Source organism: Trachypithecus francoisi, unplaced genomic scaffold (assembly GCF_009764315.1).
Source record: "Trachypithecus francoisi isolate TF-2019V2 unplaced genomic scaffold, Tfra_2.0 Lachesis_group5, whole genome shotgun sequence".
Lineage (NCBI taxonomy): Eukaryota > Metazoa > Chordata > Mammalia > Primates > Cercopithecidae > Trachypithecus > Trachypithecus francoisi.
Genome location: NW_022681470.1, coordinates 135574278 through 135645542, shown reverse-complemented (window position 1 = coordinate 135645542; position 71265 = coordinate 135574278). Strand labels below are relative to the sequence as shown.

Below are 71265 nucleotides of genomic sequence, written 5' to 3'. Positions count from 1 at the left end.
CAGTTAATTATATACCGTGGACACCTTCCCCAAATTAGCATATCCAGAGCTGCCCCATTCTGCTTAATGACTGCAGAGTATTGGAAGATGTGCTGTAAGAGAGAGGGAGAGAGAAAATAAAAAATGATACGTTTGGAATGTTCCACCTGGTAGCCCCAGATCTGGGTTAATGGAATGGGAGATCCCACTCCAGTTCCTCCCCATCTCTTCTGGCTTGTTTTTGTTTGTTTGTTGTTGTTGTTGTTGTTTGAGATGGAGTTTAGCTCTTGTCGCCCAGGCTGGAGTGCAGTGGTGCAATCATTGGCTCACTGCAACCTCTGCTTCCTGGATTCAAGCGATTCTGCTGCCTCAGCCTCTCGAGTTGCTGGGACTACAGGGGCGTCACCACACCCAGCTAATTTTTGTATTTTCAGTAGAGATGGGGTTTCACCACATTGGCCAGGTTGATCTCGAACTCCTGACCTTAGGTAATCTGCCTCCTCGGCCTCCCAAAGTGCTGACAGGCGTGAGCCACTGTTCCCGTCCTCTTCTGGCTTTTCTATGTCTTGGGAACCAACACGGTTGGAGTCTCTGGCCAGCTCGATTTGAGTGGGACAGACAGGCTTGTGTCTGGGTCAGGGTGGAGGTGCCAAACTCCTGTTCCAGCCATCAGCAGTCCATGGAGGAAAAAAAAAAAAAGCCAAACCAAACCCCAGAGTCAAGTGCATTTCTTGGGACATAGTTTATTGGGACTGGGACCTGCTGTGAGGCTGTGCAGACCTCATTGCCGAGGACAGCTGCCCTGAGAGAACGGGCTAGGAAGATGCAGCAGGACAAATCTATTTCCATCCTGAGTGGTCACGTGCTTCAGAGGGTCAGCCCTGATTGATCCAAATCCATCTAATGTTCCATTTCCTCCCTCGTAATTGACTTAAGGATGGCCCACCACCTGTTTTTGTAAATAAAGTTTTACTGGCACACAACTGTGCTCATCTGTTTGCATGTCATTTGGGGCAGCTTTCACTCAAGGACAGAACGAAATACAGATGGTCCCAGCTTAAAGATGGTTTAACTTACAATGTTTCAACTTTACAATGGTGTGAAAGTGATACACATTTGGTAGAAACCCTACTTCGAGGACCCATGCGTTGTGTTTTTCACGTTCAGTATAGTATTCAAAGAATTATGTGAGATATTCAACACTTTATTTTAAAACAGGCTTTGTGTTTGATGATTTTGCCCAACTGCAGGCTAATGTTAAGTGTTCTGAGCATGTTTAAGGTAAATTAGGCTGGCTGGGCGTGGTGGCTCAAGCCTGTAATCCCAGCACTTTGGGAGGCCGAGACGGGCGGATCACAAGGTCAGGAGATCGATATCATCCTGGCTAACACGGTGAAACCCCGTCTCTACTAAAAATACAAAAAAAATTAGCCGGGCGCGTTGGCGGGCGCCTCTAGTCCCTGCTACTCGGGAGGCTGAGGCAGGAGAATGGCGTGAACCCGGGAGGCGGAGCTTGCAGTGAGCCAAGATCGCACCACTGCACTCCAGCCTGGGCGACAAAGCGAGACTCTGTCTAAAAAAAAAACAAAACGGGCCGGGCGCGGTGGCTCAAGCCTGTAATCCCAGCACTTTGGGAGGCCGAGACGGGTGGATCACGAGGTCAGAGATCGAGACCATCCTGGCTAACACGGTGAAACCCCGTCTCTATTAAAAATACAAAAACTAGCCGGGCGAGGTGGCGGGCGCCTGTAGTCCCAGCTACTCAGGAGGCTGAGCAGGAGAATGGCGTAAACCGGGAGGCGGAGCTTGCAGTGAGCTGAGATCTGGCCACTGCACTCCAGTCCGGGCGACAGAGCGAGACTCCGCCTCAAAAAAAAAAACAAAAAAACAAAAAAAAAACAAAACGGTAAGTTAGGCTAAGCTGTGATGCTCACTAGGTTAGGTGTATTCCATGTATTTTCAACTTGTGACTCTTTCCTTTCTCCTTTTTGCTTTCCTTTGCCTTTTCCCTTCCCTCCCCTCCCCTCCCTTCCCCTCTCCTCCTCTCCCCTTCTCTTTTCTTCCTTTTGAAACAGAATTTTGCTCTGTCACCCAAAGCTGGAGTGCAGTAGTTCCATCACAGCTCACTGCAGCCTTGAACCTCCAGCTAAAGCGATCCTTGTACCTCAGCCTCCCAAGTAGCCGGGACTACAGGTGTGTGTCACCATACCTGGCTATTTTTAAAATTTTTTTGGTAGAAATGGGGTCTCACTATGTTGCCCAGGCTGATAAACTCCTGGGCACAAGTGACCCTCCCACTTCAGTGATGTTTTCAGTTTACAGTGGGTTTATTGGAACATAGTTCCGTTGTAAGTCAACGAAAATTGGTAGTTGCAGCAGAGAATGTCTGGCCTGCAAAGCTGAAAATACTTACTATCTGGTCCTTTACAGAAAGAGGTTGCTGAGCCCCGGGCTAGTGTATACTAACAGCATGTGCTACCTACACCTCTCTGCCTGGGGGCTTTCTCCTGGCCCATACGTGGGACAGGTCAGAAGTGCCCCAGGCGCAGCCCTCAGTGTAGGACGGATGGTAACTCTCAAATACCTCAGCTTCCACCGGCTGCGGTGGCTCATGCCTGTAAACTCCCAACTTTGGGAGGCTGAGGTGGGTGGATTACTTGAGGTCAGGAGTTCAAGACCAGCCTGGCCAACATGGTGAAACCCTGTCTCTACTAAAAATACAAAAATTAGCAGGACACGGTGGTAGCCACCTGTAATCCCAGCTACTCAAGAGGCTGAGGCAAGAGAATGGCTTGAGCCCAGGAGGCAGGTTGCAGTGAGCTGAGATCACGCCACTGCACTCCAGCCTGAATAACAGAGTGAGACTCTGTTTCAAACTAAACAAACAAAACAAAACAAACCTCAGCTCCCTCTCCACTTGGGTGGGATGTCTCCAAGAGGCATGTGTCACACAGTCTTCACAGCAAGCCCCAGTGGGATCAGGACCCAGCGGCTCTCAGGAGTAACTACTTATTTATACCTTGCATGGGCTGTTTTCATGTTCCTGTCTCATTTTTTCTTCTCCCCTATCAGTGATTCCTGGAATCACTCAGTCTTGGTCTGCTAGGGCTAACAAAATATCACAAAACACACTAATTTTCACGCAGTTCTGGAGGCTGGAAGTCCAAGATCAAGGTGTCAGTCAATTCAGTTCTTGGTGAGGGCTCACTTCCTTGCTTGTGTACGGCTGCCTTCTCAATGCATCCTCATGTGGCCTTTCCTCAGAGTGCACACAGGGAAAGAGAGTGTGCTCTGTGTTGTTTCTTCTTCTAAGGACACCAATCCTATTGAACAAGGGCCCCACCCTTATGATCTCGATTAACCTTAATTACCTCCATCTAATTACCTAAAGTTTCCATCTCTAAATACAGCCACACTAGGGGTTAGGACTTTAACATGTGAATTTGGAGGGGCATGCACAGTTCCATCCCAGATAAACTGCTTGCACTCAAATTCTTACTCCCGGATCGACTTCTGGGAGGCCCCACATCAAGACACCACACGACAGATGTCAGATTAGGGAGAACTGAAGGCAAGTACGAGGAAGGTCTTCCTTCCTTCCAGAAGGCTTCTTCTTCTTCTAGAATCTGCTATTTCTGCAAGTGATGGCTGGAGTCTTGGAAGCTGTCTTGGGACCATGAAGAAGGAATACCCTTAGGACAAAGCTGAGACGCTGGGGAAGGTAGACTGGACAGACAGAAAGAACCTGGCTGATGGTATCATGAGGCCCTGAATTAACCAGCTCTAGAGCTGCCCTAACCCTGAATTTATTGTTGTGTGAAATGGTGACTATTATTATGTTTATGTTAGCTTGTGTAGAGATTTTCTTCTCCCTTTCTGATAGACGGTGAGGCCTGAAGTGGGAGGGTGGATGATTAATCCAATGGCGTAAAGACAGACACTTCTTTTTTTTTTTTAAAGAAAAGAGATTCACTCATACAACTGAAAAATGTACACCTTTCTGGTTGGGGGAGATTAGAGCTGGGGTTACAGCAGACAGAACATTTCTGTTGTTGTTAGCACATAAAAGAACCTTTACTTGCCACAACTAATTAAGAAGAGAAGAGGCTGGGCATAGTGGCTCATTCCTGTAATCCCAGCACTTTGGAAGGCCAAAGCAGGAGGATCACTGGAGCCCAGAAGTTCGAGACTAGCCTGAGCAATATAGCGAGATTCTGTTTCTATCAAAAGATCTTTTTTTAATTAGCTGATCAATGTGGTGAGCAACTGTAGTCTCAGATACTTAGGAGGGCTGGGACCAGAGGATCCCTTGAACTCAAAAGTTTGAGGCTACAGTGAGCTATGACTCATGTCACTGCACTCCAGCCTGGGCAACAGAGCAAGACCCTATCTCTGAGATTTGTTTTTTTGAGACGGAGTGTCGGCTCACTGCAAACTCTGCCTCCTAGGTTCAAGCGATTCTCAGCCTCCCAAGTAGCTGAGATTATAGGTGTGTGTCACCACACCTGGCGAATTTTTGTATTTTTAGTCGAGACAGAGTTTCACCGGGTTGCCCAGACTGGTCTCAAACTATTGGCCTGAAGTGATCCACTTGCTTCAGCTTCCCAAAGTGCTGGGACTACAGGTGTGAGCCACCACACCCAGCCTGAAAAAAGAAAGAATTTTTTTTTTTTAAGAGAAGAGATTTGCTCACACAACTGAAAAATGTAAAGCAGCAGTATATCTTCAGGTGTGGCTGGATCCAGGTGCTGAGATGATGTCACCAGGAGTCTGTTTTTGTCCATTTCTGTCATAGATTTGTTTAATCTAGTTGCTGCTTCAGCAGTCATTTTTAGGCCCAACCTAAGTTGTTTGAAGCCCAGTTGTATCCCATCACCTTTGGCCTAGTTAAAACTTCCCCTTCCTGGTCGGGTATGGTGGCTTATGCTTGAACCCAGGAGATGGAAGTTGCAGTGAGCTGAGATGGCACCACTGCACTCCAGCCTGGGTTACAGCACGAGATTCTGTCTCAAAAAACAAACACAAACACAAAAACAAACACAAACAAACAAAACAAAACAACCAAACGACAACAACAAAAACTTCCCCTTCTTGGCCAGGTGCGGTGGCTCATGCCTGGAATCCCAGCACTTTGGGAGGCCGAGGCAGGCGGATCACCTGAGGTCAGGAGTTCGAGACAAGCCTGGTCAACACTACTAAAAAATACAAAAAAAATTAACCAGGTGTGGTGGCGGGTGCCTGTAATCCCAGCTGCTCGGGAGGAACCCAGCTGAACTCAGGAGGTGTAAGTTGCAGAGAGCTGAGATGGTGCCATTGCACTCCAGCCTGGACAACAAGAACGAAACTCCATCTCAAAAAAAAAAAAAAAAAACCCACCAACTTTCCCTTTCTGTGCGGTTGTTTGTGATGTCATTCACTTGTTCCTCATCTTACTAACCCAAAACATAACACATCCCACAACTGCTAACCACAGTGAAACCTAATGGCCAACACTAGAGCTATATAAATAAGTTCCCTTTTCTTTAAACTAGTTTTATTTAAACTAGCCCATCTGCAACCCCCATGGGAAAATATGTTGCCCAGGCTTGTCTCACGATTCTCCCACCTCAGTCTCCCAAAGTGTTGGAATTACAGGCATGAGCCACAGTGCCAGGCCGCTGTTTGTATTCATTACGTTTTTTTATTTTCTGAATTTTATGATGCTTTGACATTTGGAGGCTTACTGATCCTGGAGAGACTGTCCCTCCCAGGGCTAGCTAATTCCTAGAGATAGCAAACAACACAGCTGCGAACATACGTTGAATATACAAACCGAGCAATCCAGAGACCAACCCCCAACTATCTCCTTTATCAAACTCTCACACACCGAGACAATATTCCTCCTGCCCTAAATCACCCCAGGGTCAGGTATGGACAACTAGGGGTCACCCCTATAACTCAGAGACTGCCAAAATTATTTGAACCATCAAATCTTCTTTTTTTTCTTTTTTTTTTGAGACGGAGTTTCGCTCTTGTTGCCCAGGCTGGAGTGCAATGGTGTGATCTCGGCTCACCGCAACCTCCAAGCGATTCTCCTGCCTCAGCCTCCCAAGTAGCTGGGATTACAGGTGCCTGACACCATGCCCGGCTAATTTTTTTGTATTTTTAGTAGAGATAGGGTTTCATCATATTGGCTAGGCTGGTCTGGAACTCCTGACCTCAGGTGATCCACCTGCCTTGGCCTCCCAAAGTGCTGGGATTACAGGCGTGAGCCACCACGCCCGGCCAAATCTTCATTTTTATATATAATTTTTTGAGACAGAGTCTTGTTCTGTTGCTCAGGCTGGAGTACAGTGGCGTGATCTCAAGTCACTTCAACTCCACCTCCTGGGTTCAAGTGGTTCTCCTGCCTGAGCCTCCCAAGTAATTGGGATTACAGGCACACACCACTACGCCTGGCTAATTTTTGTATTTTTAGTAGAGACGAGGTTTCACCATGTCGGTCAGGCTGGTCTCGAACTCTTGACCTCAAGTGATCCATCCGGTTCGGCCTCCTAAAGTGCTGGGATTACAGGTGTGAGCCACCGCATCCAGCCTCAAACCATCAAATCTTAAGCTTACTCAGTGTACCTACCCTGCCTTGCCTGTTCCTTCCCATAAAAACCCCCAATAAAGGTTCTAGACCATGCCCTTCCCTCTCCCCTTGTGTCTCCTGACCAACCCTAGGGCTTGCGCACATGGCCCCACGTGGTGTGCTGTACCTCCTGTTTCTAGGGATCTGTGACTTTTACCTTCCTCCTTCATGACACTCATTTCCATGTCTGCATGTCTTACCACGCCTGATTAAACGCATCCTACGTACGCTTCAGAACAATGCTCCCCAGGCTGGGCATGGTGGCTCACTCCTGTAATCCCAGCACTTTGGGAGGCTGAGGAGGGCGAATCACTTGAGGTCAGGAGTTCGAGACCAGCCTGGCCAACATAGTGAAACCCCATCTCCACTAAAAACACAAAAATTAGCCGAGCATGGTGGTGGTCGTCCATAATCCCAGCTACTCGGGAGGCTGAGACAGGAGAATTGCTTGAACCCGGGAGGCAGAGGTTGCAGTGAGCTGAGATTGTGCCATGCACTCCAGCCTGGGCAACAAGAGTGAAACTCCAGTTCAAGAAATAAAAAATAAAAGGAGCCACAAGGAGCCACAAAGGCTTTGATCTGATGGTTTGCACTTTAAGAAAGCAGCTCTACCCTCAGAATCCCGCACACGGGCAGTGGAAAGGTGAATGATAAAAACCACTTTGGAAAATGATGTCATACCATTTCCTAAAGCTGAATACTCATCTCCTCCATGACGCAGTAGCTCCACTCTTGGGAAAATAACTCCAAACAAGAAACTCCCCAAAATGCCCATAAGAATAGAATGTTTCCAAGAGGGATAGATTTTTTTTTTTTAAGTTTTTGGCTGGGCACAGTGGCTTATGCCTATAATCCCAGCAATTTGGGAGGCCGAGGTGGGGGAATCACTTACTGAAGCCCAAGAGTTTGAGACCAGCCTGGGCAACACAGTGAGGCCCCATCTCTACAAAAAAGTTTTTAAAATTAGCCGAGCATGGGACGGGCGCGGTGGCTCAAGCCTGTAATCCCAGCACTTTGGGAGGCCGAGACGGGCGGATCACGAGGTCAGGAGATCGAGACCATCCTGGCTAACCCGGTGAAATCTCGTCTCTACTAAAAAATACAAAAAACTAGCCGGGTGAGGTGGCGGGCATCTGTAGTCCCAGCTACTTGGGAGGCTGAGGCAGGAGAATGGCATAAACCCAGGAGGCGGAGTTTACAGTGAGCCGAGATCCGGCCACTGCACTCCACCTGGGCGACAGAGCGAGACTCCCTCTCAAAAAAAAAAAAAAAAAAAAGACATGGAAAGATACATCTGACTCTGCTAATTATGGTTTTCTGTCTGCAAAGTGGGCCAGCTGATGTCATTTTGAGGAGGGAGACCTTTCAAAGAATTCTTCTTTGTGTATTTATTTATTTATTTATTTTTTGAGATGGAGTCTTGCTCTGTTGCCCAGGCTGGAGTGCAATGGCGTGATCTCAGCTCACTGCAACCTCCGCCTCCCAGGTTCAAATGATTCTCCTGCCTCAACCTCCTGAGTAGGTGGGATTACAGGCACCTGCCAACAGGCCCAGCTCATTTTTGTATTTTTAGTAGGGACGGGGTTTCACCATGTTGACCAGGCTGGTCTTGAACTCCCAAACTCAGGTGATCTGCCCGCCTTGGCCTCCCAAAGTGCTGGGATTATAGGCATGAGCCACCGCACCCAGCCATATTTAAATTATTTTTGAGGCTGGGTGTGGTGGCTCACACCTGTAATCCTAGCACTTTTGGAAGCTGAAGGAGGAGGATCCCTTGAGCCCAGGAGTTTGAGACCAGCCTGGGCAACATAGCAAGATCCCATTTCTACAAAAAATGAAAATAATTAACCGGGTGTGGTGTGTGGTGGCACGTACCTGTGATCCCAGCTATTCAGGAGACTGAGGCAGGAGGATCACTTGAGTCCAGGAGGTCGAGGCTACAGTGAGCTATGATCTCACCACTGCACTCCAGCTATGATTGCCTTACTGCACTCCAGCCTGGGTGACAGAACAAGACTCTGTCTCTAAAATTAAAAAAAAAAAAAAAAATTAATAAAGTTAATAGGATCATCTTGGCTGTAGAGGGCAGGAGAGAATTTAGAGAGGCTGGAGCGGGGGACAGGAGTATGATGTGATTAGAAATAGGAGTTGGAATTATGGGGATATAGGGAGGTCACCATAGGGGTGGGGAGTCTGTATTTAGGACTGTGTGCAAGCTGGTGTGTGAATCACTGGCCTTGTATACTATGAAGGTGACCCTCTGAAGCTGGGTTCCTTACTCTTTTGTAAACTCTTGGGTCTTCAGGTCTCTCCTTGGAGCGTGGCTGTAAACTCCAGCCCTGCCCTGACAGAGTTCCAGTAGATTAGGTTGTGGATACTGACAGCACCCTTTCATGGAATATTTCCTTTTTTTTTTTTTTTTTGAGACAGAGTCTTGCTCTGTCACCCAGGCTAGAGTGCAGTGGCTGGAACTCGGCTTACTGCAAGCTCCGCTTCCTGGGTTTACGCCATTCTCCTGCCTCAGCCTCCCGAGTAGCTGGGACTACAGGCGCCCGCCACCTCGCCCGGCTAGTTTTTTTGTATTTTTTTTAGTAGAGACGGGGTTTCACTGTGTTAGCCAGGATGGTCTCGATCTCCTGACCTTGTGATCCGCCCGTCTCGGCCTCCCAAAGTGCTTGGATTACAGGCTTGAGCCACTGCGCCTGGCCAGAATATTTCCTTTTTTTAAAAAAAAAGATCTTTACATTTTTAGAGACAGGATCTCACTCTGTCACCCAGGCTGATCATAGCTCACTGCAGTCTTGAACCTCCTGGGCTCAGGTGATCCTCCTGCCTCAGCCTCCCAAGTAGCTGGGAATACAGGTGTGTGCCACCAGGCCTGGCTAATTTTGTTTTTTTTTTTTTTTTTTTTTGGCGAGATGGGGTTTCTCCATGTTGCCTAGGCTGGTCTCGAACTCCTGGCCTCAAGCGATCCTCCTGCTTTGGCCTCCCAAAGTGTTGGGTCCAGGCATGAGCCACCGCACCCGGCCATCTTATCTTTACTTAGCAAACATTTGTCTATATCACCTTCCGGGTGCCAAGCTTTATCCTATGAGCTCTGCACACATTGACATCTTCACAACAACATAGAAAACAGACCAGTTTCTACCACCACTCTGGATTCCAGTCTCCAAAAGCCTCCCACTCACTGCCTGGGGCCGACCAACTCCCCTTACACCCTCCATCCCTGCAGGCCACCCCTATCCATCTTGGGTCCAGTGCCCCCAGCTGTTGCCGCCTCTACCCAGCAAATCCTCCATCCCCCTCTTAATTGATTCTTAGTCTGCAGCCTTGGGCAGCGCTGCTGAGAAGGTAGGTGGAAATGATTTCCTCCAGGGCATGGGGCATCTAGGGGAACCCCCCATTCCCATTTTTCATAGTCCTGGTTCTGCGGCTCCCCTGCAGAGCCCAGTGTCACTTCTCCACTGTTCCCCCCATGGACCCTCCTCACCCCAGGGAGTTTGGGGGAAAATGTGGCAAAAGGAATGTCTCCCCAGGCCGGGTGCGGTGGCTCATGCCTGTAATCCCAGCACTTTGGGAGGCTGAGGCAGGCAGATCACGAAGTCAGGAGTTTGAGACCAGCCTGGCCAATATGGTGAAACCCCGTCTCTCCTAAAAATACAAAAACTAGCCAGGCGTGGTCGTGGGCGCCTGTAGTCCCAGCTACACGGGAGGCTGAGGCAGGAGAATCACTTGAACCTGGGAGACGGAGGTTGCAGTGAGCCAAGACTGCGCCACTGCACTCCAGCCTGAGTGACAGAGCGAGACTCTGTTTCAACAACAACAACAACAAAAGAATGTCTCCCCAAGGAGCCTGGTGTTGTGGTGGTGTGCTCCTATAATCCCAGCTATTTGGGAAGATCTCTTGAGCCCAGGAGTTCGAGACTAGCCTGGGCAACACAGCAAGACCCCAACTGAAAAAAAGAAAGCTAGTCCCCCAGAGACCAGAGCTTCCTGGGGATGTGGGAGGCAGTGTAATGGGCTGTATTATGGGGTCCATTGGTGGCTCACTTCTCCGTCTAGCGCGGGGTGATTCTGTCTCCCACGGGAACTGTTTAGAGACGTACTTGGTGGTCACAACGGGAGGCGGGGGTTGTTACTGGCATCTGGAGGTGGAGGCCAGGAATCCTAGGAGGGCCCCCAGAACAGAGAGTGAATGGTCTGGCTCCAAATTTCGCTAGTGCCTAGGCTCTGCCTTGGACAGGAGGTGCAGCTGGGGTGGGGGTGGGGGTGCCAGGACATCAGAAACATTTTATTTATTTTATTTTATTTTTACTTTTTTTTTTTTTTTTCTTTTTTGAGACGGAGTCTCGTTCTGTCGCCCAGGCTGGAGTGCAGAGGCGCATCTTGGCTCACTGCAAGCTCCACCTCCCAGGTTCACGCCATTCTCCTGCCTCAGCCTCCCAAGTAGCTGGGACTACAGGTGCCCGCCACCACCCCTGGCTAATTTTTTATACTTTTAGTAGAGATGGGGTTTCACCATGTTAGCCAGGATGGTCTCGATCTCCTGACCTCGTGATCCACCTGCCTTGGCCTCCCAAAGTGCTGGGATTACAGGCATAAGCCACCGTGCCTGGCCTTTGTACTTATTTTTTTGAGACGGAGTCTCGCTCTGTCACCTAAGCTGGAGTGCAGTGGCACGATCTCAGCTCACTGCAACCTCCTCCTCCCGGTTCAAGCTATTCTGCTTCCTCAGCCTCCTGAGTAGCTGGAATTACAGGCGCCCACCACCATGCCTGGCTAATTTTTGTATTTTTAGTAGAGACGGGATTTCAGCATGTTGTCCAGGCTGTCTCGAACTCCCAACCTCAGGTGAGCTGCCCACCTCGGCCTCCCAAAGTGCTGGGATTACAGGCATGAGCCACTGCACCCTGTCAGAAACATTTTAAAGCTCCCCAAGGTGACTCTCAGGTGCAGCCAGGCTTGGGAACCGCCAGTGCAGAAGGTTAGAGGGTTCTCCCGTCCAGTCCCTGGCTGCACCACCCAGAACCTCTCTCCCTCTACTGGATGTCTGTGGATAGAGGAGCGGGGAGGATCTGCTGGTGGGAACAGCCTCAGCCTCTGAGCCCCCAGCCCTGGGCCCAAGTTCTCCTGCGGATCCTTGACCCGGTGGCCTGGCTTGCGCGAGGGGATCTCAGTGACCTCCTTCGGGCGCACAGAGGTGTCCCGAGGCTGCTCAGGACTTCCTCTCCCTCAGCCTCCTGGCCCTGGCTAGGGAGAGAGACAGGAATGGAGCCAACAAAGGGAATAAGAGTTCAGGAGGGGGCTGGGCATGGTGACTTACACCTGTAATCCCAGCACTTGGGGAGGCCAAGGTGGGAGGATCACCTGAGGTCAGGAGGTCAAGACCAGCCTGGCCAACATGATGAAACCCCGTCTCTACTAAAAATACAAAATTTAGCCACGCATGGTGGCGGGCACCTATAATCCCAGCTGCTCAGGAGGCTGAGGCAAGAGAATTGCTTGAACCCAAGAGGTGGAGGTTGCAGTGAGCCGAGATGGTGCTGCTGCCTGGGCGACAGAGCAAGACTCTGTCTCAAAAAAAAAAAAAAAAAAAGTGCGGAAGGGAGAGAAGTAACTCTGGTGTGAAGTGTGAAAGGAGAGAACTTAGGGCAGGAGTGGCGGAATGGAAGAGAACAGCAGCCAGGCCTGGAGCACGCATGCATTCTCAGCAAACTGGGGGCTCTGTCCCCAGGACATCCACTCACATTCAACACTCACACTCATGCTCTGTCACACACAGTCACAGGCATGCTCATACATGGTCTCACACACTCACACATTTTCACATTCACACCCCATACGCTCACACCCATCCTCACACACAGCCCCACAGCCTCGCACACTCCCACCCACCCTCGCACACAGCCCCACAGCCTCACATCCATCCATCCTCACAGTCTCATACCCTCCACATCACACACATTGTTGCAAAAATGCAGACTCACACATTCACATAGGAACACACAACCACATGCTCACACCTATAGGCACTCACTCACATACAGTCTCACAATCTCACACACATGTGTACATACACACATTCTGCAAACACCCGCGGCCTCCTCTGCCTTCGTACCTCCCAAAGCTGCCCCGAAGACTCTGTAAATGTCACCTACTGCTGCTGCTGCAGCCTGAGCAGGAGGGGAGCGCAGAAGAGGAGGCCAGGTGGGAGGGGAGCAGGGGCCTGAAGATGCCTGGAATCCTTCTGCTTCATGACTAGTCCCATTTAGAGAGAGGATCGCCTTTTGAAAACCAGAACCCCTCAATGCCAGCACCTCCTGGGTCTCTGGGGTGAGAAGAAGCAGGAAAACCCTCCCGGGCAAAGGAATGGCTCCAGGCCTGGAGTGATGAGGGTGCCTGAGATTCTTTGCTTTTTGTTCATTCATTGATTCATCTTGCATGTTGTTATTATTATTATTATTATTATTTTGAGACAGAGTCTCATTCTGTCACCCAGGCTGCAATGCAGTGACACCACCTTGGCTCACTGCAACCTCTGCCTCCTGGGTTCAAGCAATTCTCCTGCCTCAGCCTCCCCGGTAGCTGGGACCACAGGCATGAGCCACCACACCCAACTAATTTTTGTATTTTTAGTAGAAATGGGGTTATGCCATATTGGTCAGGCTGGTCTCCAACTCCTGACCTCAGGTAATCTGCCTGACTCAGCATTCCAAAGTGCTGGGATTACACACATGAGCCACCGTGCCAGGCCTAATTTTTTTTTTTTTTTTAAGATGGAGTCTCACTCTGTTGCCAGGCTGGAGTGCAGTGGCGCGATCTCAGCTCAATGCAACCTCCGCCTCCCAGGTTCAAGCGATTCTCCTGCCTCAGCCTCCCAAGTAGCTAGGATTACAGGCACATGCTGCCATGCCAAGTTAATTTTTGTATTTTTAGTAGAGGTGGGGTTTCACCATGTTGGCCAGGATGGTCTCGATCTCCTGACCTCAGGATCTGCCTGACTCAGCTTCCCAAAGTGCTGGATTACAGGTGTGAGCCACTGTAATTTTTTTTTTTTTTTTTTTTTTGAGACGGAGTCTCGCTCTGCCACCCAGGCTGGAGTGCAGTGGCCGGGTCTCAGCTCACTGCAAGCTCCGCCTCCCGGGTTTATGCCATTCTCCTGCCTCAGCCTCTGGAGTAGCTGGGACTACAGGCGCCCGCCACGTCACCCGGCTAGTTTTTTGTATTTTTTAGTAGAGACGGGGTTTCACCATATTAGCCAGGATGGTCTCGATCTCCTGACCTCGTGATCCGCCCGTCTCGGCCTCCCAAAGTGCTGGGATTACAGGCTTGAGCCACCGCGCCCGGCCACAATTTTTATATTTTTAGTGGAGACGGGGTTTCGCCATGATGGCCAGGCTGGTCTTGAACTCCTGACCTCAAGTGATCCACCCACCTCGGCCTCCTAAAGTGCTGGGATTACAGGTGTGAACCACCACAACCAACTCATCTTGCATATTAGATCCAGTAGTTTCTGTGTGTCCCACTCTACCCACGCTATTGGGGGCACCACAGCACCCAAGATAGAAATCCCCACCTACATGGTGCTGATGTCCAGTGGAGCGTCAGACATAAACAAAAGTATGTGTGTGTTGGCCAGGTGCGGTGGCTCACGCCTGTAATCCCATCACTTTAGGAGGCCGAGGTGGGTGGATCACGAGGTCAGGAGATTGAGACCATCTTGGCTAACACAGTGAAACCCCATCTGTACTAAAAATACAAAAAATTAGCCAGTCATGGTTGCAGGTGCCTGTAATCCCAGCTACTCTGGAGGCTGAGGCAGGAGAATGGCGTGAACTCGGGAGGCAGAGCTTGCAGTGAGCTGAGATTGCACCACTGCACTCCAGCCTGGGTGACAGAGTGAGACTCTGTCTCAAGAAAGAAAGAAAGAGAAAGAAGAAGAAAGAAAGAAAGAAGGAAGGAAGGAAGGAAGGAAGGAAGGAAGGAAGGAAGGAAGGAAGGAAGGAAGGAAGGAAGGAAGAAAATAAAAGTATGTATGTGCATGGGTGTGCATGCGTGAGAGAGAGAAGCCCCAGTAAGGGATATATAGGGGGAAGAAAGAGCTGAGCCCAGTGGCTCATGACTGCAACCTCAACGCTTTGGGAAGCTGAGGCAGGAGCATTTGCTGGAGCCCGGGAGTTCAAGACAAGTCTGGGCAACATAGCAAGACCCCATCTCTACACAAAATTTAAAAAATTAAATTGGGCCGAGCGCAGTGACTCACACCTGTAATCCCAACACTTTGGTAGGCTGAGGTGGGCGGATCATTTGGGGTCAGGAGTTGGAGACCAGCCTGGCCAACATGGTAAAACCCTGTCTTTACTAAAAATACAAAAATTAGCTGGGCGTGGTGGTGCATACCTGTAATCCCAGTTACTCAGGAGGCTGAGGCAGGAGAATTGTTTGAACCTGACCGGGAATAATGGCTCACACCTGTAATCCCAGCACTTCAGGAGAGACCGAGGTGGGCAGATTACTTGAGGTCAGGAGTTCGAGAACAGCCTGACCAACATGGTGAAACCCCGTCTCTACCAAAAATACAAAATTAGTTGGGCATGGAGGCGCATGCCTGTAATCCCAGCTACTTGGGAGGCTGAGGCAGGAGAACTGCTTGAACCTGGGAGGCTGAGGTTGCAGTGAGCTGAGATCGCACCATTGCACTCCAGCCTGGGCAACATGAGGGAAACTCTGTCTCAAAAAAAAAAAAGAATTGCTTGAACCCAGGAGATAGAGATTGCAGTGAGCCAAGATTGCACCACTGCACTCCAACTGGGGGACAGAGTGAGACTCCATCTCTAAAAACAAAATAAAAATAACAATAAAAAAGAAAACCAGCTGGGCATGGTGGCATAACTGTAGTCCCACCTACTTGGGAGGCTGAAGCGGGAGGATTGTTTAAACTCAGGAATTGCAGCCTACAATGAGCTAAGATCGAGCCACTGCACTCCAGCTTGGGTGACAGAGTAAGACTCTGTCCCAAAATAAATTAAATTAAAATTGCCAGGTGCAGTGGCTCATGCCTGTAATCCCAGCGCTTTGGGACGCCGAGGCCAGTGGATCGCCTGAGGTCAGGTGTTCGAGACCAGCCTGGCCAACATGGCAAAAACCTGTCTCTACTAAAAGTACAAAAATTAGCCAGGCATGGTGGTGTGTGTGGTGGCGGGTGCCTGTAATCCCAGCTACTCCGGAGGCTGAGGCAGGAGAATTGCTTGAACCTGGGAGGCGGAGGTTGCAGTGAGCTGAGACTGAGCCCCTGCACTCTAGCCTGGATGACAAGAGCAAGACTCCGTCTCAAAAAAAAAAAAAATAAAAATAAAAATAAAAATAAAAATAAAAATAAATAAATAAATAAATAGGCCCAGCGCGGTGGCTCAAGCCTGTAATCCCAGCACTTTGGGAGGCCAAGACGGGCGGATCACGAGGTCAGGAGATCGAGACCATCCTGGCTAACCCAGTGAAACCCCGTCTCTACTAAAAAATACAAAAAAAACTAGCCGGGTGAGGTGGCGGGCGCCTGTAGTCCCAGCTACTCGGGAGGCTGAGGCAGGAGAATGGCGTAAACCCGGGAGGCGGAGCTTACAGTGAGCTGAGATCGGGCAACTGCACTCCAGCCTGGGTGACCGAGCAAGACTCCATCTCAAAATAAAATAAAATAAAATAAAAAATAAAAATAAATAAATAAATAAAAAAAATTAAAAACCAAAAACAGTGGAGTCTGGGCCTCTCGGGCTGGTTGCACCCCAGGGGACTTCCTCTTTGATATTCTTCTTGTCCTTTGCACCTAACTTGGCCTCTACACCTGGGACCCCTGTTCCCCGAGGTTCCACCCATAACCACATCCACATCTGGTGGGATCCAGCACCTAAGTTCTGCTCTAGCGGACGGCACTCCATCCCTGAGTTCCCACTGGCGAGGACCGTGGGCAATTCAATCCCATTCTCCACCCAGAGACTTTGCTGGAAAAGAGCTAATTATGTCTCTGCCCCAGAGCCCGTCTGGTGGGGTCTGGGTGGTGACGGGTGAGCGTGTTCCGCGTCCACGGCCGGCGGCACGCGCGCAAACACAGCTTCCTATATATTTTTAATTCCACAACCATACTTTGATTAGAGAGCCGATGTGTTGTGTACGACCTCAGGGACCTCATTATTTTTCTAACTCAAATAAATACGGCGTTCAGAACGCGGGAAGGGTTGGAGGTGGGGTGGAGTAAAAGACGCAGAAAACTCCATCTATAAAAAGAATTCAGGCCTTAATGAGCTTTTAAAACTTGCCAACCTCTCCCCCACCCCCTGACACCAATCTATAAACAGGAGCCATGCCTGCTGGTTTTGACGGTGGGAGTCTAGGTGGGTGAGGATTGGCTGGGGTGGGTGTTGGGGGGGGCAAAGTCACAGCAGGGGAGGGGGCCCCCCTGCAAAGGTAGCTGGGTGTCTGTAAGATTTGGGGAAGGTGGGTGGCAGGCACAGTGGCTCATACCTATAATCCCAGCACTTTGGGTGGCTGAGGTGGGAGGGTCGCTTGAGGCCAGAAGTTGGCGATCAGCCTGGGAAAGATAGCAAGACCCTATCTCTACAAAAAAAATTTAAAAATTAGCCTGGCGTGGTAGCGTGTGCCTGTAGTCCCAGCTACTCTGGAGGCTGAGGGAGGAGGATGGCTCGAACCCAGGAGTTTGAGGCTGTAGTGAGCTATGACTGTGCCTCTGCACTCCAGCCTGGGTGACAGAGCAAGACCCTGTCTCTGGGGAAAAAAATATATATGTATGTATATATTTGGGCGAGTGGGTTCCCAGTCACTGGGAGAATGGAAGTGGGCTCTATCCCAGCTCAGCAGAAATCGTCAATGTTCATGGGCCCAGGTTGACTGGGGTGTTGATCTGAGAAAGATCTAGAATTTCCTGGTCTCCATACCCATTTGGTATGAGGAGGAGTCCTGCCTGGTTTTTTTTTTTTTTTTTTGAGACAGAGTCTTGCTGTGTCGTCCAGGCTGGAGTGCACTGGCGCAATCTCCACTCACTGCAACCTCCGCCTCCAGGTTCAAGCGATTCTCCTGCCTCAGCCTCCCAAGTAGCTGGGATTACAGGCACGCACCACCACACCCGGGTAATTTTTGTATTTTTAGTGAAATCAGGGTTTCACTATGTTGGCCAGGCTGGTCCTGAACTCCTGACCACAGGTGATCTGCCTGCCTCGGCCTCCCAAAGCACTGGGATTACAGGTGTGAGCCACTGCGCCCGGCCTCTGCCTCATTCTTGTATGTTTGGAAATTCTTCCCCAGGGGCTCCCCTGGGAGATGCTGGGATGAGCAGATGGGGAAACTGAGGCAGAGCAATGCAGGCTGGACCACAGGATATGTATTGGGTGCCCTCCCCACCCATTTGGATTCAGCTAGAGCCCACCTTCCTTCAGGGTGGATAAGCCCTGGTTGGGGTTGGGGGTGCCCCGCTGAGCAGGCAGCAGCCTAAGGAGGCCCCTCAGTGGCCGTGGTGTTGCGGTGGGGTGGATGGAGAGCAGGCAGTGACCACGGGGCTCCCGAAAGGACAGGGTGACCTTCAAGTCACTACCCATGTGCATCGTTCCGACAGCAGCATAGATGCTCCCGGAGCAGGCAGCAAAGCCAATTTCAGGTGAAAGATGAGTTAAGTGGGCAGAAATGAGCTCCGGGCTGAGAAATTTCTGCATGACAAAAATTCCAGGGAGCAGGACAGGCCCGGGAGCAACTAAGCAAGAGCTTCTGGAAGGACTCAGGGGGACAGGAGGGGAGGGAAGGGATGAAAAACAAGATTGGGACATGCAATAATGTAGTGAATGGGGGCAGGAAGGGGGCAGGATGGGGGCAGGAGGATACTGGGGTCTGCACAATGGGCGGAGAGGGGTTTTCCCTGCCCCTCAATCTGAAATGGCAGCCCCTGTCTCTTGCTTTTCCCCCTACCCTCTCCCTGCTGTTGTTTTCTTTCATTTTATTTATTATTTATTTATTTATTTTTGAGATGGAGTTTCACTCTTGCTCCCCAGGCTGAAGTGCAATGGCACAATCTTGGCTCACCTCAACCTTTGCCTCCCAGGTTCAAGTGATTCTCCTGCCTCAGCCTCCTGAGTAGCTGGGATTACAGGTGCACGCCACCACACCCAGCTAATTTTGTATTTTTAGTAGAGTTGGGGTTTCTCCATGTTGGTCAGGCTGGTCTTGAACTCCCAATCTCAGGTGATCCACCGGCCTCGGCCTCCCAAAGTGCTGGGATTATAGGTGTGAGCCACCGTGCCTGGCTGTTTTCTTTATTTCTTTGATTTTAGAGACAGGATCTCACTCTGCTGCCTAGGCTGGAGTGCAGTGGTGCAATCGTAGCTCACTGCAGCCTCCAACTCCTGGTCTCAATCCATCCTCCTGCCTCAGCCTCCCCAGTAGCTGGGACTACAAGCGTGCACCACCACACCCAGCTAATCTTCTATTTTTTTTTTTTTTTTTTTGAGATGAAGTCTCGCTCTGTCACCCAGGCTGGAGTGCAGTGGCTGGATCTCAGCTCACTGCAAGCTCTGCCTCCTGGGTTTACGCCATTCTCCTACCTCGGCCTCCCGAGTAGTTGGGACTACAGGTGCCCGCCACCACGCCCAGCTAGTTTTTTTTTTGTATTTTTTAGTAGAGGTGGGGTTTCACCGTGTTAGCCAGGATGATCTCGATCTCCTGACCTCGTGATCCACCCGTCTCAGCCTCCCAAAGTGCTAGGATTACAGGCTTGAGCCACCGCGCCTGGCCATCTTTTAATTTTTGTAGAGATGGGGTCTCCCTATGTTGCCCAGGTTGGTCTCAAACTCCTGGGCTCAAGTGATCCTCCTGCCTCGGCCTCCCAAAGTGCTGGGATTACAGGTGTCAGCCACTGTGCCCAGCTTCTGCTATAGTTTTCTGTGTGAGATTTCCTCATCACCCTCTGTCATGATGTTTGTTATCCACCTCTCCCATCAGACTATCCACCTGCTTTACCCCACCTGAAGGCAGAGAGTTTAGTCTGTCTTCCTGAAAGGTGGGCAGGAAGATGTCAGCTGGGAGGGGCCTTCCAGACGGCTGTAAACAGTGGTGTGCTTGTGAACCCGTTGTGGGGAGGGAAGAGGGTTTGTAGTGTTTGCCAATTCCAGCAGTGTAAATTCTGCCACCTTGGCTGACTTCAACCTGTGAATGTGAGATCTCCTTGAGAGGGTGAGGGAAGTTTGAGGGGGCAAGGGGATTGTGAGGTGGTGTCCAGATGGGTGTAATCAATGATGTGCTGGTAAGCCAGCTGCAGGGAGGGGACCCAAATTGTAGTGTTTGCCAATTTCCGTGGTGTAAATTCTTCTCCCTTGGCTGAATTCAAGCTATGAGTGTGATGTCACTGAATCCCAACTTAGGAAGAGATTGCATAATGAAATGACGCTTGTGAGCCACTTTGACCCAGCTCCAGTATACCACGGGGTGGAATCTCCTGGCCTGGAGTTGACCCTTTCTCCAGTTTGGGATCAGGAGGAAGGGAAGAGAAGTAGGAGGGTGAAGCCAGTCTCCCTGTCTTCCTTCCTGGGGCCGTTCTACTCCCTGGGACCTTTGCTGGGGATGATCTTCCATCAGATACTGATAACTGAGCTGTCCTCACCCGTTCTGAGTAGACCCCATCCAGTGTCCCTCCTGGGAAACCAAGAGTTTGTCCAAGTGGCTACATGGGGACCCCTACCTGCTGCTATCTTTGCTGCCTTTTTTTTTTTTTTTTTTTTTTGGAGACAGTTTTGCTCTTGTTGCCCAGGTTGCAGTGCAGTGGCGCCATCTCGGCTCACTGCAATCTCCACCTCCTAGGTTCAAGCGATTCTCCTGCCTCAGCCTCCCAAGTAGCTGGGATTACAGGCACCCACCACCACGCCTGGCTAATTTTTGCATTTTTAGTACAGATGGGGTTTCACCATGTTGGCCAGGCTGGTCTCGAACTCCTGACCTCAGGTGATCCGCCTGTCTCAGCCTCCCAAAGTGCTGGGATTACAGGCGTGAGCGACCGTACCCAGCTGCTTTTTTTTTTCTTTTTTTCTTTTCAGAGACGGGGTCTTGCTCTGTCACCTAGGCTGGAGTACAGTAGTGTGATCATAGCACACTCCAACCTTACACTCCTGGACTCAGGCTGGTCTCAACCTCCTGGGCACAAACAATCCTCCCACCTCAGCCTCTTGAGTAGCTGAGACTACAGGCATACACTACCACATCCGGCTTTTTTTTTTGAGACAGAGTCTCACTCTGTCACCCTGGCTGGAGTGCAGTGGTGCAATCTCCACTCACTGCAAGCTCCGCCGCCTCCCAGGTTAACGCCATTCTCCTGCCTCAGTCTCCCTAGAAGCTGGGACTACAGGCGCCCGCCACCACACCCGGCTAATTTTTTTGTATTTTCAGTAGAGACAGGGTTTCACCATGTTCACCAGGATGGTCTCAATCTCCTTGACCTCATGATCCGCCTGCCTCGGCCTCCCAAAGTGCTGGGATTACAGGTGTGAGCCACCGCACCCGGCTGCTTTTAGGGATTTTTAAAACTGATTCATAATAGAGGTATATATTTTCAGGGTACATGTGATATTTTGGTACATTCATATCATGTGTAGAGATCAAATCAGGGTAATTGCAGTATCCATCATCTTAGAGGTTTATCTTTTCTTTATGCTAGAACTATTCAAAATAGATTTCCTAGCTTTTTTTTTTTTTTTTTTTTTTTTGAGACAATTTTGCTCTTGCTGCCCAGGCTGGAGTGCAATGGCACGATCTCAGCTCACTGCAACCTCCACCTCCCGGGTTCAAGCCATTCTCTTGCATCAGCCTCCATAGTAGATGGGATTACAGGCGAGCACCACCACACCCAGTTAATTTATGTATTTTTAGTAGAGACAGGGTTTCACCATGTTGGTCAGGCTGGTCTTGAACTGCTGACCTCAGGTGATCCGCCCGCCTTGGCCTCCCAAAGTGCTGGGATTATAGGCGTGAGCCACCACATCCGGTCTCTCCTAGCTATTTTGAAATGTATAATGGACTACTGTTTACTGTAGTCACCCTACTGATCTATCAAACACTAAGTCTTGTGTGCTCAAGAGCAATATGAGCACCCAGCTCGGTTGTCTGAGCTTGGCCCTGTCACTTTCCCTCCTGGAGCCTCAGTTTTCCCTTCTGTGAATTGGGTATGTATTAGCGCCTGCCTCTAATACAGTGTTGAGAGGCTTCAGGGAGGGAGTATTTGGTTCCTGTACCTCTAGAGCAGGGACTTCTTTCCTCTCTTCCTTTCTCTCTTTCTCTCTCTTTTTTTCAAAGAGACTCACTCCATCACACAAGCTGAAATGTAGTGGAATGATCTCAGCTCACTGCAACCTCTGCCTCCCGGGTTCAAGTGATTCTTCTGCCTTAGCCTCCCGTGTAACTGGGATTACAGGCGTGTACTACTACACCTGGTTAATTTTTGTATTTTTAGCAGAGACGGGGTTTCACCATGTTAGCCAGGCTGATCTTGAACTCCTGACCTCAGGCAATCCACTTGTCTTGGCGTCCCAGAGGGCTGGGATTACAGTTGTGAGCCACCAAACCTGACCATTCCTCTCTCCTTCCTTCGCCCCTTCCCTCCTCTCCTTCTCTCTCTCTCTCTCTTTCTTTGTCTTGCTCTATCACCCAGGCTGGAGTGCAATTGTGCAATCACAGCTCACTGCAGCCCCAAACTCCTGGGCTCATGCCATCTTCCCACTTCAGCCTCTGGAGTAGCTAGGACTGCAGGTGCACGCCACCGTGCCTGGCTAAGTTTTTTTTTTTTTTTTAATCATTTTTTGTAGAGACAGGGTCTTGCTATGTTGCCCAGGCTGGAGTTTCTTGACCTGAGCACTACTGACGTTTTGGGCTAGGCCATTCTTTGTTGGGGGATCCTGTCCTGCGCATCGGTGGATGTTTAGCAGGATCCCAAGTTGCAACAACCACAAATGTCTCCAGACTGCAGAGACGCAGGCAACCACACAGGGAGGGGAGACGCAGGCAACCACACAGGGAGGGACGGGGAGAGTCAATGGCCACCACCTCTCTCTTCTGCCTTCTAAGCTTCTTCTGGGGCTTTCTATTGGCTGAACCTAACTGAAGCCAGAGGACAGGGAGCTATTAATGCTTTTTTTTTTTTTTTTTTTTTTTTTTAGACAGGGTCTCACTCTGTCACCCGGCTGGAGTGCAATGGTGCGATCTCAGCTCACTGCAACCTCCACCTCCTGGGTTCAGGTGATTCTTCTGCTTCAGCCTCCTGAGTAGCTGGGATTATAGGCATGGGCCACCACGCCCGGCTAATTTTCGGGTTTTTGTGTTGTTGTTGTTTGTTTGTTTGAGACAGAGTTTTAGTCTGTCACCTAGGTTGGAGTGAAGTGGTGTGATCTCAGCTCACTGCAACCGCTGCCCCCGGGGTTCAAGCGATTCTCCTGCCTCAGCTTCCCGAATAACCGGGATTACAAGGCGCCCGCCACCACGTCCGGCTAATTTTGTTTGTTTGTTTTTGCTCTTTTGAGACGGAGTCTCGCTCTGTCGCCCAGGCTGGAGTGCAGTGGCACGATCTCGGCTCACTGCAAGCTCCGCCTCCTGGGTTCACGCCATTCTCCTGCCCTGAGAAGCTGAGACTACAGGCGCTCGCCACCATGTCTGGCTAATTTTTTGTATATTTAGTAGACACGGGGTTTCAGCATGTTAGCCAGGATGGTCTCGATTTCCTGACTTTGTGATCCACCTGTCTCAGCCTCCCAAAGTGCTGGGATTACAGGTGACAGCCACCGCACCCAGCACCTAATTTGTGTGTGTGTGTGTGTGTGTGTTTTTGAGACAGAGTCTCGCTCTGTCACCCAGGCTGGGTGCAGTAGCACTATCTTGGCTCACTGCAAGCTCCGCCTCCCGGGTTCACACCATTCTCCTGCCTCAGCCTCCCAAGTAGCTGGGACTACAGGTGCCCACCACCACGCCTGGCTAATTTTTTTTTTTTTTTGTATTTTTAGTAGAGATGGGGTTTCACTGTGTTAGCCAGGATGATCTCAATCTCCTGACCTCGTGATCTGCCCGCCTGAGACTCCCAAAGTGCTGGGATTACAGGTGTGAGCCACTGCGCCCAGCCTAATTTTTGTATTTTTAGTAGAGCTGGGGTTTCTCCATGTCGGCCAGGCTGGTCTCGAACTCCTGACCTCAGTTGATCCACCTGCCTTAGCCTCTCAAAGTGTTGGGATTACAGGTGTGAGGCACCACGCCTAGCAATGGGTTCTTACATATCAGCCTCCTAGGCATGGAACAGGGTGGAGGAAGATGAAGGGTGGCCCGTATCCAAAGATACACCACTCAGTTCTCCTTCTTCCCCCTCTACCTGCAAACAGTTTAGACTTCCATCACTGTCTGAGGCTCTCCCCATCAGCTCCTGTCCCACTGTCCCTCTGTCACTCACAGGTGTCTCCCCCCATGAATCTCTTGTACTTTCAACTCCATCTCAGCATCAGCTTCTCAGAGGACCTGAACTGATGCACGGGGCACGTCTTCGTCAGCTTGGACTGTGTATTAGTCAAGGCTCACCAGAGAAACAGAACCAATAGGATATATATAGACACAGAGAAGGAGATCTATTATGAGAGATTGACTCATGTAATTATGGAGGCTGAGAAGTCCCACAATCTGCCATCTGCAAGCTGGAGACCCAAGAAAGCTGGTGGTGTGATTCCAGTCCAAACTCAAAGGCCTGCATACCAGGAGAGCAGATGGGGTAAGTCCCGGGTCTGAGACCAAAGGCCTGAGAACCAGAATCGCCAGTGTCTGAGGACAGGAGAAAAGGGATGTCCCAGCTGGAGCAGAGAGAATGAATTTAACCTTCCTCTGCCTTTCGGTTCTAGCCATGTCCTCAATGGATAGGATGATGCCCACCTACATTAGGGAGGGTGGATCTTCTCTCCTCAGTCTACTAAAACAAACACAAATTTCTTCCAGAAACAGCCTCACAGACACATGCAGAAATCATGTTTCACCAGGTCTCTGGGTATCCCTTAGTTAAGTTGATAACACAGAATAAACATCACAGGCTGCCATAAGAAAATACCATAAATGGGCCGGGCGCAGTAGCTCACACCTGTAATCCCAACACTTTGGGAGGCCGAGGCAGGTGGATCACTTGAGGTCAGGAGTTTGAGACCAGCCTGGCCAACATGGTGAAACCCTGTCTCTGCAAAAAATACAAAAATTAGCCAGGTATGGTGGTGGGCACCTGTAATCCCAGCTACTTGGGAGGCTGAGGCAGGAGAATTGCTTGAACCCATGAGGTGGAGGTTGTAGTGAGCCAAGATCATGTCACTGCACTCCAGTCTGGGCAACAGAGCAAGACTTTGTCTCAAAAATGACAACAACAAAGAAAATACCATAGACTGAGTGGCTTAAACAACAGAAATTTCCTTCTCACATTATAGAGGCTGGAAGTCCAACAGCAAGGTGTCGGCAGAGTTGGTTCCTGGTGAGGACTCTCTTCTTGGCTTGCAGACGGCCGCCTTCTTGCTGTGTCCTCACATGGCCTTTCCTCTGTGTGCTTGAAGCGAGAGATCTCTGGCATCTCTTCCTTTTCTTATAAGGACACCAGTTTTATTGGATTAAGGCCTCACCCTGATGACCCCACATAACTTTCATTACCTGTTTAAAGGCCCTATGTCCAAATACAGGCACATTGGGGGTTAGGACTTCAACATTTTAATTTGGAGGGGCACAATTCAGTCCATAATGGGACAAATGAAAAACATTCAGCACACAGCCAGCCTGCAAGCCCCCCAGGTACATATAGACTCACAGATCTTTCGTGAATAGGGACTGGATCTCCTCATTAGCTTGTTGATCAAGGACAGGAGGGCTGGAATGGGGGTCTGCTGGGCTGCACGCAGTGTCTAGTACATGTATGGATAGGGTGTTTGGGAAGAGCTGTCAGAAGTCCCCCAAAGGTGTAATTAATGCAGGACAGTGTTCCAGAGCTGAAGATCATCCCCCACCCCCATGACATGGGTTTCCAAGCCCCCACCCATCAAGGTTGTCCAGAGGCAGCTGCATAAGGAACAAGAAAGCCCCAGTGGGTGGTGCACCAGCCCAGTTTTCCACCTCTAAGTCCAGGCTGAGCAGACATGGGTGACTGCTTTCTGGTTCTATATTTGGTCAGGAGGAGGATTTCCTGTCCTTGAAAAAATTCCTGAGATCCTGGGAAGATGTGAAAGCACAGCAATTTGAGGGGGGCAGGGAGGGGAAGGAATCGTATGCAGACAGTTCAACTCAAATGAGAGGAGGACAACTAGGACCCCAAGTTGTAAAGTCTGGCTGCAAAACCAGAAGCTTGTGATGGAACCCCACATCCCAGGGAGACAGGAGAGCATGGTAGGTGTATATTTAAATTAAATCCAGCAGTCCAGGCACAGTGACTCATACCTATAATCCTGGCACTTTGGGAGGCAAGGCGGGCAGATCGCTTGAGGTCAGGAGTTCAAGACCAGCCTGGCCAACATGATGAAATCCCGTCTCTAATAAAAATAGGAAAATCAGCCGGATGTAATCCCAGCTACTTGGGAGGCTGAGGCAGCACAATCGTGTAAACCTGGGAGTCAGAGGTTGTACTGAACCGAGATCACCACTACTGCACTCCAGCCTGGGTGACAGAGAGAGACGCCTATAATCCCAGCACTTTGGGAGGCCAAAGCGGGTAGATCACGAGGTCAAAAGATTGAGACCATCCTGGCCAAGATGGTGAAACCCCGTCTCTACTAAAAATACAAAAAATTAGCCGGGTGTGGTGGCACGTGTCTGTAATCCCAACTACTCAGGAGACCGAGGCAGGAGAATCACTTGTTCATCTGCTGCTGGTTTGCGTGTGAAATGGCACAACCACTTTGGAAAACAGTTTTTATTTTTATTTATTTATTTATTTTTGAGACAGAGCCTTGTTGTGTCACCACACTGGAGTGCAGTGGCACGATCTCCGCTCACTGCAAGCTCACTAAATGCCTCCCGGGTTCATGCCATTCTCCTGCCACAGCCTTCTGAGAAGCTGGGACTACAGGCGTGAGCCACCCAAAGTGCTGGGATTACAGGCGTGAGCCCCCGCGCCTAGCCGGAAAACAGTTTTTAAAATAAAGTTACTTTGGGAGGCTGAGGCGGGCAGATTGCCTGAGGTCAGGTGTTTGAGACCAGTCTGGCCAATATGGTGAAACCTCGTCTCTACTAAAAATACAAAAAAATTAGCCGGGTGTGGTGGCGTGCGCCTGTAATCCCAGCTACTCATGAGGCTGAGGTAGGGGAATCGCTTGAACCAGGGAGATGGGGGTTGCAGTGAGCCAAGATCACGCCACTGCACTCCAGCCTGGTTGACAGAGTGAGACTCCATCTCAAAAAATAGACAAAATAATTAATTTTAAAAAATAAAGTTAGACTTACCATTCATCCCAGCAATTTCATTGCTATATATTTACCCAAGAGAAATGAAAAAATACATCCATATAAAGACTTGTTGGCAAATGTTCAGAGCAGATTTGTTCAATTATTGGTGAAAAACTGGAAACAATAAAAATATCTCCAGACAGGAGAATACAAATTAAGGCCCATCCATAGGATGGAGTAATTCTTTAACTCTGTTTTGTTTTGTTTTTTTTCTTCTTGAGACGGAGTCTCGCTCTGTCGCCCAGGTTTGAGTGCAGTGGCACGATCTCAGCTCACTACAAGCTCCGCCTCCCAGGTTCACGACAGTCTCCTACCTCAGCCTCCCGAGTAGCTGGGACTACAGGCGCCCGCCACCACGCCCGGCTAATTTTTTGTATTTTTAGTAGAGACGGGGTTTCACCGTGTTAGCCAGGATGTTCTTGATCTCCTGACCTCGTGATCCACCCACCTCGGCCTCCCAAAGTGCTGGGATTACAGGCTTGAGCCACCGCGCCTGGCTAGGATGGAGTAATTCTTAGCAACAAAAAGGAACAAACTACTGATTCACACAATGTTGATAAATCTCAGAATGCACGATGCTGAGTGGAAGAGAGACCACACTGTGTGATTTTATTTATCTGAAAGTTTGCAAAAGGCTCAACTAATCTAGGGTGATAGAAATCAGAATAGTAGCCAGGTGCAGTGACTCACGCCTATAATCCCAGCACTTTGGGAGGCCGCGGTGGGCAGATCACTTGAGGCCAGGACTTCAAGACCAGCCTGGCCAACATGTTAAAACCCCATTTCTACAAAAAAATACAAAAATTAGCCGGGTGTGGTGGCGTGTGCCTGTAATTTCAGCTACTTGGGAGGCTGAGACATGAGAATCGCTTGACCCTGGGAGGTGGAGGGTGCAGTGAGCTGAGATCGTGCCACTGCACTCCAGCCTGGGTAACAGAGTGAAACTCTGTCACACACACAAAAAGAATTCAGGATAGTGGGCCTGACCCATGGCTCACACCTGTAATCTCAGCACTTTGGGAGGCTGAGACAGGAGGATCGCTTGAGGCCAGGAATTCAACACCAGCCTAGGTAACAGCAAGACCCTGTTTGTCTTTACAAAAAGTACAAAAAGTAGCTGGGCTCGGTGGTGAGGGCCTGTAGTTCCAGCTACTTGGAGGCTGAGACAGGAGAATCGCTTGAGCCTAGGAGGTAGAGGCTATGGTGAGCTATGGTTGCACCACTGCACTCCATCCTGGGCAACAGAGCAAGACCCTGTCTCTAAAAAGAAAACAAAAGAGGCTGGGTGCGGTGGCTCACTCCTGTAATCCCAGCACTTTGGGAGGCTGAGATGGGCAGATCACAAGGTCAGGAGACTGAGACCATCCTGGCTAACAAGGTGAAACCCCGTCTCTACTAAATAACACACACACACACAAAATTAGCCGGGCATGGTGGCGGGCGCCTGTAGTCCCAGCTACTCGGGAGGCTGAGGCAGGAGAATGGCGTGAACCCGGGAGGTGGAGCTTACAGTGAGCCGAGATCGTACCACTGCACTCCAGCCTGAGTGACAGAGCGAGACTCCATCTGAAAAAAAAAAAAAAAAAAGAAAAGAAAAGAAAAGAAAGAAAGAAAAAGAAATCAGTGGAGTGGTTGTGGGTGGGGAATGGATGAAGGGAGATTGATTTCTGGGCCGTCTGAATGGAAATGTTCCTTACTTTGATGGGGTGGGGGCACGGGGTCGTGTATGCAAATAATACGTGCAGGCATGGGACTTCACCGCATGTAAATTAACCCTCAATAAAGTTCCAGGAAAAGTAGTTCCAATTCCAGCGACCGGATTTTGGGCTCAGTTCGGAGGCTAGCCTGTAAGCCTTGCTGGTGGGTGGTATGTGGGGGTGACAGGAAACCCCCGGGCCTCCCCTCTTTAGGGGAGTGGGAGCCTCGCCCTTGCCCCCCTCCGGGACGAGTGGGCAGATCTAAAAGCTTCCCTACCGCGGACCAGGCGGTCGATAGCAGACTCCCAGGCTCCATTTCTGCCTGCCCGGCAGCCCGGGCCCTTCCCGCCAGCCCAGCCCCCGGGAGGGGACTCGAGTTGGGCGGAGCCTCCTCCCCTGCCACACGCCGGGCTCTGCTCTCCCTCCTCAGATGCCCCTCCTTCTCCATCCCCAGAAGTCTCAGCCACTGAGATTCCCCTTGTCCCGGAGGCTGGAGGGTAAGACCCAGGCGGCTGCGCTTTGGAGGCTGGACCATCGTGGAGCCTGTCTGTGCCCACTTTTACCCCATTCAAGAGTTACCAGGGCCAGGCGCAGTGGCTCAGGCCTGCAATCCCAGCACTTTGGGAGGGAAAGACAGGAGGATCGCTTGAGCCCAGGAGCTTGAGAACAGCCTGGGCAACATGGTAAGACCCCATCATTATATTAAAAAAAAAAAAAAAAAAAAAAGAGGCTGGGCGCGGTGGCTCACGCCTGTAATCCCAGCACGTTGGGAGGCCAAAGCGGGCAGATCACGAGGTCAAGAATTCGTGACCAGCCCGGCCAACATGGTGAAACCCCGTCTCTACTAAACGCACACACACATTACCTGGGCGGTGGTGGGCGCCTGTAATCCCAGCTACTCGGGAGGCTGAGGCAGGAGAATTGCTTGAACCTGGGAGGTGGAGGTTGCAATGAGCTTAGATCACGCCACTGCACTCCAGCCTGGGCGACAGAGCAAGACTCCGTCTTGGAAAAAAAAAAAAAAAAGAATTTTCTCATCATCCATCCCCTCACCCTTCTGAGTCTCTATTGTCCATCTTTTCATTCTCCATGTCCATGTGTGCTTAGATTTCAGCACCCACTTAGGAGTGATAACATTCAGTGTTTGACTTTCTGTGTCTGGTTAGTTTCACTTAAGATAATGGCCTTCAGCTCTATCCATGTTGCTGCAAAAGAAACATTCAATTTTTTTTTTTTTTTTTTTTTTTTGAGAAAGGGTCTCCCTCTGTCACCAGGCTGGAGTGCAGCGGCACAATCTGGGCTCACTGCAACCTCTGCCTCCTGGGTTCAAGCGATTCTCATGCCTCAGCCTCCCTAGTAGCTGAAATTACAGGCGCATGCCACCACGTCTGTCTAATTTTTGTATTTTTAGTAGAGACAAGGTTTTACTACATTGGCCAGCCTGGTCTTAAACTCCTGATCTCAGGTGACCCATCCGCCTCAGTCCCCCAAAGAGCTAGGATTACAGGCGTGAACCACTGCACCCAGGCTTAACTTGAAAAATTATATTGCATTAAAATATTTATCTCAATGACTAAGTTTTTTGATACCCTCTTAAATTATGCACCCAAGGCCCGAGCATGGTGGCTCACACCTGTCATCCCAGCACTTCAGGAGGCTGAGGTGGGAGGATTGCTTGAAGCAAGGAGTTCGAGACCAGCCTAGGTGGCAAAGTGAGACCCTGTCTCTACGCATACAAAAAAGTTATATACCGAAAGCCAGCCTGAAGCAGATCCCTCATGGGTCTGAGCCTGGCCATACACACAATATGCAAAGACACACAAAGACACACACACTGGCTGGGCGCGGTGGCTCACGCCTGTAATCCCAACACGTTAGGAGGCGGAGGCTGGTGGATCACCTGAGGTCAGAGTTCAAGACCACCCTGGCCAACATGGCGAAACACCGCCTCTACTTAAAAAAAAAAAAAAAAAAAAGGCCGGGTGCGGTGGCTCACTCCTGTAATCCCAGCACTTTGGGAGACCGAGACGGGCAGATCACGAGGTCAGGAGATCAAGACCATCCTGGCTAACACGGTGAAACCCCGTCTCTACTAAAAATACAAAAAATTAGCTGGGCGTGGTGGTGGGCGCCTGTAGTCCCAGCTACTCGGGAGGCTGAAGCAGGAGAATGGTGTGAACCTGGAGGGGTGGAGCTTGCAGTGAGCTGAGATCTGGCCACTGCACTCCAGCCCAGGCGACAGAGCGAGACTCCGTCTCAAAAAAAAAAAAAAAAAGCCGGGCTTGGTGGTGCGCCTATGGTCAGGAGGCTGAGGAAGGAGAATTGCTGGAACCTGGGAGGCAAAGGTTGCAGTAACCAAGATCTCACCACTGCACTCCAGCCTGAGCAACAGAGCAAGACTCCGTCTTGAAAACACACACATACACATGAGTTCATACATATACACTTTTTTTTTTTTTTTTGAGACAGGGTCTCTCTTTGTTGCCCAGGCTGGAGTGCAGTGGCACTTGATCATGGTTCACTGCAGCCTCAACCTTCTGGGGTCAAGTGATCCTCCCACCTCAGCCTCCCCCAGTGGCTGGGACTACAGATGCATGCCACCACACCTGGCTAATTTTTGTATTTTTTGTAGAGATGAGGTTTCGCCATGTTGCCCAGGCTGGTCTCAAATTCCTGGGCTTATGCAATCTGCCTGCCTTGGCCTCCCAAAGTGCTGGGATGACAGATGCACACATATACACTACAACCTCTAATGGAAACAAAATCAAGCTAGAGGGCCGGGTCTGGTGGCTCACACCTGTAATCCCAGCACTTTGGAAGGCTGAGGCTGGTGAATCACCTGAGGTCAGGAGTTCAAGACCAGACTGACTGACATGGTGAAATCCGGTCTCTACTAAAAATAGAAAAAAATTAGCCAGGCGTGGTGGCGCATGCCTGTAATCCCAGCTACTTGGGAGGCTGAGGCAGGAGAATCGCTTGAACCCGGGAGGCAGAGCTTGCAGCAAACCAAGATCGTGCCATTGCACTCCAGCCTAGGATACAAGAGCAAAATTCTGTTTAAAAAAAAAAAAAATCAAGCCTAGTGGATTGGAAATATCACTTTCCCTGTCTTCCTTCATCCTTTCCTTAGTCACTATTTGGACATCCTTGTTACTGGGAGTCTGGGTTACATTAACCAGAACCTTAAAGAGAAAAATACTGTAATTGCGAAAATGACCAGCCTTTTAAAATGAAACAAAAGAGACTAGAAAATATCAGAACCCACTGCACAGTAGACGTATGACTATGACTTCCTGAAACTTTTGTTTTGGTTCCAAACCTGGGTAGAAGACCTACATTGCAATGTAAACAATTAATTCTTTGATTCACGATCAAAGTGCTTGAAAGATGTGGTTATGATGTTTGAAATTGGTTTTCTTTTTTTTTCAATTAATATATCACAGAGGTCATGCTGTGTCAATGAATATAAGTTTTAGCACTTGAATTTTCTTTTCTTTTTTTTTTTTTTGAGACTGAGCCACCTTATCACTCAGACTGGAGTGCAGTGGCGAGATCTCAGCTCATTCCAACTTTCACCTCCTGGGTTCAAGCGAGTCTCCTGCCTCAGCCTCCCAAGTAGCTGGGATTATAGGCATCCACCAACACACCCAGCTAATTTTTGTATTTTTACTAGAGACAGGGTTTCACCATGTTAGCCAGGCTGGTCTGGAACTCGTGACCTCAAGTGATCTGCCCGCCTCAGCCTCCCAAAGTGCTGAGATTACAGGTGTGAGCCATCGTGCCCAGCTTTTAATTTTCTTTTCTTTGTTGAGACAGGGTCTCATTCTGTCACCCAGGTTGGAGTGCAGTGGTGCAATACGCAGCTCACTGCAGCCTCCACTTCCTTGGGCTCAAGCAGTCCTCCCCTCTCAGCCTCCCAAGTAGCTGGGAGTACTGACATGTGCTACCATGCCTGGCTAATTTTTTAGTTTTTGTAGAGTTGAGATCTGGCTACGTTGCCCAGGCTGGTCTTGAACTCCTGGACTCAGGCAATCCTCCACCTGGGCCTCCCAAAGTGCTGGGATTACAGGCATGAGCCACCATGCCCAGCCCACTTTCATTTTCTACTATGCATGTAGCCAATAAACCCCATCTCTACAAAAAATCCCCAGAGCCCAGGTACCTCCATTGTTTCCAGCGTTTTTTTTTTTTTTTTTGAGGCGGAGTCTCACTCTGTCGCCCAGGTTGGAGTGCAGTGGCGCGATCTCGGCTCACTGCAAGCTCCGCCTCCCAGGTTCCCACCATTCTCCCGCCTCAGCCTCCTGAGTCCCTGGGACTACAGGCGTCCACCACCATGCCCAGCTAATTTTTTGTATTTTTAGTAGAGACGGGGTTTCACTGTGTTAGCCAGGATGGTCTCGATTTCCTGACCTTGTGATCCGCCTGCCTCAGCCTCCAAAGTGCTGGGATTACACGTGTGAGCCACCGCGCCTGGCCTCCAGCCTCTTTTAATACTTTTTCTTCATGATGATAACAGCAAGCACCCTCTATGTGCCTAGCAGAAGGCTAAGCATTTCACACACTTTGCCTCATGGAGTCCTCATGAGAGGCCCATTTTACCGATGAGAAAATCTGGGGATCGGGCCGGGCACGGTGGCTCAAGCCTGTAATCCCAGCACTTTGGGAGGCCGAGACGGGCGGATCACGAGGTCAGAAGATCGAGACCATCCTGGCTAACACGGTGAAACCCCGTCTCTACTAAAAATACAAAAAACTAGCCGAGCGAGGTGGCGGGCGCCTGCAGTCCCTGCTACTCTGGAGGCTGAGGCAGGAGAATGGCCTAAACCCGGGAGGCGGAGCTTGCAGTGAGCTGAGATCCGGCCACTGCACTCCAGCCCAGGCGACAGAGCAAGACTCCGTCTCAAAAAAAAAAAAAAAAAAAAAAAGAAGAAGAAAATCTGGGGATCTTAACAATAAACCATTGACCAATATGACTCAGGTCACACAGCTTGAAGGTGGTGAAGCCAGAATTCGAACCCTGGCTGATTCCAGAGCTCTTAACCACCCTGTGTTAGTTATTGTTTTCTTTTCTTTTCTTTTTTGAGACGAAGTCTCGCTCTTGTCCCCCAGGCTGGAGTGCAATGGTGCAATCTCGGCTCATGCAACCTCCGCCTCCCAGGTACAAGCAATTCTCCTGCCTCAGCCTCCCGAATAGCTGGGATTACAGGCGCCCGCCACCATGCCCAGCTAATTTTTGTATTTTTAGTAGAGATGGGGTTTCACCATGTTGACCAAGCTGGTCTCGAACTCCTGACCTCAGGTGATCCGCCTGCCTCTGCCTCCCAAAGTGCTGGGATTACAGGCGTGAGCCACCGCTCCCGGCCAATTCTTTATAGTTCTCTGCCTATTTGACTGATTATCTCCCTGACATAAGTTTCTAGAGGTGGATTTGCTGGGTCAGAGAATCCACACACTTAAAAGTTTAATACTAATATCTAGAACGCCCTCCCAAAAAAGTTGTATTGTGGCCGGGCATGGTGGCTCACATCTGTAATCCTAGCACTTTGGGTGGCCGAGGAGGGAGAATCACTTGGGCTCAGGAGTTTGAGACCAGCCTGGGCAAGTTGTGAGACCCCATCTCTACAAAAAGTTTTTTAAAAATTAGCTGGGTGTGGTGACATGTACCTGTAGTCAGCTATTTGGCAGGCTGAAGTGGGAGGATTCCTCAAGCTTAGGAGGTTGAGGCTGCAGTGAGCCATGACTGTGCCATTGCACTCCAGCATGGGTGACATAGTGAGACCCTGTCTCAAAAAAGTTGTGTCAATTTAAACTACCATGACCGTGCTCAAGTGTGCAGTCCCAAAATTTCACACACACTCATAAGCTTGACAAGCAAAAGTGATTCTTCAGCTGAACGGTCAGATTGAGCATCTTTACAGAGATTTGTTAAGCTCTCTCGTTCCTTTGTGAACCCCCTATTCAAGCCCTGTGCCAATTTCACATTTGGGATGTTTGTCTTTTTTTATTATTGATTCATATATGCTTTTTGTATATTAAGGCTCTTAATGATTTGTCTGCCATATACATGGCAAACAATCTAATCTCCCTTGATCTTTTATTTTCCTTTTCTTTCTTGAGACAGAGCATTACTCTGTTGCCCAGGCTGGAATACAGTGGCACCATCATAGCTCACTGCAATCACTGCAGCCTCAACCTCCTGGGCTCAAGCCATCCTCCTGCCTCAGCCTCCTGAGTAGCTGGGACTACAAGTGCGTGCCACCATGCCCAGATAATTTTTTTAAAATTATTTTTATAGAGATGGGGTCTCACTATGTTGCCCAGGCTGGCAATCGCCTCTGATCTGAGACTCCCTTGAAAGTCCAGCTAGATCTCCTTTCATTGCCCAGCTGGCCTCAATGAACATTGCTTTTCTGTCTAGGCCTCACTGTAGGTTGCATTTTACTGGTGGTTCCTCCAGAAACAAAAGCAGAGACTTTGAGGTCTTATGAACCTCAGTCTTACCCAGAACCCTTGAAGTACCCTTCAGCTTTCCATGGCAAGAAAGCTCAGGCCCTGGAGCCAGAAGCCACGGCTTTGTGTCTGGGTCCTTTAGTTCACTAATATGGCTCCAGTTTCTGATTCCTCCAAGTTAAGATGAGGTGGTAAATTCGGCCACGAGAATGCGCTTCAAGCCACGCCCACTGTGTCAAGCCACGCCCACTGTACATAAACCACATCCTCTCAACTAGCCACGCCCACCTTCGAGTGGAGAGGCGTGATTAGAGCTTTACAGAGAAGTGAAGTGCAGAAACAGTGAGGAACCTGGGCCAGGGGGAGGAGGAGGGAGAAGATCCCCTGGCCTCGATGGCTGGCGATTCCTTCATGCCCCCAGCACCCCCCTGGTTAAAGAAAGAAGGATGGCCGGGCGCAGTGACTCACTCCTGCAATCCCAGAACTTTGGGAGGCTGAGGCAGGCAAATCACTTTAGGCCAGGAGTTCGAGACCAGCCTGACCAACATGGCAAAACCCCATCTCTACTAAAAACACAAAAATCAGCTCGGTGTGGTGGTGTATGCCTGTAATCCCAGCTACTCAGGAAGCTGAGGCACCAGAATCGCTTGAACTCAGCAGGCAGAGGTTGCAGTGAGCCAAGATCACACCACTGCGTTCCAGCCTGGGCAACAGAGCAAGACTCTGTCTCAAAAAAAAAAAAAAGAAGAAAGAAAGAAAGAAAGAGAGAGAGAGAGAGAAAATAAAAAAAGAAAAAAAGAGGCACCTGGTTACCATAGTCCACCTTTCTCCTCACCTACTTTTTTTTTTTGAGATGGAGTCCTTCTCTGTCATCCAGGCTGGAATGCAGTGGCACAATCTCAGCTCACTGCAACCTCCGCCTCCCGAGTTCAAGCGATTCTCCTGCTTCAGCCTCCCGAGTAGCTGGGATTACAAGCATGCACCACTACATCCGGCTAATATTTGTATTTTTAGTAGAGATGGGGTTTTGCCATGCTGGTCTCTAACTCCTGACCTCAAGTGATCCATCTGCCTCGGCCTCCTAAAGTGCTGGGATTACAGGTGTGAGCCACCACACCCGGCCCTCACCCACTCCTTAAAATATCCCTACCAGGGTCTCTGGTTTATCTGTGCCTCAGTGTTCTCATCTGTAAAATGAGGATAATTTTAAGGATTACCTGAGTTAGCATCTGTGAAGGCGTTAGAATGTTACCTGGCACATAGTAGGTACTCAATAAACAGCATCACTGATATGGTTCCACGGATGGTTGTACTATTATTAGGAATAAAGTGTGGGATGGAAAAACGTGGCTCTGGGCACCTGGAACCAGCCCCAGGGGCAGGCGGGGCTCTGCACAGGCTCTTTACCCCATGCCAGCAGGAGGACCCTTTGGGAGGAAACTGAGGCACTGATAATCCCTTGCCTTCCCAGCCCTGAGTCCTTCTCACCCATGCCCAGAGCCTCAGAGCCCAGCAAGGTGCCCCAAGGGAAAGCAACACTTCTGAACTGCGCTGCCTGGCACAATTACCGTTTTCATCCTCATTAAACTACATTTTCATTCTAATTAGAGTTCCATCGCCTCCCAGAGAGAAGGGCCGATTACTTTTCAGCATCATTAACACTGGCTCCCTCCCCACTTTCCTCCTCCCGCGCCCAGGCTCCCACTACACCAGGGCATTCTCTCTCTCTCTCTCTCTCCCCGCTTCACCCCATGGACCAGAGAGAAGCAACAGAACATTTATTGTTGCCTACTGGGTGCCAAGTTGGATGCTAGGAACCTTCCCCCACAGCCTCTTCACCTTATCTTGGCCTGGTCTAATTTTCTTTTTTTCCCCCAACACTAACCCCTTTTTGTTGTTTTGTTTTGTTTTGTTTTGTTTAGACAGAGTCTTACTCTGTCGCTCTGGCTGGGGTACAGGGGCATGATCTCGGCTCACTGCAACCTCTGCCTCTTGGGTTCAACTGATTCTCCCACCTCAGCCTCCTGAGTAGCTAGGATTACAGGCACGCAGCACCACCTGGCTAATTTTTATATATTTTTTTAGTAAAGAGGGGGTTTCAGCAGGTTGGCCAGGTTGGTCTCAAACTCCTGATCCCAAGTGATCCACCTGCCTCGGCCTCCCAAAGTGCTGGGATTACAGGTGTGAGCCCCCCTTTGAACATGGTCTATGCTTTATTCGTTCTTTTAATCCTCCGTCTCCCCCTCCCCAGAATGTCAACACCCACTCATGTCCCCCAAGCACTCCTGGGCACGCTGACCCCACAGCTTCTAAGAACCAGCTCCCGAGAAGTGGCTCTGGTTGCTGAGTAGGTGGAAAGTTCTGGAGAAGAAACACTCTCCTGGAGCAGTCCTTGAGCAATGGCTGATGGGAATGGGTGGATAAATATCCCAGCTCCCTCGCCCCTAGGTGGGAACCCTCGAGGGAGTGTGTTCTATTTGGTTTCAGCATTCTCCAGCACAATTGAATTGCCCACAGTGGAAACTGGCTCATAAACACCCTTCATTGGCTACCTGCCCTTCCCTTCCTCACTCCCTTTCTCCCCTACCCATGTTTACTGAGATCATCTCTCGGATCAACCATATCCTAGATCTCCCAGGCCCTTTGGAGTTCAGGCAAACCACATCTCAGAGAGGGACTCAACACCCAAGGAACAGGTTAAGAAAGCCTCTGCAAGGCCAGGCATGGTGGCTTATGCCCGTAATCCAGTGCTTTGCGAGGCAGAGGCAGGAGGATCATTTGAGGCCAGGAGTTCAAGACCAGCCTGGCCAACATGGTGAAACCCCGTCTCTACTAAAAATACAAAAATTAGCTGGGCATGGTGGCTCATGCCTGTATTCCCAGCTAGTTGGGAAGCTGAGGCAGGAGAATCACTTGAACCCAGGAAGCAGATGCTGTAGTGAGCCGAGATCATGTCACTGCACTCCAGTCTGGGCAACAAAGCGAGACTCCACGTCAAAAAAAAGACCAGCCTGGGCATCATAGTGAGATCCCATCTCTAAAACAAAAACATTAGCTGAGCATGGTAGTGCATGCCTGTAGGCCCAGCTGTTTGGGAGGCTGAGGTGGGAGGATCACTTGAGCCTAGGAGTTTGAGGCTGCAGTGAGCTATGATCGCACCACTGCACTCCAGCCTGGCTGACAGAGACCCCATCTCTTAAAAAATAAAATAAAACAAAATAAAGAAAGCCTCTGCACCTTTCTCACTCTGGACAAAACCACTATTATGACCAGAAGGCAGCATCGCTGGGCAGCTATGACCTATATTTGAAATAAATTCTTAGAAAGGTTCCATTTGGAAGGGAGTGTAACCTGCATAGCACTTTTGGGGAGCAGCTTGGCAGACTGCATTAAAATGTGAAGTGCAGGCCGTGTGCAGTGGCTCATGTCTGTAATCCCAGAACTTTGGGAGGCTGAGGCAGGTGAATCACTTGAAGTCAGGAGTTCGAGGCCAGCCTGGCCAACATGGTGAAACCCCATCTCTACTAAAAATACAAAAATTAGCCGGGCTTGGTGGTATGCGCTTGTAGTCTCAGCTACTCAGGAGGCTGAGACAGGAGAATCGCTTGAACCCGGGAGGCAGAGGTTGCAGCGAGCCAAGATTACACCACTGCACTCCAGCCTGGGCGAGGCGACAGTGTGACACTCTGTCTCAAAAAAAAAAGTGAAGTGCAGCCAGGTACAGTAGTTCACGCATGTAATCCCAGCACTTTGGGAGGCCAAAGTGGGAGGATTGCTTGAGCCCAAGGGTTCAAGACCAGCCTGGGCAACATAGCAAAACCCCGTCTCTACAAAAAAATATACAAAATTAGCCAAGCATGGTGGTGGTCACCTGTAGTCTTAGCTACTTGGGAGACTAAGGTGGGAGGATCCCCTGAGCCCTGGAGGTTGAGGCTGCAGGGAGCTATGATTGCACCACTGCACTCCAGCCTGGGCAACAGGGCAAGACCCTGTTTAAAAAAAAAAATTAAATAAATAAATAAATAAAGACACCAGTCATATTGGATTTAGGGCCCACCCTAATCCAATGTGACCTCACATTAACTTAACTGATTACATCTGCAAAGACCCCGTTTCCAAATAATTCGTTCAGGAGAACTGAGGGTCAGGACTTCAACATACATATATATTTTTTTTTGAGACAAGAGTCGCTCTGTCACCCAGGCTGGAGTGCAGTGGCACAATCTCGGCTCACTGAAAGCTCCGTCTCCCAGGTTCACGCCATTCTCCTGCCTCAGCCTTCTGAGTAGCTGGGACTAGAGGCGCCCACTACTGCGCCTGACTAATTTTGTATTTTTGGTAGAGATGGGGTTTCACCGTGGTCTCAATCTCCTGACCTTGTGATCCGCCCGCCTCGGCCTCCCAAAGTGCTGGGATTACAGGCATGAGCCACTGTGCCTGGCCAATATATATATATTTTGAGACAATCTCGCTCTGTTGCCCAGGCCGGAGTGCAGTGGCATGATCTCCACTCACTGCAACCTCTGCCTCCTGGGTTCAAGTAATTCTTGTGCCTTAGCCTCCTGCACGCCACCACGCCCAGCTAATTTTTGTATTTTTGGTAGAGATGGAGTTTTACCATGTTGCCTAGGCTGGTCTCAAACTCCCGACCTCAAGCAATCTGCCCACCTCAGCCTCCCAAAATGCTGGGATTACAGGCATGAGCCACTACACTCAGCCTTCTATTTTTTTGTGTCTGTTTGTTTTTAATAGAGATAGGGTCTTCCTATGTTGCCCAGACCAACCTCAAACTCCTGGCCTCAAGCAATCCTCCTGCCTCAGCCTCTCGAAATTCAAATTATAGCCTGGAAACAGGCATAAGCCACCGCACCAGAATCAACATATCTTTTTTCGTTTTTTTTTTTTTTTCAAGACACAGTCTCACTCTGTCACCCAGGCTGGAATGAAATGGTGCAATCTCAGCTCACTGCAACTTCTGCCTCCCGTGTTCAAGCGATTCTCTTGCCTCAGCCTCCTGAGTAGCTGAGACTACAGGCAAGTGCCACCACACCTGGCTAATTTTTGTATTTTTAATAGAGACGAGGTTTCGCCGCATTGGCCAGGCTGGTCTCCAACTCCTGACCTCTGGTGATCAGCCTGCCTTGGCCTCCCAAAGTGCTGAGATTACAGGCATGAGCCACTGTGCCTGGTTGACAGCCCCATTTTACAGAGAGAAAACTGATACCCAGGTACATGGCTTCTCTGTGAGCAGATCACGCAGCTGGTAAGAGGCAGAGCTGGTCTCAGTGGCTGCTGAGCCCTTACGTGTATGTGACATGAAATACAGATGGTCATTTATGTATTCCAACAACCTTGCAAGGCAGAAAATACCTTCATGTTATAGATGAGGAAACGGAGGCAAGGAGCGAGTAAGCAACTTGCCTGAGGTCAGGTGGGTGCCAGAGCAGGGACCTGAGCCTCGGGAACTGACCATGGGACCCTCTGGGGGACCACGGGCTCCATCTCCTGGGCAGTGGAGTGACGGTCTCTTTCAGCACAAATGTTCCACAGCCACAGGGAGAAACAGGGACTGCAGCCTATTCCCCCAGGACTGGGCAAGGGAGAAGCCTTGACTGGTTAAGACCTTCTAGGTAGGCCAGGCGTGGTGGCTCACTCCTGTAATCCCAGCACTTTGAGAGGCTGAGGCGGGCAGATCACAAGGTCAGGAGTTCGAGACCAGCCTGGGCAACATGAGACTTCCATCTCAAAAAAAAAGAAAAAAGACATTTCAGATGAGACTGCACATAGGCTCTGCTCTTGGCCCAGGCAGCAACTGCCATGCTCTGGGGACCTGAGTCAGCTTCTAGGTATTTCAGAGCCCGAGGATCCACCAGAGCCACTCTCACCGCACAGGGGGTTATTAATGAATGCTAATTAATATCTGTGTTCACAGAGCCAGCCAGGCCCCTTGGCCTGGAGCATCCACAGGAGGAAAGTACAAGAACCCCCGCACCCTGCCAAGCAGCAGGGACTCTTCAGACGCCCGAGGGCTGGTTTGCCCAGAGCCAGCTGGGAAGGACCATGGTGACCAGAAGGGGAAACTGAGGCACGGCTGAGCACCAACAGTCCTGGAGAGCTTTAAGAATGGTTGCCACAGGCCGGGTGCGGTGGCTCAAGCCTGTAATCCTAGCACTTTGGGAGGCCGAGACGGGCGGATCACGAGGTCAGGAGATCGATACCATCCTGGCTAACACGGTGAAACCCCGTCTCTACTAAAAATACAAAAACTAGCCGGGCGAGGTGGCGGGCGCCTGTAGTCCCAGCTACTCTGGAGGCTGAGGCAGGAGAATGGCATAAACTCGGGAGGTGGAGCTTGCAGTGAGCTGAGATCCGGCCACTGCATTCCAGTCCGGGCGACACAGCAAGACTCCGCCTCAAAAAAAAAAAAAAAAAAAAAAGAATGGTTGCCATCTGAGGCCAGGCACAGTGGTTCATGCCTGTAATCCCAGCACTTTGGGAGGCCAAGGCAGGCGGATCACTTGAGGTCAGGAGTTCGAGACTGTCAGGCCTCTGAGCCCAAGCTAAGCCATCATATCCCCTGTGACCTGCACGTGCACATCCAGATGGCCTGAAGCAACCGAAGAGCCACAAAAGAAGTGAAAATAGGCCGGGCGCGGTGGCTCAAGCCTGTAATCCCAGCACTTTGGGAGGCCAAGACGGGCGGATCACGAGGTCAGGAGATCGAGACCATCCTGGCTAACACGGTGAAACCCCGTCTCTACTAAAAATACAAAAACTAGCCGGGCGAGGTGGCGGGCGCCTGTAGTCCCAGCTACTCGGGAGGCTGAGGCAGGAGAATGGCGTAAACCCGGGAGGCGGAGCTTGCAGTGAGCTGAGATCTGGCCACTGCACTCCAGTCCGGGCGACAGAGCCAGACTCCACCTCAAAAAAAAAAAAAACAAAGTGAAAATAGCCAGTTCCTGCCTTAACTGATGACATTCCACCATTGTGATTTGTTCCAGCCCAACTCTAACTGATCAATGTCTTTGTGACAATACACCCTCCCTGCCCTTGCGATAATGTACTTTGTGATATTCCCCCGCCCTTATGAATGTACTTTGTACGATACACCCTCCCCACCCTTGAGAAGGTACATTGTAATATTCTCCCCGCCCACCTTGAGAATGAACTTTGTACAATCCACCCCCTGCCTGCATTGCTCCTGGCCCGGCACCGTGGCTCACGCCTGTAATTCCAGCACTTTGGGAGTCCGAGGCGGGTGGATCACGAGGTCAGGAGTTGGAGACCATCCTGGCTAACACTGTGAAACCCCGTCTCTACTAAAAATACAAAAAATTAGCCGGGCGTGGTGGCGGGCACCTGTAGTCCCAGCTACTCAGGAGGCTGAGGCAGGAGAATGGCGTGAACCTGGGAGGTGGAGCTTGCAGTGAGCCAAGATCGCACCACTGCACTCCAGGAAAAAAAAAAAATTGCTCCAAACTCGACCACCTATCCCATACCTATAAGAACTAATGATAATCCCACCACCCTTTGCTGACTCTCTTTTCGGACTCAGCCCGCCTGCACCCAGGTGATTAAAAAGCTTTATTGCTCACACAAAACTTGTTTGGTGGACTGTCTTCACATGGATGCGTGTGACAGAGACCAGCCTGGTCAACATGGTGAAACCTTGTGTCTACCAAAAATACAAAAATTAGCCAGGCATGGTGGCACGCACCTCTAATCCCAGCTACTTGGGTGGCTGAGGCAGGAGAATCTCTTGAACCCGGGAGGCAGGAGGCAGAGGTTGCAGTGAGCTGAGACTGTGCCACCGCACTCCAGTCTGGGCAACAGAGCGATACCCTGTTCCGTCCCCTCCCCACACAAGAACGGTTGCCATTTAAAAGGAACAAAGAAATGGGTGTTGGAGACCCCAGAGCCATCAGCTTCCACAAGAGCTCTGGACCTCACCCCAGCCTCAGCTTCCTCATCAGTAAATGAGAACATGAATTTCTTTCCTTATATGTAGTAGGTATAAGAACTCATTAAGTATTTGTGCGTGTGAAATGCTTTGCAGGTAATCAGTTTCCAATAGGTATTAACTCCCTTTCCCTGACTGTGCCTCAGTTTCCCTCTTGGGCATACAAGAAGCCGGCAGGGCTTTGAGGCTACCCTCTGGGAGGACTTCAGGCATGGTGCCTTGACTTAGACCTCGGGGCAAGTATGAAAAATCACTTCTGATTGGCCTCATTAATAACACAGTGCTAATGCGGCAGTAACACAGTTCCTTGGCCCCTGATTAAAAACAGAAGTTTCCCCCACATTCGTGGAGACGGAGCAGAAGGGAAAACAAAGACAAGCACACTTGTGCCAGATAAATACAGACGCAAACACATGCACGGCAGATAAACACACACTGGCACACCAAATATACACACAGCCGGCTGCAGACATCCGGGTGGGCTCGCACAGCCCAAAGAGACCCCCAGGAAGAGCCGCCCCAAAAGGAAGAGAAACCGCTGTAGAGATGTCCTGCTGGACCCTGGCCACATCTGGGACCTGATCACTTCAGTATACTTGAACAGGAGACAGAAGTGGGGGAAATTAACATCCCTGGGAGTAGCCCTGAGCCAGAGATGGAATGAGTTGGTGGATAAATACCCCAGCTCCCTCCCCAGCAGATGCCTAATCCACAGTCTCCCAGAGATCCCTGGAGGGGTCAGGCTCCAATTTTCCACAGTGACAACCTGTCTGATAGCCCTTGTCATCTCTCTTCTCTCCTCCCCAGGTTTCCTGTGTTCATTTCCCAAATAAACCACTTGCCCTCCAACCCTGTATCAGGGTCTGTTTCTGACCTATATGTGTACCTCCCAGAAGTATATACAGCTATGGATCTCAATGAGGGTGACTCCGTCCCCCAGGAGACATTTGGCAATGTCTGAAGGTATTTCTGGCTGTAAAATTGGGGCAGGGGGCCGGACACAGTGACTCACATTTGTAATCCCAGCACTTGGGAGACGAAAGTGGGCAGATCACTTGAGGTGAGGAGTTTGAGACCAGCGTGGCCAACATGGGGAAAACCCCGTCTCTACCGAAAATACAAAAATTAACCAGGTGTGGTGGTGAGTGCCTGTAATCCCAGCTACTCTAGAGGCTGAGGTGGGGGAATCACATGAACCTGGGAAGAAGAGGTTGCAGTGAGCCAAGATCATTCCACCTCACTCCAGCCTGGGCAACAGAGTGAGACTCCATCTCAAAAAAAAAAAAAATGGGGGCAGGGGTACTCCTGACATTTAGTAGGTCCAGTTCAGGGACGCTCAATGTCCTACAAGGGACTGGGCAAGGTGACTAAAGCCTGTGATCCCAGCACTTCAGGAAGTCAAGGCAGGAGGATCAGTTGAGGCCAGGAGTCCAAGGCCAGCCTGGGCAACATAGCAAGACCTCATCTCCCCTGCAAAAAAAAAAAAAAAAAAAATCCTACAAGACACAGAACAGTCCCCCAGAGCAAAAAATGATGTGGCCCCAATGTCAAGAGTGCTGAGGTTGAAAAACCCTGGTCTACGGGAAGCCACTGGCCCCACGCGGAAACAGCTGAGTGCGCACACATTATTCAAATGCAGACACACAGTGGGTGCACCGGCAGCATTAGGCCACACACACCCACTGTGCACCAAGCGCTTGAACTAGGGAACCAGGATCATCCACTCCTGGTGTGTTTTCCTACCAGGATGTACAGACCACCAGAGGAGACCCCCAATTCCACCCTGCCCAGACCAGCTTTTTGTGCAACTAACTCACAGACACCCTGGAAAGTGGTTCAATGACCATTAAACCCATTTTACAGACAAGGCAACTGAGGCCCAGATGGGGGCAGTTTTTTGTTGTTGTTTGTTTGTTTTTTTGAGACGACGTTTCACTCTTTTTGCCCAGGCTGGAGTGCAGTGGCACCATCTCAGCTCACTGCAACCTCTGCCTCCTGGGTTGAAACGATTCTCATGCCTCAGCCTCCCAAGTAGCTATAGGCGTGTGCCACCACACCCAGCTAATTTTTGTATTTTTAGTAGAGACAGGGTCACACATTTTGGCCAGGCTGTTCTCGAACTTCTGACCTTAAGTCATCCTTCCATCTCAGCATCCCAAAGTGCTGGGATTACTGGCATAAGCCACTGTGCCCAGCCCAGACAGGAGAAGTTTATGAACCAGCTAGAAACACAGAGACCCCTGAGGCATGTGTAGACATGGTTTTGAAGGCAAAGAGGGCAGGATGAAAAGAGACCCTCCCCACCATCATCTCGGAGTTGAGATAAGGAGGGACAGAAAGGACTTTAGCTTCCCAGAGGAAATCCTGTATCACTTTGGGTAACTAGAAAATCCACTTTTGAAAAATGTTTTTAGGCTGGGCGAGGCAATGCTGGCCTGAAATCTCAGCACTGAGGGAGCCTGAAGCAGGAGGATCTCTTGAGCCTGAGAGTTGGAGACCAGCCCGGGCAACATGGCAAGACTTCTCGTCTCTACAATAAATAAAATACAATTTTTTTGTTGTTGTTTGTTTGTTTTTTTGAGACGACGTTTCACTCTTTTTGCCCAGACTGGAGTGCAATGGTGCGATCTCTGCTCACTGCAACCTCTGCCTCTCAGGTTCAAACGATTCTCCTGTCTCAGCCTCCCAAGTAACCGGGATTACAGGTACACGCCAGCATGCCCAGCTAATTTTGTATTTTTAATAGAGATGGGGTTTCGCCATGTTGGTCAGGCTGGACTTGAAATTCTGACCTCCAGTAATTCACCTGCCTCAGCGTCCCAAAGTGCTGGGGTTATAGGCATGAGCCACCACGCCGGGCCAAATACAATGTTTTTTAAACATACATTGTTTTTTAAACATTGGCTGACTCTTGGCCAAGCATGGTGGCTCACGCCTGTAATCCCAGCACTTTGGGAAGCTGAGGTGGGCAGATCACTTGAGGTCAGGAGTTCCAGACCAGCCTGGTCAACATGGTGAAACCCTATCTCTACTAAAAATACAAAAAATTAGCTGGGCATGGTGGCATGTGCCTGTAATCCCAGCTACTCAGGAGTCTAAGGCAGGTGATCGCTTGAACCCAGGAGGCGGAGGTTGCAGTGAGCCAAGATCTTGCCACTGCACTCCAGCCTGGGTGACAGAGCAAAACTCTGTGTCAAACAAACAAACAAAACGGGCTGACTCTGGACTCATACAGGCCTGGTGTCTCCAATCCCAGCCTTGCCATTTTCTGGCTCTATGAACCTGGGTAAGCCACATCGCCTCCCTGAGCCTCCGTTTCCCCATCTGAAAAACGGGGATTCACCCATTCGCTGTGTTACAAATGTGCGCCCAGGACCCACTGACACCAAACCCTGCGCACAGCTCTAACCTATATAAAGTTAAGGCAGAACACGAACATGCTAAGTGTGTTCACCCCTCCCCCAGGCATGGAGCTGCTGAACTAGTTTTGGGAATGGGGGAATCAGAGCATGCGTGGACAGAGGGAGGGAGCCCTCAGCTGCCCGGACCCTGCAGCCCACCACCCCCACACTTCTCAGATCCCCTTCATTTGACCAAAAAGCCCCAGGACGTAGGACCCCAAGCAGGATCCCAGGGCTTGGCGTCCAAATCCAGGCCAGGAACTGACCTCAGCAGCCAGACAGGTGACGGGGCTAAAGCTCGGGTTTTTCCACCTCCGCTTCCCGCCGCTGCAGCGCGGGGAGCGGGCGCCACCTGTGGGCCGCCAAGGGGAGGTGCGTGCGACTCCCGGGGAAGTGGATGGTTGCCCTCCTTTCTCCCCAACCCGGGGGGCCCTGGAGCCCCCCAGGAGTTTCGGAAATACCTCTCATCTCTTAAATTCTCCTCCACAACCCTCTTTTCTCAGCTGCCGTTTCCCAGCTAGAACTCGTCGTCCACGTATTCATGCAACGTTTATTGAGCACCTACTCTGTATTGAGCAAACCTAGATCATTGCTCTAGGTGTAGAGTACACAGAAGACAGAATAGGGCTGGCTCAGGCCTGTAACTCCAGCCCCTCAGGAGTCTGAGGTGGGAGGATCATTTGAGCCCAGAAGATGGAGGCTGCAGTGAGTCATGATCGCACCATTGGACTCCAGCCTGGGCAACAGAGCAATAACCTGTCTCTAAAAGTAAAAAGAGGCCAGGCACGGTGGCTCACGTCTGTAATTCCAGCACTTTGGGAGGCCAAGCTGGGCGGATCACGAGGTCAGCAGTTCGATACCAGCATGGCCAACATGGTGAAACCCCCTTTCTACTAAAAATACAAAAATTAGCCAGGCATGGTGGTGGGTGCCTGTAATCCCAGCTACTCAGGAGGCTGAGGCAGGAGAATTGCTTGAACCCAGGAGACAGAGGTTGCAGTGAGCAGAGATCATGCCACTGCACTCCAGCGTGGGCGACAGAGCAAGACTCCATCTGAAAAAGAAAAAAAAAAAGGAAACAAAACAGATAAACCTCCATGCGCTTCTGGAGCTTACAGTCCAAGGGAAGAGAGAAGAGAGAGGAGGAAGAGGACAACAGGCTGCAAGGTCATTGCTGATGGCAGTAAGTGTTCTGAAGGAGAAAGTATATACAGGGATGTCACTGAAGCACCCACTGTGGGTAGAGTGGGTGGAGTGGCCTCTGAGGAAGTGACGCTTGTCCTGAGGCTTGAGAAGAATAAAGCCTCAGCCATGCCGAGTCTGGAGCCAGGATTTCCAGCAGAAGGTGCAGCCAGCGCAAAGTCTCTGTGGCAGAAAGGAGCTTGGGTATTGGACAGTGGAAAAGGAGGTCACAGGAGCCAGAGACGGGAGATGGAGAAACAGGTGGGCTGCGATGTCAAGGCCTATTTTGGAGACAAATCTGACCTCTCACTCTCCCTGAGGAGTCACCTCCTAAAAGCCCGAGGGGAGAAGAAGGCTCACACTGAGCTGAAAGCCCTCCAGCGCCACCAGCGGCACTGTCCTTGTGGTGTCGCCCACCGAAAGAAGCCCTGGCCCATGCCCTGTCCCCCTGCCTACCCCGCCACTCTTCCAGGACTCTGCCTCTGACCATATTGACCCCAATTATGCAGTCAAGGTGCACGTGGTGGGCTCTGCTTGCAAAGTCCCCTTCTTACCCCCTGCCCATCTCCCTGGGAGACACAGGGAACCATACAATGTGCCTTTCAAGACCAATGCTTGCGCTGGGCACGGTAGCTCACGCCTGTAATCCCAGCACTTTGGGAGGCTGAGGTGGGCGGATCACCTGAGGTCAAGAGTTCGAGACCAGCCTGGCCAACATGGTGAAACTCTGTCTCTACTAAAAATACAAAAATTAGCCAGGCATGGTGGCAGGCACCTGTAATCCCAGTTACTCGGGAGGCTGAAGCAGGAGAATCGCTTGAACCCAGGGGGCAGAGGTTGCAGTGAGCCGAGATTGTACCACTTCACACCAGCCTGGGTGAAAGAGCGAGACTCCGCCTCAAAAACAAACAAACAAACAAAGAAAAACAAAAAACAATGCTTAGCATTAGCCACCTTTATTTATTTATTTATTTATTTATTTATTTATTTATTTTTGAGACAGAGTCTCGCTCTGTTGCCCAGGCTGGAGTGCGGTGGCATGACCATGGCTCACTGCAGCCTCGACCCCCCAGGCTGAAATTACCCACCCACCTCAGGCCAGGCGCAGTGACTCACACCTGTAATCCCACTATTTTGGGAGGCCAAGGTGGGAGGATCACTTGAGGTCGGGAGTTCCAGACCAGCCTGGCCAACATGGAGAAACCCCATCTCTACTAAAAATACAAAAAAAAATTAGCTGGGCTTGGTGGCAACACACCTGTAGTCCCAGCTACTCAGGAGGTTGAGGCATTACTTGAGAATTACTTGAACCTGGGAGGCAGAGAGTGCAGTGAGCTGAGATCATGCCACTGCACTCCAGCCTGGGTGACAGAGCGAAACTCTGTCAAAAAAAAAAAAAAGAAAGAAAAGAAAAGAAAAGGAAGAGAAGGGGAAGGGAAGGGAGGGGAGGGGAGTGAGGGGAGGAGGGGGAGGGATTCTCCCACCTCAGTAGCTGTGACTACAGGTGCTCACCACCATGCCTGACTAATTTAAATTTTTTTTTTTTTTCATAAAGACAGAGTCTCATTACATTGCCCAGGCTGGTCTCAAACTCCTGGCCTCGAGTGATCCTTCCACCTCAGCCTCCCAAAGCACTGGGATTATAGCTCTTCAGTCTCTTGACACTAAAAGACAATAGACAGCCAAGGGTCTCCCACCCCTGTCGGCCTGGGGACTGCAGTGAGTGCCTTCACCGGAAAGTGTCCTCTGTCCTCTCTGAGCCTGCCGTCCTCCCTGTGGTCATTTGTGAGGATAATCACATGCTTGGCATCGTCACTTCCATTTGGAGCTGAGGGGTGTCTCTACTTCAGCTCTGCCAGGCTGGAGAAAAATGGTCTTAAAGATGGACAGGGCTCGGTGACTCACACCTGTAATCCCAGCACTTTGGGAGTCTGAGGGGGGCAGATCCCTCGAGGTCAGGAGTTTGAGACCAGCCTGGCCAACATGATGAAGCCCCAGCTCTACTAAAAATACAAAAAACAAAATTAGCTGGGCGTGGTGGTGGGCACTTGTAATCCCAGCTAATCGGGAGGCTGAGGCAGGAGAATCGCTTGAACCTGGGAGGTGGAGGTTGCAGTGAGCTGACATCACGCCATTGCACTCCAGCTTGGGTGACAAGAGCGAAACTCCGTCTCAAAAAAAAAAAAAAAAGGTTGTTACCAGCCCCACACACGAACCCCAGCCCAGCCTGCGCCCTTTGCCTTTATACCCCCGAGAGCAAAGTCTCCCTGTGTGGCCTGACAACCCCAAAAGGGACTATGCAGGGAAGAGATCTGGTTTCTCGAACATTGCTCTTGGGATCCCTGCCTGGGGGTGGCCACGAGAGAAGCTGTGGGTCTCGCTCAGCCCCAGGAGGGGAGCAGAGCCCTGTCCCCAACTCCCTGCTAGTGCAGAAGGGGTACACCCGGTCTCCACAGCCTGGCCTCAGTTCTGGGGGCTGCCTGGCTACTGGGGAGAGGGCAGAGTCTCTTGGAGCTTTTAATTAAGGTTTCAGAGGCACAGACTTAATTACTACTTTGTGAAGGGTTAATTACCCCTAATTGGTTGGGAATCAGGCAATTTTTGTGCCTTCAGAGAATCAAAATATTTTCCCTTCCAGAAGTGCCCCCTCCATTTTGCTTTTTCTAATTTTCCTGCAAGGAGGGGCATGGTGGGCTGGGTAGGGTCTGGAGGATCGGAAACCACCAGTCTCCCCTCGGAGAACACACTTGCCAGGCCTGCCACAAGCAAGAGTGGGATTCAGAGGAGAAAGGTTCCTGGCCAGCTCAAGACAGGAAGACGGCCGGGCGCGGTGGCTCAAGCCTGTAATCCTAGCACTTTGGGAGGCCGAGACGGGCGGATCACGAGGTCAGGAGATCGAGACCATCCTGACTAACACGGTGAACCCCGTCTCTACTAAAAAAACTACAAAAAACTAGCCGGGCAAGGTGGCGGCACCTGTAGTCCCAGCTACTCGGGAGGCTGAGGCAGGAGAATGGCGTGAACCCGGGAGGCGGAGCTTGCAGTGAGCTGATATCCGCCACAGCACTCCAGCCTGGGTGACAGCGCGAGACTCCGTCTCAAAAAAAAAAAAAAAAAAAAAAAAAAGACAGGAAGACTTCCTGGAAGAGGTGGCCAAGGGTTGGTCTTAAGGACTCCAAGTCATCCTCCCAGGTAAGCCAAGGGCTCTTAGAATTCTGTCCCACCTAGAGGGTAGCAGGGCCTGGGGAAGCTGGAGCTGATGGTTTCGGGCATGGGAATGCTGCCTGGAGTCTCAGTTTCCTCACCTGTTAAATGGGGCCAAGGCTGCGATGAGCCAGGCAGAGTGAGCAGGAAATTGAAGGCTGCCTTTGGAGAGGAAATCCTGGTGGCCACCGAGAAGACATCACTCATCTGCTGCTCATCCAGCTTGTTGCTCCTCTGCCTGGATTTGTAGTGATGTAACCGTTAGAGCCTGTCCACTTCCCAGCCCGCATCTCCCTGCCTTCCTCCTAACCACCTTGATGGGCTTTGAACAAACTGTACTGGTTCCCAACTCAGAGCCTGGAGTTCCCCCTGCCTGGGTCACTCTCCCCCTGATGATGCTGTGTCTGAGAAGCTTTTGTCCTGAAATGTCACCTCCTCCAGGGAGCATTCCCTGACCCCTGAACTACTCCTTTCTGGGAATTCTCCAGATTATCACACTTTTATCTCTCTCTTGTTCTATTTTTTCTTTTTTTCTTTTTTTTTTCTTTTTAGGTAGAGTCTTGCTCTGTCACCCAGGCTGGAGTGCAGTGGTGTGATCTAGGCTCAATGCAACCTCCGCCTCCCGGGTTCAAGTGATTCTCCCACCTCAGCCTCCCGAGTAGCTGGGATTACAGCTATGTAATTATGGTACACCGCCATACCTGGCTAATTTTTTTATATTTTTAGTAGCGATGGGAGGGGGGGGTTTCACCATGTTGGCCAGGCTGGTCTCGAACTCTTGACCTCAAGTGATCTGCCCACCTCGGCCTCCCAAAGTACTGGGATTACAGGCATGAGCCACCGCACCCAGCCCTCGCTCTCTGTTTTTAGAGACAGGGTCTCACTCTGTTGCCCAGGCTAGAGTGCAGTGATGTGCTCATAGCTCACTACAGCCTTGAACTCCTGGCCTCAGGCGATCTTCCCAAGTAGCTGGGATTACAAGCATGCACCACCACATCTGATAATTTAAAAACAGTTTTTTGTAGCGATGGGGTCTTGTTATGTTACCCAGACTGGTCTCAAACTTCTGGCCTCAAAAGATCCTTCTGCCTCTGCCTCCCAAAGTGCTGGGATTACAGGCATGAGCCACTGCCCCTGGCCACACTTGTACCTCTCTTATGTAAATTGCCTTGTTTAGATCCTGGCTGGGTCTAAACAAGGGCCCAGTTTCCTAATCTGTGAAATGAGGGTGATGACAACAGCCCCCTCAGAGTTTCAGACCTGACTGTGGTGGCCATGGGGTTCTGGTGAGTTGAGACCTTCTTCTACTGGCCAAGGAGTGGACTTGAGGGATTGTAGGCAAAGCTTTAAGACAGGAGGCCAGAGGCCGGAGCAGGGCAAGTGAGCAAGGCTCAGGTGATGGGTCAGTCAGAAGGGGTTAGAAGACTGATATGGTGGCTCACACTTGTAATCCCAGCACTTTGGGAGGCCAAGGCGGGCAGATCACTTGACGTCAGGAGTTCGAGACCAGTTCGGGCAACATGGTGAAACTCCGTCTCTACTAAAAATACGAAAATGAGAGGCTGGGCGCAGTGGCTCACGCCTGTAATCCTAGCACTAGGGGAGGCTGAGGTGGGTGGATCAGGAGGTCAGGAGTTAGACCATCCTGGCCAATGTGGTAAAACCCTGTCTCTACTAAAAATACAAAAATTAGCTGGGCATGGTGGCATACACCTGTAGTCCCAGCTACTCGGGAGGCTGAGGCAGGAGAATCGCTTGAACCCGGGAGGCAGAGGTTGCAGTGAACCTAGATTATGCCACTGGACTCTAAAAAGAAAAAGAAATTAGCTGGGCGTGGTGGTGGGCGCCTGTAGTCCCAGCTACTCAGGAGGCTGAGGCACAAGAATCGCATGAACCCAGGAGGTGGAGATTGCAGTGAGCAAAGATTGCACCACTGCACCCCAGCCTGGGTGACAGAGCGAGACTCTGTCTCAAAAAAAAAAAAAAAAAAGGGCGAGGTTAGAGAGGAGGCAGACTTGGGAACAATGGGTATACTGCTATGACCTCGTTTTATAGATGGGGAAAGTGAGGCCAGAGAGGTGAAGTCACTTAGCAAGGGCACACAGCCCTCTAGTGGGGGAGCCATAATTCATTCCCACATTGGGCAGAGTCCCCCACACAGAGTGGGGGAGGGGTTAGCAGGGGAAGGCGGGGGAGGGAATGATGGGTGGAGAGCTGTTTGGCAGAAAGGTGAAATACGGTTTTAACTCAGCTGTGTTGGAGGAGATGGTGACTCTGCCAAGATAGAGTAGACATTAAATTAGAGACAGAGGCCAGGCGCGGTGGCTCACGCCTGTAATCTCAGCATTTTTGGAGGCTGAGGTGGGCCGATCACTTGAGGTCAGGAGTTTGAGACCAGCCTGGCCAACATGGCGAAACTCCGTCTCTACTAAAAATACAAAAATCAGCCAGGCATAGTGGTGGGTGCCTGTAATCCCAGCTACTCGGGAGGCTGAGGCAGGCAGATCAGTTGAGGTCAGGAGTTCGAGACCAGCCTGGCCAACATGGTGAAACCTCGTCTCTACTAAAAATACAAAAATTAGCTGGGCGTGGTGATGCACATTTGTAGTCCCAGCTTCTTGGGAGGCTGAGGCAGGAGAATGGCTTGAACCCAGGAGGTGGAGACTGTGGTGAGCTGAGGTTGTGCCACTGCACTCCAGCCTGGGTGACAGAGCAAGACTCTGTCTCAAAAAAATAAAAATAAAAATAAAAATCTTCGGGAAAGGTGTTCCAGGCAGAGGGAACAGCGCATGCAAAGGCTGTGAGGCTGGACTGGGCCTGGTATATTTATTTGGGGAACAGTGAGGAAGCTGGTGTGGCTGGAGCCAAGTGAATGAGAGGAAGAGAGCTGGAGGTGACAGGGCAAATCACACAGCTAAGCCTTGTGGGCCTTGGGGAAGACTGGATTTTACTAGGGGAGGTGGGAGCCATAGAGGGTTCTGGGGGAGAGGAAGAGCTTGGTCTGAACAGATTCAGGTGTTTACAGGAAGAAAAGATGGCCACACCAACAAAACAGCTGTCACAGATACAGGAAGAGATTTTATATCTCCCTGCGGTTGGTTTTGTTGCCTTTTCCCACGACTCACGGGGAGAGGCACCAGTGGGGCGAGGAGCTGGGAGGACAGGCCACCCCAGAGTTCCCCGTCCCAGGAGTCAGGGAGCCCCCACCCCCACCATGTCCCAGGACACACTCGGGCAGGGCTGCCAGGAGTGTTGTGTTTTGCCCTCTCTAGTTGGGTGGAAATGGGGTGTGGCTGGGGAGGTGATGGGGTGGCCAGGAGGGAAGCTGGGTCCTGGAGAGGCAGGACCTGTGAAGGCATCAGAGAAGGGGGTACCCCCTCTGAGAAGGCAAAAGGGTCTTGCTGTCTCCTTTCTCTATTTGAGTATCAAAGCTCTGCTCAAGCCTGAAGCTAAAGGGAAGGTCAAGGGTGTGGGGGAGTCAGGCTGTGGGTGGCTTGGTTTGGTCACAGTTGCGATTACACTGCCGATAAGGACCCTCGAGGCTGAATGTCAGCCCGGCCAGGGTTGGGCAACATCCTGTTTGGGAAGTCTCTTCTAGTTACGGTTTTTGCTTCTCCAGCCCTGCCCTGACCCTAGTGGGAGAATTACAGGCAGGGGAGCACACGCTGAATGCTCGCGTTACCAGAAACAGAAATCATCCCCTTTAAATTTTCCCAAGAATAGGATATACACATGTAAAAAATAATCATTAAAGAACTTAGAACCGGCCAGGCACGGTGGCTTATGCCTGTAAACCCAGCACTCTGCGAGGCTGAGGTGGGTGGATCACCTGAAGTCAGGAGTTCGAGACCGCCTGGCCAACATGGTGAAACGCCATCTCTACTAAAAATACAAAAATTAGGCCAGGCGTGGTGGCTTACACCTGTAATCCTAGCACTTTGGGAGACCGAGGCGGGTGGATCACCTGAGGTCAGGAGTTCAAGACCAGCCTGGCCAACATGGCGAAACCCTGTCTCTACTAAAAATACAAAAATTAGCCAGGCTTGGTGGCGCATGCCTGTAATCCCAGCTACTTGGGAGGCTGAGGAAGGAGAATCACTTGAACGTGGGAGGCAGAGGTTGCAGTGAGCCAAGATTGACCCACTGCACTCCACCCTGCGTGATAGGAGCAAGACTCCATCTCAAAAAAAAAAAAAAAAAAAAAAAATTAGCCAGGCATAGTGGCAGGTACCTGTAATCCCAGCTACTCGGGAGGCTGAGGGAGAATCACTTAAACCCGGGAGGCAGAGGTTGCAGTGAGCCGAGGTCGCATGCCATTGCACTCCAGCCTGGGCAACAAGAGCCAGACTCCGTCTCACACACACACACAAAAAAAGAACTTAGACTCTACCTCATAATCATACACAAAAAGTAACTAAATGAGGCCAGGCGCGGTGGGTCATACCTGTAATCCCAACACTTTGAGAGACTCAGGTCGGGGGATCACCTGAAGTCCGGAGTTTGAGATGAGCCTGGCCAACATGGCAAAACCCAGTCTCTACTAAAAATATTTTAAAAGTAGCCAGGCGTGGTGGCTCATGCCTATGATCCCAGCTACTCGGGAGGCTGAGGCCTGAGAATCAGTTTAACCGGGGAGGCAGAGGTTGCAATGAGCCGACATTACACCACTGCACTCCAGTCTGGGCAACAGAGCAAGACTCTGTCTTGGCCGGGCGCAGTGGCTCAAGCCTGTAATCCCAGCACCTTGGGAGGCCGAGACGGGCGGATCACGAGGTCAGGAGATCGAGACCATCCTGGCTAACACGGTGAAACCCCGTCCCTACTGAAAAATACAAAAAACTAGCCAGGCGAGGTGGCAGGCGCCTGTAGTCCCAGCTACTCGCGAGGCTGAGGCAGGAGAATGGCATGAACCCGAGAGGAGGAGCTTGCAGTGAGCTGAGATCCGGCCACTGCACTCCAGCCTGGGCGACAGAGCAACACTCCGTCTCAAAAAAAACAAAAAAAACAAAAAACTCCGTCTCAAGAGTAAAAACAGAAAAAGAAATCTTTGAGACCGTGCGTTAGGCAAAAGTTTCTTACCTATGTCACCAAAACCACAATCCGTAAAAGAAAAAAATAATGAGCGAATTGGACTTCATCAAAATGAAAACTTTTGCTCTTCAAAAAACATAAAGAAAATAAAAAGACAAGCCGCCAACTAGGAGGAAATATTTTCAAATCATTTTTCTGAAAGAATGTGTATCCAGAATATATAAAGAACTCTTAAAATAAAAACTCTTTATATAAGAATATATACGGAACTCAACAATAAGAAGGAAAAAAAATCCCAGTTTAAAAATGGGCAAAAGATTTGAACAGATGCTTCACCAAAGAGGACATTTAGATGGCAAATATGCATATGAAAAGACACTCAACATCATTAGTTGTTACAGAAATGCAAATTAAAACCACAAGGAGATACCACTTCATACATCTATTAGAAGAGCTAAGATTTATTTTTTATTTTTGAGACGGAGTCTCACTCTGTCACCCAGGCTGGAGTGCAGTGGTGCAATCATAGCTCAATGCAGCCTCCACCTCCTGGGTCAAGCAATCCTCCCACCTTAGCCTCCCAAGTCACTAGGACTACAGGTGGACACTGCCACACCTGGCTAAGTTGGGTTTTGGGGTTTCTTTTTTTTGAGACAGGGTCTATTTCTGTCGCACAGGCTGGAGTGCAATGGTGCGATCATAACTCATTGCAGCCTTGAATTCTTGGGATCAAGTGATCCTTCCGCCTCAGCCTCCCAAGTAGCTGGGAACCACAGGCATGCGCCAGTATGCCCGATTAATTTTTTGTTTGAGACAGAGTCTCATTCTGTTGCCCAGCTGGAATGCAGTGGCACAATCTCAGCTCACTGTAACCTCCGCCTCCTGGGTTCAAGTGATCCTCCTGCCTCAGCCTACAGAGTAGCTGGGATTATAGGCATGTGCCACCACACCCAGCTTTTTTTTTTCTTTTTTTGTATTTTTAGTAGAGACTAGGTTTTGCCATGTTGGCTAGGCTGGTTGCGAACTCCTGGCCTTAAGTGATCTGCCCACCTCAGCCTCCCAAGGTGCTGAGAATTTTTTTGTATTTTTTATAGAGATGGAGTTTTGCCATGTTGCCTAAGCTGGTCTCAAACTCCTGAGCTCAAGTGATCCTCCTCCCTCAGTCACCCAAAGTGCTGGGATTACAGGCATGAGCCACCGTGCCTGGCCTCAAGTGAACTCTTTTTTTTGAGAGGGAGTTTCACTCTTGTTGCCCAGGCTGGAGTGCAATGGCATGATCTCTGCTCACTGCAACCTCCGTCTCCCAGGTTCAAGCGATTCTTCTGCCTCAGCCTCCTGAGTAGCTGGGATTACAGGCATGCACCACCACGCCTGGCTAATTTTGTATTTTTAGTAGAGAAGGCATTTCTCCATGTTGGTCTGGCCGGTCTCAAACTTCCGACCTCAGGTTATCCTCCCGCCTCAGCCTCCCAGAGCACTGGGATTACAGGCATGAGCCACCATACCTGGCCCCAAGTAAAACTTTAAATCATCTTTTACGCTTAGCCTCTTCCTTTTCTTTTTTTTTTTGAGACGGAGTCTCGCTCTGTCGCCCAGGCTGGAGTACAGTGGCACGATGTCGGCTCACTGCAAGCTCCGCCTCCCGGGTTCACGCCATTCTCCTGCCTCAGCCTCCCGAGTAGCTGAGACCACAGGCGCCCCCCACTGCGCCCGGCTAACTTTTTGTATATTTTTTTTTTTTTAGTAGAGACGGGGTTTCACTGTGATCTCGATTTCTTGACCTTGTGATCCGCCCGCCTCGGCCTCCCAAAGTGCTGGGATTACAGGCGTGAGCCACCGCGCCCGGGCTATATGAAATTTCTAGAAAGGGCAGAGCTCTAGAGACAGAAAGCAGACCAGTGGTTACGTGGGGCTGAGGCTGGGAGTGAGGATGGACTGCGAATGTGGGGATTGGGGGGGTAATCAAAGTGTTCTCAAACGCTGGATTGTAGTAATACTTGCACAACTAGGTGAGTTTACTAAAAGTCATCTAACTGTAGGTTTGTAATGGGCGAATTTAGGCTATATAAGTTATCCCTCAATAAGGCTATAAAAATGTTGCCCTAAAAATTCAGCTATGGGTTTGTCACCATCCAATCTATTGACTCAACAAGTCCCTACAGTGCCTGACCCTTTTCTGAGCCCTGGAGGCACAGCAGGAAATAAAACAGACAAAAATTATGGGGCTGACATTCTCACGGGGAGACAGACAGGGAGCAAGATCAAGAATTAAAATCTAGCAGGGTGGGCTGCGTACGGTGCTCATGCCTGTAATCGTGGCGCTTTGGGAGGCTGAGGCAGACAGATCACTTGAGCTCAGGAGTTCATAACCAGCCTTGCCAACATGGTGAAACCCCATCTCTACTAAAAATACAAAAATTAGCTGATTGTGGTGGCTCATGCCTGTAATCCCAGCTACTTGGGAGGCTGAGGCAGGAGAATTGCTTGAACCCAGAAGGCAGAGGTTGCAGTGAGCCAAGATTGCACCATTGTACTCGTCTGGTGACCGAGTGACACTCCATCTCTTTTTTTTTTTTTTTTTTGAGATGGAGTCTCGCTGTGTCGCCCAGGCTGGAGTGCAGTGGCGCAATCTCCACTGACTGCAAGCTCCGCCTCCTGGGTTCACACCATTCTCCTGCCTCAGCCTCCCAAGTAGCTGGGACTACAGGCGCCCGCCACCTCGCCCGGCTAGTTTTTTGTATTTTTTAGTAGGGACGGGGTTTCACTGTGTTAGCCAGGAAGGTCTTGATCTCCTGACCTCGTAATCCACCCGCCTCGGCCTCCCAAAGTGCTGGGATTACAGGCTTGAGCCACCACGCCCGGCCGAGACTCCATCTCAAAAAAAAAAAAAAAAAAAAAAAAAAAATCTAGCAGGGTGGTCAGGCGTGCTGACTCAGGCCTATAATCTCAGCACTTAGGGAAGCTGAGGCAGGAAGATCGCTTGAGATCAGGAGTTTGTGACCAGTCTGGGCAATATAGCAAGACCTCTATCTCTACAAAAAATAAAGTAAACAAAATTAGCCAAGTGTGATGGCGTGCACTTGTAGTCCCAGCTACTCGGGAGGCTGAGGCAGGAGGATCACTTGAACCCAGGAGGTTGAGGCTGCAGTGAGCCGAGATTGTACCACTGCACCCCAGCCTGAGCAACAGAGCAAGACCCTGTTTCAAAATAAAAAGAAAAAAGAGAAATAAAGAACTAATATTTACATCTCCTTAAAAGCAAACAAACAAATAAAAGACTTGGGTCAAGCACGGTGGCTCACCTATAATCCCAGGACTTTGGGAGGCAAGGCGTGCAGATCACCTGAGGTCAGGAGTTCGAGACCAGCCTGGCCAACATGGTGAAACCTCGTCTCCACTAAAAATACAAAAATTACCTGGGCATGGTGGTGTGTGCCTGTAATCCCAGCTACTTGGGAGGCTGAGGCAGGAGAATCACTGGAAACCGAGAGGTGGAGGTTGCAGTGAGCCGAGGTTATGCCACTGCACTCCAGCCTGGGTGACAGAGTGAGACTCCAGCTCAAAACAAAACAAACAAACAAACAAATAAAAAGACCTGAAGGGGGTGAGAGAAAGCCATGTGGGGATCTGGAGGAGGAGGTGGTGCCACAAGTGGAGAGGGAACTGCCCTGCAAACCCCTAAGGTAGGAGCTTGCCCAAAGGCAAGGAAGCTGGCATGGCTGAAGGGAATGAGCAAAGGGAAGAGAAGGAGGAGGTGAGGGCAGATAAGTGCTGAGCAGATCCTGCAAGACCCTGTGGGCCACAAGCAGGAATTTGGCTTTTGCACTGGGTGAGGTGGGAGCCCTGGAACGTCCTTGAGCAGAGGAGGGACGTGCCCTGACAGAAAAGCATGGAGGGGGCGAGCAAGGGCAGGAACCAGGAGACCAGGGCAGAGGAGCCTGCACCGGGCCAAGGGGGAATTGATGGGGCCGGACCAGGTAGGGGCCGTGGAGGAGGTGAAAAGTGGGTAGATGCTGGATAGATTTTGAAAATAGAGGCCGGGCGCGGTGGCTCAAGCCTGTAATCCCAGCACTTTGGGAGGCCTAGACGGGCGGATCACGAGGTCAGGAGATCGAGACCATCCTGGCTAACACAGTGAAACCCCGTTTCTACCAAAAAAAAATACAAAAAACTAGCCGGGCGAGGTGGCGGGCGCCTGTAGTCCCAGCTACTCCGGAGGCTGAGGCAGGAGAATGGCGTAAACCTGGGAGGCGGAGCTTGCAGTGAGCTGAGATCCGGCCACTGCACTCCAGCCTCGGCGACAGAGCGAGACTCCGTCTCAAAAAAAAAAAAAAAAGAAAAGAAAAGAAGGAGAGATAGAGATAGAGGAAAGAAAGAAAGAAGGATGTAGAAGAAAGAAAGGAGGAAGGGAAGTAAGGGAGGAAGGAGAAAGAAGGAAGGAAGGAGAGATATAGAGGAAAGAAAGGAGGGCAAAGAAAGAAAAAAAAAGAAAGAGAAAGGAAGGAAGGAAGGAAGAAGAAAGATAGAGAAAGAAGAAAGACAGACAAGAAAGAAGGAAGGAAACAGAGAGAGAAAACAGAGACAGAGACATGGAGGACCCCAAGTATTTTGCCAGAGTATCTGGGCCAATAGAAAGGAAACAAGGCTCAGAGAGGTCCAGGGAGTTGCCCTGGTGGTCCGGGGCCACAGTGGTCCTCATCCCCAGCGGAGATGTGTCCCCAGTCTAAGGCCGCTCAGAGCCAGGCACCTTCTCCCGCTGCCTCCCAATCCCCGCCCCACCCCCTCACCCCGCCCCCGGGCCCCTTTGTCCTCCTCTTGGTCTTAGTTCCAGAATTTCTCCTCCCTAGGGAATCCACTCCATGTGCTTTTGATTCCTTTGTCCTGAACTCATGCGGCACGAGCACCCCCGAAGCCTTATGTGGAAAAATCTCCAGGCTCTGGGTGGGGAGGGGGTCACATTCCTCCTGGGGGTGCAGAGCAAAGTCGGCATCTCCAGGGCGCCCCAGTAGCAGGGAGGCATCCTCCCAGGCGAGGCCAGACCCGACGCTGCCCAACACAGGCTTTTTTTGGGGCTTGGCCGGCGCCCGACCACAGCCCCGGCTCCAGCTGCCCTGCCCGCCCCAACCTCCCACACGTTTCCTCCTGGAAGCCCAGACCCGTGGGACTTGGCCTTCCCGGCGCGTTCCCTGTCTACTCAGCTCTGCAGCTCCTGTAGGCCTCCTGCCCGGGAGAGCACAGAGGGACCCGCTCACCTTAGCGGGACAGGCAGGGCACGGGCGTGGCCAGAGCATCGGGCAGGCATCCCACGCTCGCTGGTGTCTCTCTCATCCGCTGGCCTCTGTACCCTCTCCTCTTCCCCACCCCCGCTCATGGACCCTCCTGCCTCTTCATCGCAAAGTCCCCAGAGGAGTCTCCTTAATCACCTGCTTTTGACTGAATCCTGGCCACCTGGACCCTGCTCTAGCTACTGAGGAGATAAATTAACCAACACACTTAAAAGTTCACCTTCAGGCCAGGCACGGTGGCTCACGCCGGTAATTTCAGCACTCTGGGAGGCTGAGACGGACGGATCCTTTGAGGTCAGGAGTTCAAAAGCAGCCTGGTCAACAAGGTGAAACCTCCTCTCTACTAAAAATACAAACAATTAGCTGGGCGTAGTGGCAGGTGCCTGTAATCCCAGCTACTGGGAGACTAAGGCAGGAGAATCGCTTGAACCTGGGAGGTGGAGATTGCAGTGAGCTGAGATTGTGCCGCTGCACTCCAGCCTGGGCAACAAATAAAAATTAGCTGGGTGTGGTGGCATGTGCCTGTAGTTCCAGCTACAAGGGAGGCTGAGGTGGGAGGATTGATTGAGCCCAGGAGTTCAAGGCTGCAGTGAGCTGTGACTGCACTGCTGCACTCCAGCCTGGGACTCAGCAGTAACAAAAAAGTGACAGAGCCAGGACTTGACCCCTGACCATTTTGTTCTTCAGCCTCTCATGGGAAAGACAGATGAGTTTTCGACCTTCCGGAGCCTTTGATCCAGAAGAGAGAGGCAGGAAATAGCAAATGGATAAGAATATGCCATTCGGTGACTAGGGCAATGAAGATTACAAAAGACGGTGGCTGGGAAATGGGGCTTGTGTCGGGGGTCCCTGAGACCACCCTCAGGGTCAATGATTTGCTGAGATTGACAGATCTCAGAAAAGTGTGTTACTCCCAGTTATGGTTTATTACAGTGAAAAGTACAGATGAAAATCAGCAAAGGGGCCAGGTGTGGTGAATGACGCCTGTAACCCCAGCACTTTGGGAGGCCCAGACAGGCGGATCATTTGAGGGCACGAGTTCGAGACCAGCCTGACCAAAATGGTGAAGACCCCGTCTCTACTAAAAATACAAAAATTAACCAGGTGTGGTGGGGGCCTGTAATTCCAGCTACTCGGGAGGCTGAGACAGGAGAATCACCTGAACCTGGGAGGCAGAGGTTGCAGCGAGCCAAGATCCTGCCATTGCACTCCAGTCGGCAACAAGACCAAAACTCCATCTCAAAAAAAAAAAAAGAAAAGAAAAATTAGAAATATTGAGGAGAAAATGTGAGACAAACAGGCTCCAAGACTCCTCCATGATTCCCACCTCCTAATGTCTGCACTCTGTGTGATATCCTGAGCTGGACCCAATAACTTGCTTCTAACAATAGACTAGGACAGTGTAGGCCAGGAGCAGTGGCTCATGCCCACAATCTCAGCACTTTGGGAGGCTGAGACAGAGGGATCACATGAGCCCAGGAGGTCGAGACCAGTTTGGGCAACATAGCAAGACCCCATCTCTATAAAAATTAAAGCACTAGCCAGGTATGGTGGTGCACACCTGTTGTTCCAGCTACTCGGGAGGCTGAGGTGGGAGGATTGCTTGTGCTCAAGAGGTCAAGGCTTCAGTGAGCTGTGACTGTGCCACTGCACTCCAGCCTGGGTGACAGAGTGAGACCTTGTCTCTTTCATATATATATATATTTATATATATTTATATATATATGTATAATTTTTTTTGAGATGGAGTCTCACTCTATCGCCCAGGCTAGATGCAGTGGTGTGATCTCAGCTCACTCCAACCTCTGCCTCCCAGGTTCAAGTGATTCTTGTGCTTCAGCCTCCCAAGTAGCTGGAATTACAGGCGTGCAGCATCACAACCGGCTAATTTTTTGTACTTTTAGTACAGACGGGGTTTCACCATGTTGGCCAGGCTGGTCTCAAACTCCTAGCCTCAAGCAGTCCACCTGCATTGGCTTCCCAAAGTGCTGGGATTACAGGCCTGAGCCACCGAGCCTGGCCGATGTGTGTGTGTGTGTGTGTGTATGTTACTATTTTATTCATCATAGTTTTGCATTAATCTTGACTTTTACAAAATATCACAATAAAATAATATTTATGAGTTCAGGACAAAGTTCTTGAGTTCTTTGACACCCCCTGAAATTTTGTTCCCAAGTCAAACATCCACCTTGCCTCATTCCAGCCCTAGAGCTTAATGATATGAGACCATCATCATGCGCAGGAGAGGACTGGATGAGTGACATCTACAGATTCTGCTGCCACATTGGACTCAAGAAAGGCTCAGTTCTACTGCAGTAACAAGCCGGGGGAAAAAATGAGCCAAGCGTGGTGGCACACACCTGTAGTCCCAGCTACTTTAAGCCCCAAATCTCAAGAGCTTAAAACATCAGAGGTTTCACTTTTCACTCAGCCAGCATCTGGCATGTTGCCCGTTGCCAAGGCAGAAGAAAAAGAACATATAGCACGCTCTGCAGCAGCTCTTCAAGCCTCTGCCCAGAAGTGACACGTGTCAAACCTGCTTACATGCCATTGGTCAGAGCAAGTCACGTGGCCACACAAGTGGGTGGAGCAATGCCTTCCTACCTTGTACCTGGAGGGAGAAAGGGCTGGAATATTGGTGAATGGCTCAGTGATCATAGCAGCGTCCCTGGGTGAGGTCCAGAGGCAGGTGGATGTCTGGAGGTAGAGAGGTCCAGGTGGAGACATGTAAGAGGCTTTGGGATATAATTGGTATTGACTTCTTGGAGGGCCTGATCACCCCCTACTGTGGAGGAGACATGGGGGTCACCTGCCAGGACTCACAGGATGGGATTCCTGCCCCAGTCTCCTCTGAGCCCTCTGGCCCTGGATTTTTTTTTTTTTTTTTTTTTTTTTTGAGACAGGATCTCACCAAAGTACAGTGGTGTAACCATATAGTTCACTGCAGCCTCAACCTCCTGGGCTCAAGCAATCCTCCTGCCTCAGCCTCCCGAGTAGCTGAGACCATAGGCATGTGCCATCAGGCCTGGGTAATTTTTAAACATTTTTTGTAGAGACAAGGGTGGGGGCCAGTCTCGCTATGTTGCCCTAGCTGGTCTCGAACTCCTGGCCTTAAGCGATCCTCCTGCCTCAGCCTGCCAAAGTGAGCCACTGTGCCTGTCCTTCAGCCTGGATAAAAGTTGTGGTGAAATGCACATGACATGAAATGTTCTGTCTTAACCATTTTAAGTGTACAGTTCAGTTACATTAAGAAAATTCTCAGGCCGGGCGTGGTGGTTCATGCCTGTAATCCCAGCATTTTGGGAGGCCAAAGTGGGCAGATAACTTGAGGTCAAGAGTTCAAGACCAGCCTGACCAATATGGTGAAACCCCGTCTCTCCTAGAAATACAAAAATTGGCCAGGCATGGTGGTGTGCGCCTGTAGTCCCAGCTACTCAGGAGGCTGAGACAGGATAATCACTTAAACCCAGAAGACGGAGGTTGCAGTGAGCCAAGATCGAGCCACTGCACTCCGGCCTGGGTGACAAAGCAAGACTCCGTCTCAAAAAAAAAAAAAAAGAAAAGAAAAGAAAATTCTCAGCCAGGCACAGTGGCTCATACCTGTAATCCCAGCACTTTGGGAGGCCGAGGTGGGCAGATCATCTGAGATTAGGAGTTTGAGACCAGCCTGGTCAACATAGTAAAACCCTGTCTCTACTAAAAATACAGAAATTAGCCAGGAGTGGTTGTGCACGCCTGTAATCCCGGCTACTTGGGAGGCTGAGGCACGAGAATTGCTTGAACCGGGAGGCGGAGGTTGCAGTGAGCAGAGATTGTGCCACTGCTCTGCAGCCTGGACAACAGAGTGAGACCCTGTCTCAAAACAAAACAAAAACCAGAAAAAAAAATTCTCATAGTTGCCACCGACACCATCATCCATCTCCAGAACTTTTTCATCTTTCTTTTTTTTTTTTTTTTTTTGAGGTGGAGTCTCGCTCTGTCGCCCGGACTGGAGTGCAGTGGCCAGATCTCAGCTCACTGCAAGCTCCGCCTCCCGGGTTTACACCATTCTCCTGCCTCAGCCTCCCGAGTAGCTGGGACTACAGGTGCTCTCCACCTCGCCGGCTAGTTTTTGTATTTTTAGTAGAGACGGGGTTTCACTGTGTTAGCCAGGATGGTCTCGATCTCCTGACCTCGTGATTACAGGCTTGAGCCACCGCGCCCGGCCCTCATCTTTCAAAACTAAAAGTGTATCCATAAAACAACTGCCGTTCCTCCTCCCTCCAGTTCCTGGAAACCACAATTCTACTTTCTGTTTCTAGGAATTTGATGAGTTTAGTTACTTCCTGTAAATGTGATCGTACGGTATTTGTTCTTTTGTGGCAAGCTTATTTCACTTAGCACCTCAAGGTGCATTCATGTTATATATACTAGAATTTCCTTCTTCTTTAAGGCTGAGTAATATTCCACTGTATAGATAGACCACATTTTGTTTATCCATTCATCTGTCATGGAAACTGGTTGCTTTCAACTTTTGGCTATTGTAACTAACGCTGCTGCGAACATAGGTGTGCAGATGTCTCTTTGAACCTTGCTTTCAATTCAGGTGTATATGCAGAAGTAGAATTGACGGATCATATGACAATTCTATGTTTACTTTTTTTTTATCTTTTTTTTTTTGAGACAGGATCTCACCAAGTACAGTGGTGTACCATATAGTTCACTGCAGCCTCAACCTCCTGGGCTCAAGCAATCCTCCTGCCTCAGCCTCCCGAGTAGCTGAGACCATAGGCATGTGCCATCAGGCCTGGGTAATTTTTAAACATTTTTTGTAGAGACAAGGGTGGGGGCCAGTCTCGCTATGTTGCCCTAGCTGGTCTCGAACTCCTGCCTTAAGCGATCCTCCTGCCTCAGCCTGCCAAAGTGAGCCACTGTGCCTGTCCTTCAGCTGGATAAAAGTTGTGGTGAAATGCACATGACATGAAATGTTCTGTCTTAACCATTTTAAGTGTACAGTTCAGTTACATTAAGAAAATTCTCAGGCCGGGCGTGGTGGTTCATGCCTGTAATCCAGCATTTTGGGAGGCCAAAGTGGGCAGATAACTTGAGGTCAAGAGTTCAAGACCAGCCTGACCAATATGGTGAAACCCCGTCTCTCCTAGAAATACAAAAATTGGCCAGGCATGGTGGTGTGCGCCTGTAGTCCCAGCTACTCAGGAGGCTGAGACAGGATAATCACTTAAACCCAGAAGACGGAGGTTGCAGTGAGCCAAGATCGAGCCACTGCACTCCGGCCTGGGTGACAAAGCAAGACTCCGTCTCAAAAAAAAAAAAAAAAGAAAAGAAAAGAAAATTCTCAGCCAGGCACAGTGGCTCATACCTGTAATCCCAGCACTTTGGGAGGCCGAGGTGGGCAGATCATCTGAGATTAGGAGTTTGAGACCAGCCTGGTCAACATAGTAAAACCCTGTCTCTACTAAAAATACAGAAATTAGCCAGGAGTGGTTGTGCACGCCTGTAATCCCGGCTACTTGGGAGGCTGAGGCACGAGAATTGCTTGAACCCGGGAGGCGGAGGTTGCAGTGAGCAGAGATTGTGCCACTGCTCTGCAGCCTGGACAACAGAGTGAGACCCTGTCTCAAAACAAAACAAAAACCAGAAAAAAAAATTCTCATAGTTGCCACCGACACCATCATCCATCTCCAGAACTTTTTCATCTTTCTTTTTTTTTTTTTTTTTTGAGGTGGAGTCTCGCTCTGTCGCCGGACTGGAGTGCAGTGGCCAGATCTCAGCTCACTGCAAGCTCCGCCTCCCGGGTTTACACCATTCTCCTGCCTCAGCCTCCCGAGTAGCTGGGACTACAGGTGCTCTCCACCTCGCCCGGCTAGTTTTTGTATTTTTAGTAGAGACGGGGTTTCACTGTGTTAGCCAGGATGGTCTCGATCTCCTGACCTCGTGATTACAGGCTTGAGCCACCGCGCCCGGCCCTCATCTTTCAAAACTAAAAGTGTATCCATAAAACAACTGCCCGTTCCTCCTCCCTCCAGTTCCTGGAAACCACAATTCTACTTTCTGTTTCTAGGATTTGATGAGTTTAGTTACTTCCTGTAAATGTGATCGTACGGTATTTGTTCTTTTGTGGCAAGCTTATTTCACTTAGCACCTCAAGGTGCATTCATGTTATATATACTAGAATTTCCTTCTTCTTTAAGGCTGAGTAATATTCCACTGTATAGATAGACCACATTTTGTTTATCCATTCATCTGTCATGGAAACTGGTTGCTTTCAACTTTTGGCTATTGTAACTAACGCTGCTGCGAACATAGGTGTGCAGATGTCTCTTTGAACCTTGCTTTCAATTCAGGTGTATATGCAGAAGTAGAATTGACGGATCATATGACAATTCTATGTTTACTTTTTTTTTATCTTTTATTTTTTTGAGATAGAGTCTGGCTCTGTCACCCAGGCTGGAGTGCAGTGGTACGATCTCCACTCACTGCAACCTCCACCTCCCAGGTTCAAGTGATTCTCCTGCCTCGGCCTCCCGAACAGCTGGGACTACAGGCACCCGCCACCACGCCCGGATAATTTTTGTATTTTTAGTGGAGATGGGGTTTCACCATGTTGGCCAGGCTGGTCTGGAACTCCTGACCTCAAATGATCCACCCACCTCAGCCTCTCAAAGTGCTGGGATTACAAGTGTGAGCCACCAGGCCTAGCCTCTATGTTTAAATTTTTTAGGACTCTCCATACTGTTTTCCACAGTGGCGGCACCATTTTACATTGTCACCACCAGCCCACAACGGTTTCAATTTTAAGGGGTTTTGTTTTGTTTTGCTTGGTTTTTTTTTTTTTTTTTTTGACAGGGTCTCACTCTGTTGCCCAGGCTGGAGTGCGATGGTACGATCATAGCTCACTGCAGCCTTGACCTTCTGGGATCAAGCGATCCTCTTGCCTTGGCCTCCCAAGTAGCTGGGACTACAGGTGCATGCCACCATGCTCAGCTAATTTTTAAATATTTTTAGAAATGAAGTCTTCCTTTGTTGCCCAGGCTGGTCTTGAACTCCTGGGCCAAGTGATCCTCTCTCCTTGGCCTCCCAAAGCATTGGGATGACAGTTGTTAGCCACCATTCCTAACCTATTTTCTGGTTTTTTTTTTTTTTTTTTTTTGATAGTAGGCATCCTAATGGGTGTTAGGTACTATCTCACTGTGGTTTTTATTTTTTTATTCATTTATTTATAGAAATGGAGTCTTGCTATGTTGCCCAGGCTGGTCTCAAACTCCTGGCCTCAAGTGATCCTCCTACCTCAGCCTCCCAAAGTGCTGGAATTACAGGTGTGAACCACCGCACCTGGCCTGTGGTTTTGATTTGCATTTCCCTAATGACTGGTGACTTTGAGCATGTTTTCATAGGCCTATTGCTCATTTGTCTGGCCTGGAATTTTAACGACTCTGTTTCAAAGGAAGCACAGAGCGTGGGTGTCAATCTTCTTGCCAATGTCAGGGCCGCCTGACCTCGTGGATGGCAGGCAGCCCTTGGGGTACCCAGAGCTGGACAGAAGTTGGCATGAGAGGCTGTCATGGGAGTGACAACTCCACTAGGGAAATGCCAGATTGCCACTGAACTTTGTCACTAAGACCCACACCAAAGGCCCCAGAAAGCCCCAGTGACACCTTCGCCCCTAGATAGGAGGGTACCGACAGGAAATGCTCTCAGAAAAATGCTTCCTTGTACACTCAAAAATGCCTTTTGCCATCTACCCAGAGGGGCCCCTCTCCCCCTGACTCACCGTAGCAGTGCATGGAGGACAATTTTGGCTGCAATGACGTCACGCCCGCTGCGGGGAGTTGATCTGCAAGCCACAAACGTCATTCATTCCTCTCCACCTCCAGGATTTGGAACATCTCCCCGGACCACAGATTTTTCCTTCAATCAACTTGCTTTTCCTTTAAAAAAAAAAAAAAAAAACTTAAATGAATTTATTTGGGAAGGAACTTTTATGCCACCACCACAAAAGGAAACCAGGGCCATTTCCATAAGTAGAAAGCAACAGCAAAAGGACCTATATTGGTAGGGATGGGGGTGAAATTAAATTTGCTTCCTGCTGTCGCCTGGTTGAAGCCTCAGAGCTGGGACTAGGGTAGGGAGAGGGAGGTGCCCAGGTGTAAAATGTAATGAGTCGCTCACTCGCAGGACCCTGGGAGCCACAGTCTCACCCTCCCGTGAAGCTCTGGATCAAAGAGACTGCTCCTTTTGTTTAAAAAAAAATTGAAAAGACACAGAAAGGGAAAGAAATAGGCCAGGTGCAGTGGCTCACGTCTGTAATCCCAACAGTTTGGGAGGCAGAGGCGGGAGGATTGCTAGAGCTCAGGAGTCCAAGACCAGCCTGGGCAACACAATGAGACCCCCTGTCTCTATAAAAAAGTAAAGAAAAACAAAGTGGGGAAGGAAATTAAAAACCAAAAGCGACAACTGAAGTGTTTAGAGGTGTCAGAGATATAGCTGTGAAAAACTCAGACTTTTTTTTTTTTTTTTTTTGAGACAGGGTTTCGCTCTGTCGCCCAAGCTGGAGAGCAGTGGCGCCATCTCGGCTCACTGCAACCTCTCTGCCTCCCAGGTTCAAGCAATTGTCCTGCCTCAGCCTCTTGAGTAGCTGGGATTACAGGCATGCACCACCACACCCGGCTAATTTTTGTATTTTTAGTAGGCACAGGGTTTCACCATGTTGGCCAGACTGGTCTCGAACGCCTGACCTCAAGTAACCCACCTACCTCAGCCTCCCAAAGTGCTGGGATTACAAGCATAAGCCACCATGCCTGGTCCATTTTATTTATGTATTTATTTTATTTTTTTGAGACAGAGTCTCACTGTCACCCTGGCTGCAGTGCAGTGGTGTGATTTCGGCTCACTGCCACCTCTGCTTCCCAGGCTCAAGCGATCCTTCCACCTTTACCTCCCAAGTTGCTGAGACTACAGGTACACACTACCATGCCCAGCTAATTTTTGGTGTTTTTGTAGAGACGAGGTCTCGATATGTTGCCCAGGCTGGTCTCGAACTGCTAGACTCAAGCAATCTGCCTGCCTCGGTCTCCCAAAGTGCTGGGAATACAGGCATGAGCCACTGCACCCGGCCGTTTTTTTTTTTTTTTTTTTAATGGAGGTGAGGTTGACATGACATAAAATAGATCCTTTTAAAGTGCATGGTTCAGCGCCATTTAGTATATTCACTGCATTGAGCAACCATCGCCTCTATCTAGTTCCAGAATGTTTTCAACACCGCAAAAGGAAACCCCGTCCTCATTACTAGTCATTCCTCATTCCTCCTCCCCAGCCCCTGGCAACTACCAATCTGCTTTCTGGCTATGAATTTGCCTGTTCTGGACATTTCATATAAACGGAATTGTGCCCTATGTGACCTTCTGTGTCTGGTTTCTCTCACTCAGTATCATGTTTTCAAGGTTCATCCACGCTGTAGCATGGATCAGAGCCTCATTCCTTTATATGGTTGAATTAAAAATCACTTTTTATGGTAATTGTGAACCTTGCTGCTATGAACATGAGTGTACAAGTATCTGTTTGAGGTCAGGCACAGTGGCTCATGCCTGGAATCCCAGCACTTTGGGAGGCTGAGGCAGGCAGATCATTTGAGGTCAGTAGTTTGAGACCAGTCTGACCAACATGGTGCAACCTTGTCTCCACTAAAATACAAAAATTAGCCGGGCATGGTGGTGGGTGCCTGTAATCCCGGCTACTCGGGAGGCTAAGGCAGGAAAATCACTTGAACCCAGGAGGTGGAGGTTGCAATGAGCTCTGAGCTCGCGCCACTGCACTCCACCCTGGACAAGAGTGAGACTCCGTCTCAAAAAATAAAAATAAACATAAGTAGGCCGGGCGCGGTGGCTCAAGCCTGTAATCCCAGCACTTTGGGAGGCCGAGACGGGTGGATCACGAGGTCAGGAGATCGAGACCATCCTGGTTGGCCGGGCGCGGTGGCTCAAGCCTGTAA

At 50.1% G+C, this 71265-nt stretch overlaps 1 long non-coding RNA gene across 2 annotated transcripts; it reads right to left on the bottom strand.

The window, feature by feature from the left end:
• Positions 1-49337: 49337 nt before the first annotated feature.
• Positions 49338-69627, bottom strand: LOC117076278. 2 transcript variants are annotated; one of them, XR_004434302.1, is made up of 5 exons: positions 69447-69627; positions 69049-69205; positions 63882-63974; positions 51063-51199; positions 49338-49617 (listed from the first exon to the last, which is right to left on the bottom strand). It is a non-coding gene; the product is annotated as an uncharacterized LOC117076278 (long non-coding RNA). The 2 variants fall into 2 exon arrangements; XR_004434303.1 differs by lacking the exon at positions 63882-63974 and having other exon boundaries at positions 69476-69627.
• Between the last annotated feature and the right edge of the window lie 1638 nt (positions 69628-71265).